The sequence below is a fragment of the Cuculus canorus genome, chromosome Z (assembly GCF_017976375.1).
Source record: "Cuculus canorus isolate bCucCan1 chromosome Z, bCucCan1.pri, whole genome shotgun sequence".
In the NCBI taxonomy this organism is placed as follows: Eukaryota; Metazoa; Chordata; class Aves; order Cuculiformes; family Cuculidae; genus Cuculus; species Cuculus canorus.
The window spans coordinates 32202820-32274908 of NC_071441.1; positions in this window are offsets into that span (position 1 = coordinate 32202820).

Sequence of the window (72089 nt, forward strand, 5' to 3'; positions counted from 1 at the left end):
AAGCTGATGCTGTCCAGGGAAGGTGGTTCAGTCCATCATCTGTTCCCTGGAGTTTTGGTGACAATTATCACTCCTCATGCAAACACTTTCCTTGTCCTAAACAATTTATAGTAGCCTGCATCCAAGAGGTGGAGTCTAAAATGAAGCTTGAATGAATGAAGTCACTTTGTCAAGCCCTACTGATTGGTGGAGAAAGAATTCTTGCTTCACTTGCTGAAACTTAACTCTGTAAGCCCAACATGTGTGGCCCTGGGAGTGGTTTGCTTCAGAGACAGAGAGGAGGTGGGTAGCCTTAGGTGTGGACGTGTGTTTTAGTGATATAATGATACTACTATGATGAGTTCATCCATCGGTCAATTTGTCAGAACAGCAGATGCAATCCAATCTTCTTGGAAAATAATTAGGCTGGTGTCACTGCAAGGGTCTTGCTGATAGCAGGAGTTGACTAAGCCTGGTGCTAGGTGTCTCTTTCCCAACTTCAGTTACCTTTTCTGAGGCATTCCTTTCTGCTGATAGCCTTGTACTCAGGCCATGACAAGGGGCATGGAGAGAAGAGAAGAGATGGAGTGGAAGCATCCAGTCCCATTTCTCCCCACATTCAGATTTATTCCCTAACTATTCCTATTCCTGCATTCAGCCTTATTCCTACAACAAACTTGGGAGCCCATTGCAGAAAATTTTAAAAATTATCTTTTTTTTCAGCACAGTACAAGAGATCAGGAGAAAGCTTATTATATGTATTTATAACATTTCTGTCAGTAACATTTTCTTGACCATATTTTCTACAGCACATTTAAGAAACATTGTTACCAAGAACGAAGATTATATACCATATTATACCTTAGCTTCAAAAGAATAAAATATGTGGGCTAAAGTCTTAGTCCTAAAATACCAAAGCTGGAAATTACTAGGAGAAATGGAGCACAAAGTTGTTATGAAATTATTACAGTCCTTAGACTTGGATTTTGAAATATTTTTGAAATATTTTTAATTGGAAAAAATCACCCTTCAAAGCTGAAGAAGTTTACCTCAGCTTATTTTTAGACAGTTAACTTTACGCATTAATAAGAGAAAGATTCAGAAAGGGAGACGGAATTCATCTTGTAGGTAGTTAAAAGCTTTTTTTCTATATAGATTGTAGTACTACATCTTGTCGATTGGGAGTACTGTGATTTCTTTGATGAATTCTGCTTATAAAACTGAAAGGTATGCTGTGAAAAGAAATAGAGAAGAATTAGAAAAACCCTTCATAAATACACTTACAAAAAGTCAATTTTCTTCTGATAGCATAAAACAGATTTAGGAAAAAAGGTACACTTAGAGAATTATGTGCTATGAATAATTTAAAACTCTAATACTAAAGTAGCCATATATTTACTTTTATTCCTAGGAGGTCCTGCTTGAAGGTAAAACAAGAATGTATGTGATACTGCCATAAAGAGAAAAAATATTAGGAAAATTTGCACTAGTTAGACGAAACTCTCATACCCTAGAATTATGTCTCATTACATGAGTGACTGAGCAATCATTGTCAGAAATGGAAGCAGTTAGTGGAATTATTACTAATTCCTGACTCTTCCTGAAATATACCCTTCAGCAACCCCTTTGTCTTACCAAAATGGACCTGAAAAATTAGTTTTCAAGCACATCTTTATCTTTCCCAGGCAATCAGAAAGCAAGGATGAATTTGTATGTAGTAAACAGTGAAAAACTGATTGTTAACAGCACACAGGTGATAGAGTAGCTTATACACATGCATACAGATGTACAACCAGGAGAATAGTAGGGAATATATCTTGTGAAAAGACATGGGTAGATTATAGGATGGTGAAGGAGCTGCTCCAAACATATAGTCCTTCAGCTGAAATGGAATGACTAATTAGAAGCACGTATAGCAACCTTTGCAAAATATGGCATCTTGTATAAATACTGCCTCATGCTGAAAGAGAAAAACAAACCTGGACTTTTTGTCTGTTGAGATGGCCAAATAACTAAAATAAAGAGTTGATTTAAACTGTTGACATTAGTCAGGCCCCATAAGTCATCTCTTCCAGAAAAGAATCCAGAAGGTTGTATAGGAGTTATTGTCAAGAAATTAGTTTCTTTGCAAAAAAAGTCACAATTACTTCTGACTGACAGAAAATTTCTTTGTCACATAAGGACAACACTCTTATTAAAAACAGGATTTTGCTTTCCAAAATGCTATTTTGACTTTCCTGAATGACTTAATTTAAGTGATAGGTTAAGTAAGGATCATTATAAGCCATAAATTAAACCTCTGTTGTGTAAATTAAAATTTCCTTGTGCAGGGAATATATATATATGATCTTAAATCAAGGCTCACAAAGGCAAATTCAAATACACCCTTCAGCTGGAATTACAGTTTTTCTACTTACGTGCAGACATGTTCTCAGCAATAACCAGGCAGAAATGACAGGAAACAAACAAAAAATGAATTATTCTGCTGGGTTGATCACAGAATCCACAACCAGGCGAAAACCACACTGCCTTCTACTAATCCAGTTGTTATGACTACAACTGAAAATAAAATGCTGCTTCTAATAACTTTCACTTCATGTTTATTTACATGTACATTTCAAAATTACAAAAAATCAGTTTAGTACTCCCAGCTGTGATTTCAAAAGCTAATATTATTGTTCTTTTAAAACTTCTCGTGTGCTAGAGCAAATAACATTTTAAAATGTTTAGTATTTAAAATTAATTCTACACAAATAGAATTTGACAGTTGACAACTACTCTTTAAGATAAACATAATTTCCTTTCTCTGTTACACTGGAAATAGCCTCACCACATTGATTTGTGTCAATTTCTCTCTTTTAGAAAGATTTGCATCCAAGTTATCTTTCTTCAGTTTCTGAGATTTTTTAGGGCATCCTTGTGAAAATGTCATTTGTCAGTATCAGATTTATGAAGGTGACAGTCTGAAATACAGCATTTACAACTTCATTTCACAGTGATGCATTACTGCATTTAAGGTTTGAGAAGAAAATGCTACATATATTGATTAAAAGAAAGTAAAAATGTATTTATATAACTTTTACCTCTTGATTGTCTGCTTATGTTCATACCAGTGATCCATTGTTGAAATGTGATAAAAAAGTATCTTTCAAGGTATTCTGCATTAAATTGTGCCACTGTTTAAGTTTTTTCTTCAATGTAACTAGAAAGTGTTCACATTGCTATTTTAACAAACAGTAAGGACACCCGAGTCATATAGGAATGTATAATATTCAAAAGCAATTTATCTCAAAATCATTTTCTTATGGAAATACATTGTTGTCTTCAGACAGCTCTAAAAACTTTGCCTGCAATTAGCATATAATAATAGCATGATGAGTGAGACTCATTGCTGTGTAATAGCTAGTGAAGAAAAACAAAGCAGGAGAGAGAAAACATTCTGTGGACAAAGTGATTGTGTTTTATCACAATGCACTTTAAATAGAACTTAAGAGTCTAAGAACGTGCACTGTAGTAAATTTCTTACACATTTTTAAATGACACGAACTATTAAACCCAACACATTTCATCAGCATTTTGAACATTAAGTTTCTATTATATGAAAGAAAAGAAGCAAATGCTTCATTTTAACTATGCGAGTAGTCTCATGATTTTTAATGGAATAGCTTACAGGTTTACTTGAATGTACGTCAATGCTTTGCTATGACTAATCACAGAATGATAAAATGTTTGGGTTAGAAAGGACCTTGAAGATCATCTAGTTTCCCCCCTGTTCGAGGACTCATCCAGCCTGGCATTTAACACCTCCAGTGATGGGACATCCACAACTTCCCTGGGCAACCTGTTCCAGTGTTTCACCACACTCATTGTCAAAAATTTCTTCCTAAAGTTTAATCTAAATCTTCCCCCTTCCAATTTAAAGCCATTCCCCCTACCCTATCACTATATGCTTTGTAAAAAGTGCCTCCCCAGTTTTCTTTTACTCTCTGTTCAGGTACTGGAAGGCTGCTATGAGGTCTCCAGTACATGACAATACGTTCATAGGGAAGTTGTGAAGCATCCTTTCTTTTTCCAACAAAATTTGCAGTGCTGTGGTACTTATCAATATAAGCTACAGTTTAGATAAAAAATTTAGGCCAAGACATACTCTGTTTCTGAGTTAAATTCTGGAATAGTAAGGAGGAAAGACATTTCACACTTTAAGTAATTGTTAGGCATTAAAACTCTGACTGTTTTTTTCTTCTGAATTCCTTCACCCTCTGATGTCAAATTTTACAAATCATGTCAGAAAAAAATATTTAAAATAAGCAATTTATACATGGCAAATATATTGGTGATGATTTAGCTCTTTAAAGCAGTATCTAGTATCATTTGATAGTTTAAATATAAGGGGAATATTTACAGTGCATGGTTATTTTGAAAAAAACAACAAAAAGAAAAAAGCAGCCAAAAAAAACCAAATGGAAACGACTCATAGAGATGGACTTTTTAGAAAAATACTTTTTAAAAATCTGGCATCAGTAGAAACAATTTTGGTTCTCTTTGATTAAAAAAAAAAAAAAGGAAAGTACTCCAAAGAAGAGGAGTTACAGTTGAATATTATCTAAAGAGCAGTTTTGATGTTTTTAACAGAGGCATTAAAAGGAAAAGATGGTGATAAGCTGTTAGATAGAAAAGGTGACACTCTAGCTCCCCCTCAAAATCAGTGGTAAAACCCTTTCATGATTTCAGCAGACTAATTTTGATCTACCCTCCAGGCTAAAATTGGCTTCCTCTTTGTTCAGTACTGATTCCACAGCATAGAGAGATTTTCATTAGGCTTAGAGAGAGCAAAAATCCAATATTCAGAAGGGTACAGTACACCAGCTTGTGATTTAACACTGGTAGAAAACTAAGCTCCACAAAGCCTATTGCTCACTCACAAGGGTAAATTGAGAAAAATCATGGGTTGAGACAGATAATTTAATAGGTAAAACGAAAGCTGCTCAGGCTAGCAAAGAAAAATACAGAATTCACTTTTTCCGACCATCAGGCAGGTGCTCAGCCATCTTCAGGAAAGCTGGGCTCCACCAGGTGTAACAGTTTCTTGAGAAGACATGCATCATAACTCTGAGCTTACTCTTTCTCATACCTTCCCACAGCTCTTATCACTGAGAATACTGATAGATGATATGGGATACTCCTTTGATCTGTACCGGTCATCCATGCTAGTTGTGTTCTCTCTTACCTTCTTGTGCACACCCAACACTTTTGCTGGTATGCCACTCTGAGATGCAGGAAAGGTTGTAACACTGTGTAAGTTCTGCTCAGCAATACCTAAACCATCGGTTTATTCTCATCTCAAATCCAAAAGACAGCAATATGCATGCTACTGTGTAGAAATATAACTCTACTTCAACCAAAACTCTACCTTGCCAGACAAAGTTGGGAAGAAGCAAAGGCATTCATTAATAAATAAGTTACATCTTTCATAAAACCAATAGCAAATGGTAGTGGACTTACTAAAGTTATTATTTTCCCTGGCATATTCAAAGGCTTTTATTTCTCACTGTATAGGTTGTAGTTTATTGCTCCAGGGGTTGACATTATATAATTATTTACATAAATTCTGATTTGACATTAAACATTTTAAAGTTTGTTGATGCACTAGAGTCAACAGGTCTGATTCATGGAAGCATGGAAAGATATTGAAATTAGAAATTTTTCCACATAGGAGTGAAAAGAGGAGGGAAAAGATCTTTCAGAATCCTATTGAAATGGTAAACTTGCCCAAATTTGCTATTTCACTCTCAGAGAATGAATGTGTTTTAATGCTAGAGACCTCATACTAACTCAAGAGAGGACAGGTTTGAGATATCTGGTCTTATGTTTCTCCCAGATCACACCAAAATCAGACTCTTGTATCTACTTCTCTGGCTAGTAAATTTTGTTTGCTCTTAGGAGGTAGGGAGAATTTTGATGACAAAAAAAGCTTTGCCACAACTAATCTCGGGGGGGGGGGGGGTATTTAATTGAAATTTCATCCACATTGAAAATCCAGATTTCTTTTTTTTTATTATTTTTTTGTGGCAGTGTGATAAATACTTTTGTAAACTTAGCAATTTTGTATTTTAATGTTTTGGAATAGGTTTTATTTCTGATCTCCGTTTGATGGCCTGACACTAAGGTGGATGTTGTCACTTACCCAACAGCTCTCCCCAGTGCTTTCCTACCCTGTATATCATCATAGCTCTAACTTGAAAAGAGAATCCTCTGCTTTGCATCCAGTGACTGGAAGTAAGTCAAAAAGCTCAATTTACTTTGAATTATGTTCCATATGACTCAACTAATAGTTGCTTCAGGTACACTTCACAAATATATGCATAACATAATTACTAGAAAGAATATGGGTTACTGTCCGGCCGAAGTCATCTGTCTATGCTATTCTCAAAGACTGTTCAGTTGCTTGTTCACATTAGCAGTACTATGTTTTTCCCTTTAATTCCTACATATTTCCTTCCTTTAAATGGGAGCTTAGTTCATTTAGTTCATGTAAGTCCTGGTTGTGGAATGCTAGAAAATCCTACAACCTATACTGTCACTTCTAAATTAAGAGACATAATGCTACTTTGAAAATAATTCTACTAATTCATTAATAAATTAAAAGTAACACAGCATGTTTTTTTCCTATTAAATATTTTTAATCCACATTTTTTAGATTTGTTAAGAAATACATGTACTGGACATCCATCAAGAGTCACATGTGCATTAAATCCAGATTTGATAACTACAGCAATTATACAAACTGGTAGTTTCAATTGTGGGTGAAAAAAATCTAACCAAATCACTTCTGACAATCTTTTACTCTAATCCCTACTCTAATAAAAAAAAGCTGCAGCTTTGTTTTCGTGTAAGAACAAATCCATTAATATATCTTTTAATAAAATATTCTAAACTGCAATATATTTTGATATGTTTATTTCTGAAAATAGAGCAAAGCTGAATACATTTGCCCTTTCACATGATTATGCAATTCTATTTAGCCAATAGGATTCATTTTAGATCACAAATGATTCAGTGTCCAAAACACGTAGTTTAAGGGTAGTTTTTATAGAAAGCAAAATACTTATTCTCCTCTCAGAATTTTATTTGCCTTGAAATTTCAGTGGTGGTCATATTCAGTTATTCTGCTGCTTGCTATATTTTTGGTTACAGTAAAATAAACTTTCTCTGATATGGGATATCAAAGTATTAATCTGTTAAGCTGTACAGAGAATTAACAGCTATGAAAATAATTCTGAACACAGATCTCTTGAAACAACCTAAGTTAGTGACAATAAACTGCGTTGCTAAGAGACCAAAGCCAATGAAAATGTGTCTCCATTTGAAATAAGAATGCTGACTGAAAAACTTTCTCAACAAGTAATGAAAAAAGGTGTCAGAGTTGTGTGTTGTGCCAAAGACCAGACAGAATATTTAATTTGTAAGTCAAAGCAACAGAACCAAATCTTTAGCAGCAGACAGTTCTCCATTTCAAGATGAGGATGGAAGCTATTAGAACTTTAGACACTGCTTAAGTAAGATTTGTAGTACGATATTGTAGTTGCAGGAATTCCTTAACTGTGTGTTGATGATATATCTCTTAATTAAATTTAAAATATTGTGAAGGAATGGCAATGAGCCCTGCTAGTTATGTGGCTTAAAGAACACAAACTCTGAAATATAGAGATGTCCCTAAACCTTAAAAAATATTGCTAGGAAAGTTATAAAATTATGAAATAAATTCTAGGGTTTTTTAGTGTAGAAGGGAATTATGTAAGTTGTTCTTAATAATGGATTGACTACTTGTATGAATGTATGATGTATGAATGTATCATAATATGTGGAGAGATTCTACAGAAACAAATGGAAAATTTCAAAATTGGAATTTCCTCGAAGAAGAAAATTTGCCTTTTAAAAAATGTCTGAGCAAAATATGGTCACCTCAAATACAATTACCTGAATCTTGAAAAGTTTTATGTAGACGGACTAAACGTATGGTTCTGCTTCTTTTACGGTTTGCTGACTGAATAGAGCTTTTACTGGTTTCGAAGAATTTTTTTGCTACAGATCTGCATGATTTCCATATTCTTCATAGAGCTCTTTTGTCTGTCTAGTTGCCCTCTAGTTGTTTGTTGTTTATACCCTCCTACAGGACTAAATTATAGCACTAGGAAATTGGAAAGCTTACATTTTTGGAAGTAAGAACATATTGAGAGATGTTTTCTTATTATAAGGGTATTTTTCACTTGTTTTCCACTAATTTTAGCATGAAGTGGGAATGTACATGTATTTTTACATCATTTTTAGTGTAACACTGTAGTCCACTGACTTTTTTTTTTTTTTTTTTAAGTTAACAATGCCATGAATCTCAGAACTAGCCTAGACAGGAAGGATGTGAGGCTATTAAGTTTTAATATTAGTATCTGTCAGAATATCTGAGTCTTCATCATTAATTAAGTCCCTCTGTACCACTAAATACTTCAGAAACTATTCTTTGATCATCCGTTTGTGGTTTTTTTGGTATATCACCATCATTTCTACGTGCTAAGATGGCTACAAGAATTTATTGCAAATTTGCAGAATACCTCAGATGATTACAATGGGAACAGAGAACTGAGTATATAGAATATATTCTTAATTGTTTTCCTATTGAAAGCTCTTGCCAGTACTTCTTTCTTTTTACTGGTTTCACAATTAGGAGGGATGAAACACTAGTTCTTCTTCATGCAGTAATTTTCTGTCTCTCTCCAAAACTATAACTATTTCACCAGGTTTGAGTTGATTTTTTTCACTATGGAAAAAGACAATTTATAATGTCTCAGAGAAATATAATAACATTAAATTTCTTTAAAACTTCCCTAATGAAAGCATTTTATTTTCCATACATAAATCTTTCAGATTTTAAATACTATTTTAAAACTTGCTTAAAGCTTGAATACAGTTGGCAAACTTGTGTATTTATTGAAGATATTATTGGTCTCTTTTTAACACTTTAGGAGGATCAAGCATTTCCCATGTTTGGTAAGGAAAATTTAACATAAATAAATACAAAAATTTGAGTGTTTATTGATGTTATTCTTACATTTAATGTATTTCTTTCTGCGCATTTTGGAGTCTGCAGAAACCAGATGGCTCATTATGAGACCAAACTGAGATAGAGTAAATTTTAAAGAATTTTTTTAGTATGGCCAGAAATAAGGCTTGAATTAGAACCATGCAAAACCCTAAAGTCTCTTCAGGAGTGAACAAAAGAAATAAATAAATACGGGGAGTCTCATACTGTCATTGTAGAAAAGAGAAGGGCAACAGGAGGCAGTAGCGGGCTTAGGGAGAACCTCAGATGGCAGAAAATGCCTTCCCTTGAGTCTACCAATAAGTATTCTAAATTTTGCAGGTTAGAAACATGACAGCAGCAATGTATCTATCTACCCTGAGTAACTATAGAATCTAAGCATTTGCAAGTGGTGAAATATGAATAAATAACATATTTATAAATAAAATGCAACTAAAGAAAGACAGAATGACTATCATTCATAACTTGTGCTCTGCTTCATCTGTCATATCTATATAACAGTTGTATTTTTACTGCAGTTTTTTCATTTGCGCTCTGAAGTATATGTGTATATAGCAAAAGGATTTGCATTTTAGTCTTGTTTAAATTTCTTGCTATCCTACTCTGAGGTTAATTTCCAATAAACTAAATTAATCTTCCACAAGCCAAAGCTGTTTTGCCTAGGATGGTAACTGGTAAGCAGTGTCCCTGTCCTTATCTTGGCATATGATCTTTTCAAAATATTTTTGACACTTATCTTGCTTAGATCATAGAAGGGTTTGGGTTGGAAGGGACCTTAAAGATCATCTAGTTCCAAGCCCTCTGCCATGGGCAGGGACACGTCCCACGAAATCAGGCTGCTCAAGGACCCACTCAACCTGGCCTTGAGCACCTCCAGGGATTGGGCAGCCACAACTCCCCTGGGCAACCTGTTGCAGTGTCTCACAACCCTCTGTGTGAAGAATTTCTTCCTAATGCCTACTCTAAATCTACCCCGCTCCTATTTAAACCCATTCCCCCTTATCCTATCACTACTTACCCTTGTCAAAACTCCCTTCCCAGCTTTCTTGTAGGCCCCCTTCAGTTACTTGAAAGGTGCTATGAGGTCTCCCCAGAGCATTCTCTTCTCCAGGTGGAACAACCCCAACTCCCTCAGATTATTTTCATAGCAGAAGTGGCCCAGCCCTCTGATCATCTTCATGGCCCTCTCCTGGACAGTTTCATATCCTTTTTAAACTGAATATTCCAGAATTGAACACACCACTCCAAGTGAGGTTTCACAAGAGTGCAGTAGAGTGGCAGAATCACCTCTCTTGACCTGCTGGCCATGCTTCTTTTGATGCAGCCCAGGAAACGGTTGGCCTTCTGGGCTGTGAACGCTCATCGCCAACTCATATCAAGGTTCTAATCAACCAGCACCCCCAAGTCCATCTCTACAGGGCAGCTCTCAATTGCATCATTCCCGAATCCTGTATCAAAATCAGGGGTTTTCCGGACCCAGGTATAGGACCTTGCACTTGGCCTTGTTAAATCTCATGAGGTTCACACAGGCCCAGTTCTCCAACCTGTCCAGGTCTCTCTGGATGACATCCCATGCTTCCGGTGTGACAACTGCACCACTCAGCTTGGTGTCATCTGCAAACTTGGTGAGGATGAACTCGATCTCGCTGTCTATACCATTGATATTAAACAGCACTGGTCCCCAGTACAGATCCCTGAGGGGCAGCACTTGCCATAGATCTCCATCTGGATATCGAGGTGTTGACCACTAGTCTATGAATGCAAACATCCAAACAATTCCTTATCCATCGAACACTCCTACAATCAAATCCACATTTCTCCAATTTCAAGAGAAATGTTGTGGGGAATGGTGTCAAAGGCTTTACAGAAGTCCAGATAGATTAGTTTCTTTTCCCGTGTCCACTGGTGTGGTCACCCCATCATAGAAAGGCACTAGATCTCTCAGGCAAAACTTGCGCTTAGTAAAGCCATGCTGGCTGTCTTGAATCACTTCCTTGTCCTCCACATGCTTTAACATAACTTCTAGTAAGATCTGTTCCATGATCTTCCCAAGCACAGAGGTGAGGCTGACAGGTGGTATTTCCCAGGGTCATCTTTTCTACACTTTTTAAAATAGACACAATGCCGCCCTTCTTCCAGTCACCAGGTACTTCTGACTGTCATGACTTTTCAAATATCATGGACACTGTCTTGGCAACTACATCAGTCAATTCCCTCAGGACTCTGGGATGCATCTCATCACATCCCACAGATTGACATATGTTCAGGTTCCTCAGGAGGTCACTAACCAGATCTTCCCTTCCCTGCTCAATTTCCTATATCTAGTGACTGAGTGCTCTTGTGCTTTATGGAAAGCATCCTTAAACATTTGCCAGCTCTGTTCTGCTACCTTGACCCTGAGGACCATATCCCAGGGAGTCATGTTGACTAACTCCTTGAAGAACTGAAATTTTACTTGCCTGAAATTTAGGGTCCTGACTATACTTCTCACCTTTCCTTAGAGGGGGAAATGAGAGAGCAACTTGTTTCATGTTTGGAGGCCATCCAATATCAACGCACCAAATCATGTTGCTGCTTGTCAGTAAAGAGCATGGAGACTAGGTTTGATATTTTTTTAGAATATTTGTATATAGGAACTACCCTATGCGTTTATCTTCAGAGAAAGTTTCAAGTGACAATTTTTTTAACAACATCACTTTACAAAATAGCCACAAAAATGCCTCTGTGCAGCACTAATAGTACAGTCACAAAGTATATTTGCTTAGTCTCAGTTGCAGCTTTTGAAGTCCAGATAAACAAAGTCACACTTTTATTATAAAGGTTCCAGTATCGTGTAACATGATAATGTAGGACTAAAAGACTCTGAAAGCAGCCTCTCCCCAGCTTTCTTGTAGGCCTTCTTCAGGTACTGGAAGGCTGCTGTGAGGTCTCCCCAGAGCCTTCTCTTTTCCAGACTGAACAATCCTAACTCTCTCAGCCTGTCCTCATAGCAGAGGTGCTCCAGCCTTCTGATCATTTTTGTAACCCTCCTCTGGACCTGTTCCAACAGCTCCATATCCTTCTTATGTTCCAGGTACTGGACACAAGTTCTGGACTGATTCCAGAACCGGACAAAATACTGCACATGAGGTCTTGCGAGAGAGGAATAAAGGGGCAGAGTGACTTCCCTTGATCTGCTGGCCACGCTTCTTTTGCTGCAGCCCAGGATACAGTTGGTCTTTTGTGCTGCGAGTGCACATTGCTGGCTCATGTTGACCTTCTCATTGACCAACACCCCCAAGTCCTTCTCCTCGGAGCAGCTCTGGATCACATCACCTGTTCTGTATTGAAACTGGGGATTGCCCTGACCCAGCTGTAGGACCTTGCACTTGGCCCTGTGGAACCTCATGAGTTTCACATAGGCCTTCTTTTCCAGCCTGTCCAGGTCCCTCTGGGTGACATTCTGTCCTTCTGGTGTGACAACTGTACTAGTCAGCTTGGTGTCAATATTCATAGCTACTCTTACCCCACTGCAAGTTATTTTCACCTACATGCCATGACAACAGTTGGCAACATTCTAGATGGGAAGTATATTCGTAATGATTCATACTAAAGTATATTAAATGTTTCCAATGTTAATTGTATTATATTCTGGCATTTAGTGTATGTATATTTTATATAATTTTGAAAAAAACCCCCAAACAAACCACTATCTGTGATTAAAGTTATTTTTCTGGGAGAGCTTTAGATCAAAACTTAGTGACGAATCTAGTGCTTACTTTCTACAACAAAAATTATTGTGTGTTCTAGAACAAGAATTTCAAAGTGACACACACATTACTCATAGTTTAGAAAAAGAATGTACCACTTGGTAAAGTGAGGAAAATAATAATATGCTTCACTGCATTTGGATTTGAGTTTTAATGATCACTAAACTCTATAAACAAAACTCTTATGTCTCATATTTTAATATCTATTATTTTAATTTCCACAATTTTTTAATTATATTTAATGCTTTGAGTAACAATCAGTTATGTGGTTGTGCACATCAACATGTAAGTTATCGTTTGAAGATGCATCCTGAATTTCTGCTTATGTACAAATAATTAAATACCTAGCCAATTCGCTGCCAGCACCAGGTTTCCACTAAATACTTTTCCATCTTTCACTCAGCTCATGTCACATTCTGTGTTTTACTTGTAGGACACATGTTTCTGAGGTATTCTGACTTTCCTTGCAACTGCTTACTGAAAGAAAAAAATTAATGGAAGAGACTCCTAAACTTGTAGGAGAAAAAGTCCATTAGAAAAACAGAATCTGCTACCTTTGTTACCTTAACTTGGTGTTGTCTTTAATAACCTCAGTTTTCTTGCATTAAACTTAGGTAGTTTGGAAAACTACCAGTAGAATAAGAATAGATTTTTATTGTATGCTTGAAGTGCATGTGAATGAGAAAAACTGAAACTAAGACTTCTCAATGGAATTTTAATAGTTTCAAAGCAACCTAATAAAAAGAAATGAGGACAGCTATTGACTGTTTGAAGTTGTACCCTGTGATGTTCCAAGGATCAAAGTATCCAAAATTAATATTGAGAAATGTAAAACAATCAATCAAACAAACAAACAGCAACAGAAATGATGTTTAGCTATTTCAAAGTTGCTCCTGAGACTCAGTAACAGTAATAGTCACAATTAGGAAGAGGAAAGTTTTTCAGGTTATTTCTAACCTTACAGTTAGTATTCTTTTTCTTTCAATATTGGACATGGAAAAAGTTAAACAAAATGCGAAAAAAAAGAAGGGTAGTAGCTGGGATTAGTGCACAAAATATTTCTTTGATCTAGAGCTCAATAAATAATGAAGCCTTTAGTTTCCACTGCTACTCTAAATCAAAATCAGGAAGAACTCTAGAAAGAAATTCTCCAAAGACCAAAACTGATTTGAATTTTAAGAATATTTTGCTCAATAACAGAAATAAAAAAAACCTTTAATTCTTTAGTACTTTGGCAATAAGGAACAAAGAAATAACTTCAGAAAAGGAGTGGAAGATTTGTGGATTAATCTAGTTTTCTAAGATGGGACACATGAATGTTTTGGTTTTGTTCAAGTTCAGAGTTCTGCAGAAGGGAAAGCCACTAAGTACGTAAAATTTTAAGACCAAACCTTTCTCAAAATGGTATGTGCAGGGTGAATGGAACTAAAAGTAATGGAGCGCACAGCCGTCTGACAGAAATCATCCACTTCTAAGGGCTGCTAACTTGTAATTATTTTGTTTGAGGTTTCGTTAAGGAAGCTTGTGTTGTTTTTCAGTGTTTGTTTTGCTGTCATTGTTGACCCTGTCCTGTCTCACCCACACTGCTTCCAGATATCTCTTATTAGAATTCCTATATTTTACTACCTTTAAATGTTAGGCTTCAGGCATTTTTTTGTAATTGTTACACTCTCAGCATTATCATGGTTCTGTCATTATCTTCTTGTGACACTGCAGCCTCATTTGCTTCCCTTGTGCTTCCATGCTTCGTTTTTTCTTTCTCTTTCCAACTCTGTTTTTGTAGAACAAAATTAATTGAATTAATTGGGAGAGAAAACTCTCCTTTTCAAGATTTACTGTAAAATTGTGTACCATACTTAAACAAAGGAATTGTTTTATGAGTCTGACTTTAAGGCACCACAATTTTGGGGTCAAATATGAGATATGACCTCAGCAATGCAGCTGTTTCCGTGTGATTTATCCTATGTTTTTAGTGGAACTGTAAGAGAGCCTTAGCTTCAAGTTGGTCTCCTGTCTTCTATTCTTGCCAGTGATCTTGTGGATTTTGTTTTCCAGCCTTTTCATAACTTCTATATTCTCTTCTAAATATTTCACTATCCCAGAGGAAAGCTGGTTTTCCAGCTTTTTTTTTTGAGAAACAAAAGTAGTAATGAACAAAAGATTCAGATGCAAATCCTTTCTGTAGGTAACATAATAGAAGCTGTACCAGAAAAAATATCCAATATTGTGTTCAGCTTACATTCAGCTGCACATGTAAGAGTTTCTGAAAATAAGGGAAACATTGAGCCCTGAGGGTCTGGTTTTCTTGTAGACTAATTCTTCCTTGAATCACTGTAATATGGGCTTATAAAGCAGGCTTTTCCTACAACTAACAGTAATTAAAATGTTTCATTAATATATCATCTGCTTTTTTCAGTGAGTTTGTTTGATACTACCAACACCTTTTATGAAGCCTTGAAAAGAAACCTTCAGTTGAAACATTTTCTGATTTAGGCTTGCATTATACCATATTACTGTTCAAAGATCAGCAGCTTTTTAGAGGAATGTGCTGTTTAGCATAGCATTATGAGGTTGAAAAATGCTAGCACAGAGTGGGAGTCTCATTCTTTTAAATTCAGGTTAAAATATGCTAATAATTTCAGATGCTATTCTACTGTTAGTGTATCAAAGGAAACATTTTGAATTTATTTAAGATAATTAAAACTTGCTTACAATGCAAAAATATGCAGGGATTTTTTTTTTTAAGGTTAGGGTCAAACTCTATCCAGAATTTTGTTTCTACTTCTATATTTTAACTGAATATTAATAAAAAGAAAAGGGACCCATTGGTGGTTTTCTATGAACATAACTGTTTACTCACCCATTATCAGAAGAAACTGAATCTGAGTTACATAATGAAGTTAGTTATATTCTTTAGTTTATAAATGCAATGCAGAGAGGAAATGCAGTATTCACTTTCTTTACTTTCCAGAATAATTTTGTATTGTAATATTTCAAACACTTATTCAGGTACAAAAATTTTGGGGAAAGTAGAATAGGCAAGCCTGTTAAGTAATTGATTTACATCTCCAAATCACACAATAGAGAATCGCCAGAGAACTGGGCAGCATTCTCAAGGTACTGTACTAGTCTTCTGATACTGAAATTGTTACATTTATTTGAAGGTTACCTCCCTGTAACCCTAAATTTTATAGAAAAACCTCTTTGGTTTTTTTTGTTTCATTGGTTATGCTTTGTTATTGGTTTGTTTGTTTGGTTTGTTTTAATATGCAGGCTTCCCTGCATAACTTTCCTGACCTCATTATATTGAGTTCTGCATTCTTTAACTTCTCTCAGTTAAGAGATAGCGTTAAGAGATAACATTAAGATCTCATACGGATGGGTTTTTTTCTTAATTTGGAGATGACCTTACCATGTGACTTAAGCATGTGACATTAGGCATGGTTAATAAGAACATCTTAAAGCTCCCAAACACCATGTTAAAACTATTTGTGTTTTTATATTCAAAAGATCATTTTTTTACGGATCAGAAATTGTTCGACAGATCAGAACTAAAACTGCTGTAAAACATGGCATAATGTGATGGCAATTTTTTATGTGGGAAGGTATGTAAATTTCTGAAAGGGTAGGTGGACATATATGCAGGCTAAGTTTTTCACATATATGTCAGAACTACAGCAAGCACTGAGGTTCAGGTTTAATAGAATTAATTGAATTATTCAGAAATATTCAACGTGCACACTTTTAAAAAATAATTATTATTATGGTGTCTGAAAAGAGCAGATCGATCTTTCAGATCAAAGCCAAAAGGAAAGAGCCCACAGGACTCCTTAGATTAGTCGTTGGCCTATTTATTTGAGATACATGACAACCAGTCACATCAGTGACTCAGGTAGAGTTTTAATGTAGCTCTTCCATGCCCCAGACAAGAGTTCCAGCTAGGAAGGAAGCACATTCATCTGCTGCTTTCCTTATGCCTCTGCCTTCCAACTTGAATACAAATCAAAATGAGGTTTTTGGTTTTTTTCTAGCCTGTTTAAAAAAATAAACCAAAAGAAAGTATAAAATCTCAACACCTATCACAAAATAATGTAAGTTTTCTGTCTAGTCCTAATTAACAGTTTCATTGAACTGCACTTACTATGCGGTTTACTTTTACTTTGTTATTATAGTTTGTAATATGATTTGGTAAGAGCGGTTTCCTCTACTATTCATCTTTTTCAATGCAGTGTTTGATTCAGTGATTCTTATCAGGTGCCATAGGCACATCAACCAACAGAGGTCACATTTATGCGCTCCACTGGAAAGAACTTTTAGTTGTTAAGTGCTCTAACAGTTCAGAACCTGCTGTGAAACATATGTGAAGAGACATTAGCCACCTACATGTGTTAGGAATGTAAGGAGAACCAAAAGACTGTTGTACAAATTGGCAAAATAATTGAAACTTAATGAGGAACTTCTCAAGGCAGAAAATGACCTCTTGTTACAGTGTCACTGAATTTCCACTCTTCATCAGGTGGCTCAAAATACAAATCAGAAAGAGCAGAAGGAGCAACTCAGCCCTACTAAGCAGCATTTTTTTACCTCTAGGTGTGGTTTGTTATATTGTTTCAGTGTGAAATGTTCAAAGCAGTTTTCACTGAGCTGAATTAGAATTTTTTGTTTTCCAAAGCAGAGGTCGAAAATTCTAATGTTGCATAGCCAGAATTTCCTTTCTATGGGAGTTAAAAGAAATCCTGCAGATTTTTTGTAAAACAAAGTGGTGAACTGCAGCTTACTTGCAGAGGAAACTGCCTATTGTAGCCTCCAGTTCTTGTGCTAGATTAATTTATCTTGATATTTGATTGTCAGTAAGTCCTAACTTACTGAAGTATATACTGTGCTGGCTAAACTGATGTTAACAAATATAAGATTACTGCAGTGCACTGTGCTAGTTTCAGCTTGAATTATATTTCTCAAAGTCTGGAAAGAAGTTTTACGCTGTAAACCATGCATGATCACATTTTTTTCTTAAGAAGTGTTCCTCCTTTAAATCTACGTCATATTAAAAAAGTAGACTTAGACAGAACTTATGGAACCTACCACTGCTTTAAAATGCAAGATGAAAAGTACATTAAAGTAAGCATAAACCTGGAGCTGTCCCATTGCTTAGTTTTGCTGAGTACTGTAAAGCATCTTAAATTAGAAATGTACAATTAATCGTGCATTACATACGTATTAGGCAATTATTAGCTAAATTTGAGCGAGGAAGCTGGAATTTTCATTAAGTGCTAACATATTTCTAAGCTCAGTTTCCATTGAAGTTTCACCAGTTCATTATTTTTATCCAAAATCCTCTTAGTAAAATTTCACTTTATGGTTAGTATAGAGTGTTTCATTTCTGACAGCATGGACTAAGAGTTGATGTTTACCTGTTAAGGTATCAGCCTTAACAGGAGAAAGAGTGCTTTAAGCAGACAGCTATGTCTCCTTCTATCGCATAACATAAGCTGAAGAAGACAAAATCCAACTCTTAGAGCATGTAATTCCATCAAGCTTTTAGCAAAACATCCACAAGAATAATGTGATGTTGTTCTTAAGGAATAGAAAGATGGTAAAAAACACTTCTAGAAACTGGTACAAGATATTTTTGGATGTTACAGACTTCTTCTCAATAACTGAAGCACAGCTTTTGTTGCCTACCATTATTGTACTGACCTTCCTTTTTTTCATACTGAATGTAGAAAGAAAGAAAAGGAAGAATAAAAGTTGAAGCAATGCACTTGTTTCTGAATGTGCCTGACCTACTTCTCTTCCCATAACATGGAGAAGGATTTTATCCATCACATGGAAGCATATATATGTAAGATGAATATAAGATGGTTGTGTTTTTTCACTCCTGATATCTGCATAATCTTTGAGGGCATTAATTTGATTTTATATCTAATATAAAAATATATGTAAAAAAACTCTAGTAGAGAGAAATCGTAAGTATTTTTTGAGACTTCTGGGGCTTTACTCTCTGGCTCAGAAGAAAATGAGGCTGGTGAGATTAGAATCTAAATAAAAGCCAGAAAAAATCCTAAGCACAGCTATTAGGATAAAGAAAGGCACTCTTTCCCAACCAGATCCTCTTGTTAGTGATAAGAGTTGGTATTGAATTAGTATTGACAATGTACAAAAGAACTTACTCAGGTAGGCATCTACAGCTTCTCATCTGGATGAAAAAAGGGAAGAGAGTGTTCTTTTGGATTTGAAACTGATGTAAACAGAAATTCTTTTCTCTTCTTTTATGACTCCTGTGTTTTTAAAAATCTATGTGACTGGATGTGGTAAGAAATTTTGATTTGCCCTAACTTCACTTCTTGTAAGAAATTATAAAGTGATTGGTTAACATTAAAACACTGTATCTCTTTGGGATGTCCTGCAACTGAAAGCTAGAATGCAGGACCATGCTGAGACTCCTTAGAGCTCCAAAATATTGTCTCAAGATAGCTTAAGGGCAGCAGAATACACCTGCAGCTTCTTTGGATGAGCAGCCAGTAACACAAGATTTCATTCTGGAAGAGCTTTTGATGACTGCTCAACCATTATGACATTTCTTCTGACTGACAGCAGGCAATGGGGAGCATTTCTGCATGAGTTTTCCTGGGGAGTCTGTGAAACACAGCTGAGAGCTGTAAAGTCTTAATTCCCTTAAACATGAGAACGTTCCTTCTGCAGTGGAAGCAGGAATAAACAATGGATCACATCTGTGAGCAGCACTTTATATTTGGAAGAAATGGTACTTCTTCTGGTAGGGGTTAAACAACTTATGAGTGTTTCATACTAAAAGATAATATGATATACAGTATAATAATAAAAAACAGTAATAAAAACAACAATTAACTACTACCCACCAAATTAGTGCTCAGAAGTGCATGTTTTATGCAGCCATAGGCCATTTTGCTTTCAGGTTGGTGGCTCTTGATTGTTTCATTTGTGTACATACATGAAGAACACTAACCAAAACCAATGGAAACTCTCTGCTATTTATAGACACTGTTCCAATGACTCAAGGATTTGACTTTCTTAGTTTCCTTCCAGTTCTATGAAACTACAAAGAAAAGACGTGGTATAGGCAGCATTTATTTGCCTGACTAAAACAGACAAATCAGCTAGTCCTCTTTAAAGGGTTTCTTCCTTTCTTTTCATAACCCGACTAATTCATCTTTATTGAGTCATTCGCTGCTCATTTTTGCTCTCTATTCCTTCTTTTCCTCCTGAAAGAATACTGAATAACATTTTTCCCACCTTATCTTCCTACAATAACCTGTTTTACTGCTGCAGGTGCATGAGGGAATTCTCTATCAAAGTGCAAAATATAAGGCAGAAAGTAACCAAGGATAACATGAAAATATTTTGTTACCTGAAAATTAAGTGAAGAAATGAAAGAAAAAAAAGAAGATATATTTTACAGTAAGACAGAATGCTTTTGATATGTGGGACAAGCAGATTAGACAAAAAAAGTGAGAGCTGGAAAGCATAGTGCCATATGCCATGAAAGAAATGAATTCTGCTCCTCCACAAGTGATTTAATGACCAAAGAAGTACTGACTTCTGCATCCTTCCTTGGGTGTTGTGGTTTAACCCCAGGCAGCAAATAAATACCACACAACTCCTCTCTCCTGCAGCAGTGAGAGGGCGGAAGAGTCATAAGGGTAAAAGTAAGAAACAAACTAGTGCATTGGGATAAAAACTTTTTAAAAAAATAAAAATAAATAAATAAATTGTATAGGAAAACAAAAGCCAGGCAAGACGTATGATGCAAATGAAAACAATTGCTCACCACCAACAGACTGATTCCCTGACAGTCCCTGAGCAGCATCCCCCCTGGCAACATCCTCCCTAACTTTATTACTGAGCATGACATCATATGGTATGGAATACCCCTTTGGTCAATTGGAGTCAGCTGTCCCAGTCGTGTCCCTTCCAATCTTTCTGTGCAACTCCAGCATACTCCCTGGCAGGGCAGTTTGAGGAGCAGAAAAAGCCTTGACATCATGTAAGCCCTGCTCAGCAGAGTCTAAAACATCAGTGTGTTATCAATACTATTCTGAACACAATTCTGAAACATAGTCCCACACAAGCCATAATGAAGAAATTTAACTCTATCCCAGCCAAAATCTGTATACTGAGATACCTAAGACAATGCAGAAAAAAAAATTCAGGATGTCTATTGTTATGGAATTTACATCGATACAGTTTTTGAGTTTAAAATTTATTAGGAAACATACGCATAACCCTATAAACACTTGAAAAGAAATTAAATTCCACTTGTAACAGTGTGTGGGTTTTCTTCAGGACATGAGATTAGTTATGACTTGAGCAGGTGTGATAGAGGAAATGGATGGTCGATAGCGTAGCTAAGAGACTAAAACATCATCACAGAACAGGAGAGGGACTGGACTTCACAGTCAGGCTTACTGGGAAACTCTAACCCTTTTCGCTGTCTCTGGCAAATCCATGAAAGATCTCTTTAATCTTCTCATACTGAGATCACTTTACACAAGAAAACACTGTGATGCACCTCCCACTTGGTCACAGGAAGATGCCTGCAAATATTATATTATAGACCCTCCCACTGTAGAGGAAGATCAGGTTCATGACCACCTGAGGAACATGAACATATATAAGTCTACGGAACCTGAGGCGATGCATCCTGGAGTCCTGGGGGAATTGGATGATGTGGTGACCAAACCACTCTCCATGACATTTGAAAAGTCATGGCAGTTGAGTCCCTGGTGTCTGGAAGAAGGGCAGTATTGTGTCTGTTTTTAAAAAAGGTGGAATAACAGGCCCTGGGAACTACCAGCCTCTCAGCCTCACCTGTGTGTCTGGGAAGATCATGGTATTGATTCTCCTAGAATCTATGCTAAAGCATGTGGAGGATGAGGGGGTGATTCAAGACAGCACCAGCACAACTTCACCAAGGGCAAGTTCTGCCTGACTGGCCTAATGGCTTTCTGTGATGGGTTAACCACATCAATGGGCATGGGAAAAGCAATGGATGTAATTTATCTTGACTTCTATAAAGCCTTTGACACTGTCCCCCACAAAATCCTTCCCTCAAAATTGGAGAAATGTTGATTTAATAGGTAGACTGTTTGGTGGACAAGGAATTGTTTGGATGATTGCATGAGGTTCAACAAGGCCAAGTGCAAGGTCCTGCACCTGGGTTGAAGCAATCCACTGTTTCAATACAGGGTGGGGGAATTACATGATTCAGAGCAGCCCTGCAGAGCAACTTGGGGTTGCTGACTGATGAGAAGCTTGACATGATCTGCCAATGCATCCTCACAGCCCAGAAGGCCAACAATATTGTGAGTTGCATCTAAAGATTCATGGCCAGCATGTTGAGGGAGATAATTCTGTCCCTCTACTGTGTTCCCAATGAGATTCCACCATGACTACTGTGTTCAGTTCTAGAATTTCCAACATAAGAAGGATACAGAACAGTTGGAATTGGTCTAGAGGAGGGCCACAAAGATTATCTGAGGGCTGGAGAACCTCTACTATGAGGATAGGTTGAGAGAGTTGGGGTTGTTCAGCCTGCAGAACAACTCTACGCAGACTTAATTGCAGCCTTCCAATACCTAAAGGGGGCCTATAAGAAAGATGGGCTGGAACTTTTTACAGGGTCATGTAGTGATAGGACAAGAGGTAATGGCTTTATATTGGAAGGGAGAAGATTTAGATTAAACATTAGGAAGAAATTCTTCACGATGACAGTGGTGAGGCAGGGGAACATGTTGCCCAGGGATGTTGTGGATGCTTCCTCCCTGCAAACTCTCAAGGCTAGGTTGTATGGGGCCTTAAGCAGCCTGGTCTCATGGGAGGTGTCCCTGTCCATGGCAGGAGGCTTTGAACAAGATGATCTTTAAGGTCCTTTCCTATGCAAACCATTCCATGATTCTATGAGTCTGTTATATAGTATAAAGGAAAAAAGGAAGACCTGGGCTACTACAGGCTGGTCAGTCTCTTGTCCTCCGTGCTGGACAAGATCAAAGGGTGTAAATAAGCTCATTGGTTGTCTGCTGACATTTCTGATTTATGCCCCAGGGAGGCAGTAACCTCCCCTGAAAAGAGGGTCTAGTCCGTAGATGGGTACCTCCATTCTGCTGAGGAGGGAGTCACCTATGACAATAACTTGATCTTGTTTCTTCTTCCTGCTGGTCTTAATGCAGCTTTTGATGTGATGAGTTGGTTGTTCTCACCTTGTTATGAATACCTGCACAGATTCTGTCTCTTATATTTTATTACGTCTTTCATGTACTGTATACAAACCCTAATACCTATTCTTGTAAAGGTAGCTGAGAGGGTAAAGGAAGAGTTCCTCTTACAGCTTCAGGCAGTAACTTGCTTCTACTCCTCCTTAATCTTCGTAACACTGCCTTCATTCTAACACAAAACAAATACTGGAACTCCATGCTGTGTTGGCTTGTGTGTGCCAGCAGCAGCAGAACACTGCTACATTGGTCTTTCTCAAACTCTGAGGTGTTTTTTGGTCTGCCTACCTCCTCCCAAAGCTCAGACACCAGACAGAGCAGTTGATCTGACTGCGTACACCTCCTACAGATGCACTTCCCATCGTCTTCATCTCCTGGAGTAGCACAGGCACACCCTGGAGCCTGAAACCTAAATAGCTGCATACTCTGCCAAGAGCTTTGTCTTTGTGTCTGCATTAGTTCTACTGAGTGCTACAAGCTCTGGAGAAGGAGAGGACATGACTTCATGTCAGTGTTCACCATGCTGTCACACACCTGCCTGCTATATGAATCCATTACAATTAGGTGATAGTTTTGCGCTGACTAAAACACCCATGCTGCTGGGTGCAGACTGGGCCTCATCTTGGGTCATACAACCAGTGGATCTGGTCTCAGCTGCTCAGGTTAAATCCTTCCCTCAGCTGTGGCCTCTGCCTGCCTTCCTGTATGCTTCATGTGTCTCTTGCTGCTGATGGCTGCTGCTGCAGCAGCCATTGCTGTTTGTCACTGCTTTGTTGTTCACTGCACTTTGGTGAAGCTCTATGCGATAAGAACTTTAAAATATTTGTTTTAGTAAATCAAAGTCATAAAGAGATGCTAAATTGGAAAACACTAAGATTCTTTCGTGGCTGGAAGTGCCTGTTGTAGAAGGCATTCTATAAAATTTCAAAGGTATTGATATTAATCAGCAAAGTGTCTGGTTTTGCCAAACATAAGGACATTACTTACTGCTAAGCATATAAAAACTTAAGATGAGATTTGTTTTCCAGATTCTTTCTCACACAAGAATTATTTCTCAGATCTCTTTTCCTGTGTCTTCTGAGAGAGAATAAAAGCATAGATAAGTGAAAATTTGGCTGCCACACAGTGAGACAAGACCACACACTGAGAAGCAACATAAAGCATAAGTGGTTTCTTTGGTTCTGTGTTGTTTCAAACTGTGAAGAGATGGTTTGTGGTCAGAGTGTCAGAAATATACTTGCAGGGGAAAAAGAAACTGGCAACAGAAACAGGCTTAATCTATACATTTGTTAGGTCAGTAATGATTAGATTCTCCTATCTATAGTAGTTATTTTGTGCCTTCAATGTAGAAGTTCTTAACACAGGATCAAAGATTTTCTGTTAAAAAGAACCCAACTAAAACATGGCTATTTATCTGTAGGCCAGACAAGTCCTTATTCTTGACTCATATGGGCTTTGGAGAGTTTAAAGAATGCTTATCCTCTTTTCATTTGAGATTTTCTATTACACTCTTTTTTTTTGAAATAACTGTTTTGAAATTACATTGTGTTCTCAGGCCACAAAAGGGCATTTCTGATACTTGCATGAGATCAAGGGAGTTATTGCTGCAAATTGGTGATTTTGCCACTGTCTTTCTTCTTTCAGACACGCCTCTGGAACTCAATCTGTAGAAGTCTATGAGTATGGGCATTAAAATGGCAATTTAGGACATGTCCTAATTATCACTGGTGAGGAACCAGCATTGTCAATGCCCATAAAGCAAAGGAGACAGTTTATCACAGATAGCCGAATGATAAAAATATGCAACAACTAACAAAAAGTGGAGCTGAAATAAGATAGAATGATATAACTTTTTGTATAATGCACCTTAGCATAAAAAATGTAAGAAAATTACTGCACTATTTGTCATTAGCTTACACCTCCCATAGCTCATTAGTTTATATATGTCTCTGACATTTTCTTTTGTATTATTCCATTCTTTGATCAATCATACAGGCAAAGAGATTGATTAGATATGTACACTTGAGCTGGGAAAAGAATGTAAGCACATGAATGGAGTATCAGCCTGTGTCTACCTGCCAATAATATATTCTAATCACTTTTATTTTTTAAATTAAAAAAGAGACTGTAGCTTGTGACAAGACTACTTTTCACTCAGGACCTAGTTTTTGCTGCCCATCCATCTCTTAGACTCTTTGTGTTCTGTTTTCTTCTCAGATTGATCAAAATTGCCATAGACAGAAGTACAGATTGCTGTATACATAGCTTACAAATATGTCTGTAAAATAATCTCCAAAGGCATGTTAGAAAAGGCATGTTGAAAAACAAAATTTGTGTGACAATATTTTAATTATTAGAAACTATTCTAATTTCATCTTTCACGAAGTCTGAAACAGAACCCTTGTAAATTCACCATCCATTGTGGAAGTCCAACGCTAAGCCAGTGCTTAACATAAATTCAGTTTTCCTTTCTGAAGGGATGAACTCCACAATATTTCTGTTGTATTTTAGACTTTGTTAAGTTTTAGAACTGTGATCTATTTAAAAAAATACTTACATAACTAGTATATTATGAAATATAAACATCAAAAAGGCTATGCAGACTGTTTACAGAAGGCTCCCAAATTATATTTGCTGTGCTTTCCAAACTAAACTCTCATAGCCTTACTGTTCACAGTTCAGAGGATGATAATTTAGTCATAGCGACTAAAGAAAGATTAATTGCTATGTTCATTCTTCTTAATGTAGCAATCTAACCCACAAGTTCCCTGGAGGAATAAATGAACAGAAGTAGCCAATGTCTCTTTTGTTTACTGAGAAGCCCAAATACAATATAGTTAGCTCCGACTACCCTTCTGCTGGAAAGAAGTATCATTAGATAACATAGGCTAAGCAAGACATTTTACAAAACTGATAGTGAAAGGAATATGATGAAAGGAGTGAAGAAGCAGACAATCATATTTTATCATGATATTCCTGCAACATGACTTACATCCTGAGTAAGACTACATAAATAAAATTCAACAAATAATTGATCTGATTTTCTACTTGTGAAATACTTAACTAGCTTAATTATATGACAATCTATTTGTTCATTGAAGAAATCATTTTTAAAAGTAAAAGAAAGACTAGTCTGTGAGTGTGTCTTAAAATCGCTGATGGTAACAGCTCAACTTGAAAAATTTATCCTAAGTAAAATAAAATCAGGTATTACTTTTATTATTTTTATTTTGGTTTGTGGAGGAGGCAGGGGGGTGGATTTTGCTTGGAGGAGGCTTTTTTGGTTTAGTATCTCAGTGAATACTTGTCATTCAGTGTTGAATATATTTATCTCTGAATATAAATACTTTTGATCAAATACATACATTTGACTGAAACATGCAAACCAGTAACGATGACTTTTATTCATTATTCACAATTGCCATTTGGTTTATGTTGAGTCAAATGAAAACAGTCTAAACGTATTCCAATCTATCTCAATTCATTCTCAGCATTTATCCTAATGTGGTCCTCCATGAAAAAAATTCAGTGCTAACTTAACCTCTTGAGATATTTCATATCTACACTCTCACAGGTTACCATATGTTCATGAAGAAACATTGTTGCGAAGAGTGATTTGTCATGATTTGTTTCTTTAGAAAGTGTAGTTCTAGGGATAATATAAATTTGAATTAATTATTTTAATATATTTATTTGTTTATAGGTATTATAATCAAGTTGCTTGACTTGATTTTACTTATTTTAGAATGTTACTCAAATATTCTCTGGAAATGTTGTTTAAAATCTCATTGGTGCTATCACAAAAATAAGAAACAATACATAAATCAGAAAATAAACAAATACATCTTTTACCATGCTCCCTTCTGTAGTATGATAGCTTGGTTAAGCCCTGTGGCATCATGAGTTGATGAAGGCAAGCTTGTTTCTGCAAAATAAGCTTATTTTTTGCAGAAGAGAGTGATTGGCAGGAAGGAGTGACCAGCAACAGACAGCTGCATCTGGTGAAGCAGATGGGTTGAGTGGTGGTCTCACATACATATCAACTAAGTGACACTTAAGGTGTGATGGAGGCCTAACAGCCTGGTGTGCTTCAATTAAGAAAAGAAACACCTCCCAAAAGCATGTACTGAGCTCCTCACTTGAAAGACACGCTGATGAATGCCTGAGTCCCTGCTTCTTGTAACACAGGTGGCCTTGCCAAGACCCAATCAATACCAACTAATTGAAACAGTCCCCACCCCACCAAGAGGCACTGAAAGGTTTTCAAAGGGAATAAAACTCATGCTTGAAAACCCTATTCTTTGGGGAAGAAAAAAATAACCATCTTACCTGAAGGACAGGTCAGTGGGCCTGGGCTTCTCTTCCTCCACCAAGAAGAAAAGTCTTGGTAAGAATTGCATGCCTCTGTGAAATGTTTCTCTGGGAAAAATGACTACTAACTCAAGTTTTTACTGTTACTTGCTTTATATACATATTTATGCTAAAAACTGGTTACAAGTGTTTAAGTGCTAATGCAGCAAGTGAATTTATCAATGCAATCTCAAATTTGTTTTAACCTGTCACTTGAATTAAATAACTTACTGTCTCCAGCATTGTGAAATTGTCTCTCTGAATGGCTTTGCCACAAGCAGCTGCCCAGTACAGGCTGCAGACTACATGTATTAGCCCTGTGTGTACTGATCTCTAAGGAGACAATCACAGGTAATCGGATTCTGACTTTTGGCAAAAACATGTATGTGCAAACATACATAATCCTATAGTCATAAACCACTGTCCAAGTCTGAGATTTTCAGCCTCGTGACTTGACGGTGGGGTCTCCTTAGCCACCTGTAAGAATCTCACCTTTTTAACATGACATTTTCTCTAAGCTTTCTTGGTAAAGTCTTTGAAATAATTTACTTAAAATTTTACTATCTAGAAATGAATGTTTATTTTTTCAAAATTAAAAGTAAATAATAAATAATTGTTGTCTATTGTTTTCAGTGGCTCAAATATGAAATTGACTGACTACATAAGTAAAACAAGAGAAGGTTGTTGAGACGAAGAGGAGTAGAAAAAGCATAAAGATTGAAAGTTTTTGGAGTGAGGCTTGAATTCAGAAAGCTAAAACAAAAGAATAATGCAGATAGTTCTCTATAATCTTATTTTTAATCCATTCACAAATAACAAGTTTATATAAGAATAACCATATCATCATAAATCAAAGGAAATGGGAATACGCACAGGACATATGGCAGATGGTTCCTTGTAATGAAGCAGGAAATGTTTCTGTTCAGGTGGCAAATGTATGTCATATGATATTTGTAGAGAATGTAGCACACAAGAAAGGCTTTGGAAAAAAAAGATAATACAAACAAACAAACAAATATATTTGCATGTGCTCAATCAATGTATGAAATGTGCTGTTGTAGTATTTCTTTTATATATTATTTTCTATCTGCTGAAATCCCTTGCCAAATGCTTTGTTCCATGACATTCTACAAACTTTTCTCTTTCAGCCCATGAAGACTAGATGACATTTTATAGAACCATGGATCCAGCATCCACCTGCGAAATCTGGCCCAAAGAGAAGGTTGAACATGAAACACATTTGCACAGTAAATCCTATGACTCAGGCTTGTAGACTTCTATTGAGAAAAAGGTCTATATCCTCCTGTTTTGAAAGCTGTGTTTTGCAGGCAAAAATGATGACCCTTTTTTTTTCCTTAAGAAGTACGTATTTTTCACATAAGCACGAATTACACAGCTGAAACCCAATTTTGTGTCAAAAAGATTGTAGCTGAAATCTTTGACCCATCTGTTTTACACAATCACAGTGAGCAAAATTTGGAGGTAACTTGGTACAGTATACAGGCAATTCCAAGTGAATTTGTGTCTACCAGCTGGTACAGATCAGGTAACAAATATAAAGGTATAATCTTCAGTAGAGCTTGGTCAAACTATTCTAACTAATCTGATCATTGAATAAGTGTCCTCCATTATGCTCACAGTAAATTATATTTTCTAGTCTCAGTGTTAAAAGGAAAATGAGGTATCTGTTATTCATCTGACTGCTTGACGGTATTAATAGAAAAGGAGAAATAAGGGTGATGCTGTGTTCAGTGGGCACATCTGTTCCAATAACAAAATTATGGCCTACACAGTAAACAAGGTGATCTGAAAAAAGCATACCATCTGTGTTTCTTACAGCTTGCATTCTCATTATTTCAATACGCTAATATATATCCTGTTTATATTCTGTATATGTCTAGTAGGTAAGTCTTTTTCTTTTTATGAAATATCTTGTTTGCATTACTTTCAACACGGCGATGTTCAGTGAAGCTGATGTCAGTTATATCTGTTTGCATAATTTAAGGAAAACTTACACGATCCACTTTAAAGAATCTAAAAGGGGAAAAAAATCCAGGTATCAAAATAAATTTTGCTAATTAAATAGAAAAGACATTTTTTTTTTTTTCATAAGACATTAAATTTTCTACTTCTAAGCATGGAATTCTAGGCCTAAAAGGACTTTCATTTCTTTATGAAAACAAGGTAAGTATACTTGAATAAACATTTTAAATAATCAAATAATTTCTGGTGATACCAGTTCCACAAACTCCTGTAGTGAATTTTGTTGTCTCACTATTTGTCAGAAAGATTTATCCAACATGTAATGAAAATTTTTGCTATCAAATGAGCTGGCTGTTATGTGGACAAATGGCTATTCTGAAGACATAGCTACTCTAACAAGACAAAATCTTCCTGAAATCAAAAAGGTCATTTCCATGTAGATGACTAACTCTGATTTACATCTATGAAAAACGGACAAATTTTGCAGATAAGAAAATAAGCACACAAAGGCGGCTTTTCAAATCCTGCCTAAAGGGACTGCTAACATAAATGTATCATAAATCTCTAAAGATGGATCTCATAGCAGTGAAACTGGGACAGTGGGGGAAGAGTGGTAAAGGGGAAGAGTCTGGGGAAGGAAAGAAAGTGGAAAAGGATATATAAAGTGACACAAATTGTGTAATCAGAGGTCCCTGTTGAGCAGTCATGCACTTGTTGAATACATTTTGAAAGACCATAAAGCCTTTGTTTCTATTGTGCTTGCATATGACTTTCTTCTGGGGAACCAGAAGCATAAGATATCTTTTCTGAAACTGGTGGGAAAAACACTTTTTTGTAACACTGACATAGCATTACTTAACATAACATAATTGGAATTAGAACTCCATTTGTTTCCTGTCTCCTGCAACATTTACTATGCATTCAGGTATCTTTAGTGGACAGAAAGAGCAATTAATAATAGCATTATTTATGTAAAAACCTTCTATAAAGTAAAAATCCTCTGTATTAGAAGAGATTCTGCAACCTCTTATTTTCATTCTTTTTTTTTCTGATGAAAATTATTGTTACCTAGCTTAAAGTTTCCTCATGATTTATTTACAATCCTCTTATTCTTCATGTCTCATTTCTCTGGACTTTCCCCAGCATCACTAACATATGGTGTCCAAATACAGTACTGTATCTCTAGTCCTGCCAATCCTGAATAAGGTTAAAAAAAAAACAAAGAAAGAAAAATTGACAGATATATGCTTGTGTTCCTTTAAAGGGGATAGTGTTCTGTTAATAACTGTCTTTGGTAGTCATTGCTGTCAGGGGAGGTAATAAAAATGGCCAGCAGGCAGAGCTCAGTGTCTTCGAGTTCTTGCCTGATAGACTTTTCCTATCCTATATTTTCCTTTCTGTTATTGGGTCAGCCCTGACAGTAATTTTGAGTGATGGATCTGCTAATGAAACTTCTTTATTCTGAAACCCCACCACATGAATGCCTTCAGTCTTTGATTTGCTATGAATCCTACTCCAACACTTTAAACATACTGTGTCTTTAGTGCTGTTGCTACCCAGGTTTTGTACATCATAGTCCGTGAATTTGATTTCTCATCTAACATATGTTTTGCGTTTGTCCTAAATTAATATCTTCACTTTTTATCTCAGTTCATTTCTTGGGTAGAAAGAAAAGAACATATTTATGGAGTCCTATGAAATGTCCTTCTTGTACTCAGCCTTTGAAAATTACTCGTTGACTAAATTTTTAATGAATTCCATAATTTCACAGGAGTCTTTGCCTTAATAAATATGTATAATAAATCTTCTATAAATATGTAATCTGATCATGAGAACAAGAAAGAAACTAAATAATTAGCTGAGTATTATTTATTAGAAGACTGCTGCTGCCCTTTTCTTCCCACTTAGAGGCTAAAGCACATCACTTTGCCTGGAAAATAAATTAATGCATATACAAGCGCAAGCTCAGGTTAAGAATATCTGCACAGTAGCAGACCTTATGCAACAAATAAATAGCAAGTTATGGAAGGGGACTGAATGTTAAGCTTTCAAGGATTGCTCCTAGCATGTCTTGGAGTGCCAGCAAAGACCAGAAAATTAACAAAGAGATGTTTTCTTCTGAGGCAATTAGATTGGGAACATCTATTGTAGAGTTTGAAAAATATTATAGAAATGTTAAAATTCACTTCAATGAAAGAAATAACTCCCTACATTTTAATTCTAAGAGGCTTTTCTGAATGTTTGACTGGCTCGTTATTCACAGATATACTAGGAGAGAGCCTCAATGAACTGTTTCTTTCTCCATCATATTTGCCAGGAAGGCTGCACACGGAGCTGGGAAATTGATAAGCCAATGACCATCTGTCTGCTATTGACTTGAACAACTGGGAAATTTCTTTGTGATTTAGTTTTTCTTTTTTCCATTTCCAAGTCCCATCCAAACTCAGGCTGATATTGTGACCTCTCCAGAACTCTTCCTTTGCCCAAGATTAGCACTGTCATGTTCCATTTGCTTCTGTTCACTACGCTTTCTTATTTGGTGCTTCATTACCTGATCCATGCAGAATTGGGAGGGTTTGTTTGTTTGTTTTTTTTCCCCCAGTATAGCATATTTCTCCATTTGCATTGCATTCTGCAAAACTGGGACACTGTGTTCAGAGATGCAGCATCCTTAAAAGGTAAAATGATGGTGACAGAAGAGTACTGTTGAAGAAAGATGTACAATATGTTATAAGCTTCTTCAAAAAGAAAATCAAGAAGACAACAAGGAGAATGTGGGGCAAAAATATTGGTGAATCTATCAATAAAAAGGACTTGCATTATATGCAGTGCTGATAAAGAAGACAGGTTTTCCAAAATATAATTGATATTTAGTCTAGGCAGTTAAGAAGGATATTTATAACAAATAAGTATATTAAGTTGGCTAGGTTTTCCTCACACCTTTTACTAAGTCCTGAAAATAAAATAATAAAAAAAACTTCACTTTTTCTTCCCTTCTGTTCTATCTGACCAAACAATATACATGGGACTAACATTACCTATACACAAATATAGTTTTAAGCTTTGCTGCTGCAACTGCTAGACTTTCAGGGGATGGGATGGGAAGTGTGTGAGGGTGAGAGACATCAGAGGAAGCATATGAAATAGCTGTAGTGGGCCATCAACAAAAAACCAACATCAAGTATTCAGAAAATAATCTTTAGATTTGTTTGAATTTGACAGTGATTCTTCTAATCGCAGTGTATCCCAAAATCAAAGTTTCCGAAGATCCTATAAAATTGTCTGATACTGGAATAAATTTTAACTATATCATACCTGTTCTATTCTTATACTGAAATGAGAGACAGGTATACATAAAATTAACAATATATTAAAATACGTAATTATTAAAAATATTTCCAGCATAAAGTAAAACAATTTCCCAACAGATCTGATTTTCTCATAGTCAGCACAGGCCATGCTACTTTCTTGCATCTAAGGTACTTACAAGTTAACGCAACAAAAGTGCTTTAATTTTCAGCTCCTTTGACATCTACTAATATACTGATTTTACAGAATTTTACATAGCCTGACAAATTTAATTTCTTCCACGCTACTCCACTTATACATAAATTATTTATGTTTAAAGCTATTAAGAAATAGTTGAAAAAGGTCCATTTTTAATAAGTAGATGAACTCAGATTCAATTTCATGAAAAGTAATGGAGTGTGAGAATTTTCGGCTCTGCTAATTGGGTTAAGTCTTTTCAGTCTTACTTCTGAGCTGTGATACTAATTATTAGAAAGGTTTTAGAATAGTACAGTTTTGCTAGTGCAAAGTAGACGAGTCAAGAGGATAACTTCAGCTTTGAGACAGAAGAATGATTACTACAGTTCAGAAATTAGAAATATAAATCATCTAAGAAAAATGGACCTTTAATCTGGTGAAAGAGTAGTCTGCTCATTCACAAAATGAGGATTAAAAGCTAACTAGCCTGGTACAAAACTGGTAAAAATAGCTTTTACTGGCTTCAGTGGGATTTAGATCTGATTTCATGATCTTAATAAGATATGATTTCAGTGGTTCTATGTCATATATTAAATGTCCTAATCACAAAATCCCACCTGCAGATAACATTCATCTGTTAACCCTGTACAGTATCTTCAAACTAAGTTAGAAGGATAGCAAGCAGCGTAACAGTGCACTGTGTCAGTTCTCAAAAAATCTTATAAGAACAGCTTTATTTAAACAGTAATTTGCCTCCATATGTCTTCATTATTATGGAGACAAAATTACATGCAAAATTTTCTGGGGGAAAATGAAACTATCGAAAAGTATGGTTCTAGCAAAGTAAGGGAGACTAAAATAATGTTTCACTGAGTTCAGTGACCGCTGTTGCACCACAGCGTGCTTCATATGCTATAGACCACAGTCACTTGAGACACCTTGTCATAGACAGAATATATGTATTTTAATGTCTTTAAATGGATCTCCACCTGCATAAGTGACAAGATTTCATTTGTGTAGTTTGCTAAATACCGAGTCAGAATAAAGAAGGAAACAAATGAGCACAAAATTAAAACAATCCAGGCCTTTGAAAATAAGCATAGTATTTGTGCTACTTTCTTTACAGTTTGAGTTGTTTTGAAAATTAGATATGTTCTCTCCCATTGGAGATAGTAATTTTATTTTCCAGAACCAGCTGAAGCTTATAAACTGAGAGGTCCAGCAACTAGGACAGGGAGGGTCAGAGCAATACTTAAGCTAAGCAACTAAGTTACCACAAATTAATCTTGAACTGTGGTCTTCTTCCTCACAGTGATGTTAAATTTCAGATTTTACTTCTTAAGCATGACTTGGAAGACCTGGGTTGATTTCATTTCTGCTGAGATATTTTGAAGTTTTATCTATGAGACTGTTGTACCCTAAGACTAAAAGCAAGTAAGGATCAGAGTAGCTTTGCTGAAGATTAACCACTATAAAAAAGGGAACTTGTCATTTGGGACAAAAAGAAGAAATATAACGTAGGTCTTTGTCCCTGTACTGTGATTTAATCTTCTTTTCTTTAAAGTAAGAATAAGAAATAATAAGAATATGGAATAAGAAACAGCATCACAAAAGCCAAGTTCCTCTGCTTCTATCACCTCTGGTTTCACCTATCTTCCTATATTTTGTCAGTGTTTCTGTATCGTGTTAAAGATGTCACATTACAGTCACATATAATGTAAGCCACATGCTAAATGACTTTAAGTCAGGTATAAACAAGTTTTAGGGTTCTGCATGCACACAATAGAGAGAGATTTTGGACATCCATTGGCTAGCACACTGAGACAGCACTATTATTTCCAGGTAATAATCTTCTCTTTACTTTATATTTCTGCAGAATTGGTCAAACAGTATGTATCTTGCAGTAGATCTTTTAATGCACCTTTTATATAAAATAAATGCTATTGCTTCTATGTTTTGAAATAATGCATATTTGTGCCTAGTCACTATCATAAATAAATTTTTGAAATAATATAGGTCACTACTGTATCTTTAAAATGTCTTCCCCCATAAACCCTGTGGACATAATAACCATAGTTGGCTGTTATATCTCTTTAAATGCTACCGTAACAAGTGGCCTATAAAACATTTAATTTTAAGCAATAATATTTTTTGAATATTGCTGTACATTTTTTTTTTTCAAACTTGTCAGGAAACTTCAATGAGCCCCCTTTCAATATTTGCAATTCAGGCAGTGTGTGACTAATGTGACTAAGCGTAACTAATCTAATTGACTAAGTTTCATTGATACACATAATTAGAGTTTCAAAGAAAAATATATTAAAACCCTATTTCTTTAGGCGAAATAATCCCTGAGGGCACAGTAGAATCCTAACTGCCCAAAGTCTTCATTTTAACACTGAAAAGAGCAGACAAACACTTTTCAGTATTAATTTAAAGCTTTTTTATGGGGGAGATAGACTGACTTTTGTTTGTGGTACTTACTGTGAGTCCATTTTTCTGTCAAGTTTGGACCCGGGATTGTGATAACAGTCAATGTGTGTAATGTCTTAAGAATGCTCTTACACCTTAAAAGCTGAACAAATTTTAAACAGCAGTCGCATTGTGCAATAGATACTGAAGAATTCTGGAACTTACTAATTTTTTTTCTGAAGGGAGATGTGTAATCCTGAAGAAAACAAACTACCATGCAAAATTATATGGCTTTTCCAACAAATGTGCTTTATTAAGCTGCTGAATTACAAAAAAAAAATAAAATTCTCTTACTTTTGTTGGTTTATTCTTGTTGAACCGTGCTTTGTTTCCCACCTCTCTTTCTGATTACTTGTGGGAGAAGAAAAATAAATACCCCAGAGTTTTTATGAAATCAAAAAAAACTGTTTAGTTTTAATAATAGCAGATCATACGTAGGTTCTGACATGTCTTCTTCTTTATAGCATCAGGGATACTAACATGCTCAATCAGCTACAACCAGACTCCTTCCCTCCAAGCTATTGTTGAACAACAGTGTCCAAATAACTTTCCATTTTGTAATTTTCAGAGATAACCACTGATCATTAGCATACGCTTCTAGACTTTTATATCCCTATTTAAAATTAAGGTTGCCTATTTAAAGGTGCACTTACTATGAGCATTTCTTCTTTGCATTTTTAGGAATTGTAGGAACATTAAGTGTTAACACGAAGAATATTCCAAAGGTAATGCTCAACGTTATTAACATTATTACTTCTATGACACTCTGTAGAGCTTAGATAGGCATTCCTTCATACACAGATTTGTCGTGCAGTCAAAAATGGTTTTGTGATTCAGGCAGTTTCATATTTAATAGAATACTCAATTTCAAGAGGAATTAATCAAATTACTTCTGGAACTGATACATCTCTTCCTTTCTTTAATATTCTAACACTGACACTACGTCCTCTCAGGCTATCATTGAGATATGTGAGTTTTTATATCTCTTAATTGTGCAAACTTTTCCTTTGCCATTTCCTTTCTATTAAATTACTGCTTCCCTTTCATCATCAGTTACAGTGTTCTGAGACAACTAAAACTAAATCTTAAGTGTAAGATATCAAAATCTAATTTGCTAGTCTTGCTTGAGACAAACTTATGAGATATTTTAAATCTGCTTTGTTGCAGTCACAGCATCCTGAAATTCCAGTGTAGAATTAGTTTCAAAGCAAATTAAATCATTTATATGGATGCTTTTTGTTTATGCCTTCAACTATTCAAACTGAAGCATAGAATCTTAGAATGATTTGAGCTGGAGAGGACATTAGAGATCATCTAGTCTGACCTTCTGTCATGGGCAGGACACTTTCCACTGCTCAAAGCAGTTGCTCAAAGCCTCAAAACCTCATCCAACCTCACCTTAAGCACCACCAGGGATGGGGCTTCCATGACTTTTCTGGGCAACATACACCTTTGCCTCACCACCCTCACAGTAAAAAAATTTCTTCCTCATACCTAATCTAGATCTACTTTCTTCCAGCTCAAAACCATTATCCCTTCACCTATTACTACACTTTCTGACAAAGAGCCCCTCCCCAGATTTCCCTTAGGCTTACTTTAAGAACTGGAAGGCTGTTATAAGCTCTGTCTTCCCTAGGCTAAACATGTCCATTTCTCACAGACAGTCCTCATATTGAAGTTGCTCCAGCCCTCTGATTGTCTTTGTGTCCCTCCTCTGAACTGGCTCTAACAGACGCATGTCCTCTCTGTGCTGAGCTGAAGAATGCAGAACTAAATGCAGTGCTCCAGGTGAAGTCTCATGGGAGTAGGAGGGGCTGGAAAATTCCCTCCCTTGACCTGCCAGTTGTACTTCTTTTGATAGAGCCCAGGATAGGGTTTGTATTCCGAGCTGCAAGCATACATTTCTGGCTCATATTCAGTTTCTTATCCACCTGCACCTGTGAGTCCTCCTCTTTCAGGGCTACCCTCACTCCATTTTCCACCCAGCCCGTATTTGTGTTTTGGGATTGCCCCAGCCCAGGTGCAGGGACTTGCACTTGGCTTCACAAGATTTACACAGGCCCGGCTCCTAAGCCCATCAAGGTCCCTCTAGAATGGCATCTTTCCCTTCAGAGTGTCAACCATGGCACAAACCTTGATGTCATCGTCAGGTTTGCTGAGGGTGTCATCAATTCCTCTTGGTCTTTGACCAAGATGTTAAACAACAGTCCCAAAACTGACTCCTGAGGAACATCACTCGTCGCCGTTCTCCACTTGGACATTCAGGCACTGACCACAGCACTTTGAGTATGACCACCCAGCCAATTCCTTACTGAGTGGTCCATCAGTCACATCCATGTCTCTTCAATTTAGAGACAAGAATGTTGTGCAGGGCAATGTTTAAAGCTTTGCACAAGTGTAGGTAGATTGTGTCAGTTACCCTTCTCCTATCCACCAATACTGCAGCCCCATCATATAAGGCCACCAAACTTGAATGATTTGAACTTATGAGCCTAAATAAAGTTTTAAACTTTTAAATAAACTTTTGTGTCAATCTCTTTCTCAATTTATCTAATCCTAGTAACGATATTCATAACTATAGTAGGAACAATAAAGAAAAAAGCTGAAAGTTTTGACCAGTTCTTTCTTTACAAGTAAAACAAAACACAAAAGGAGAAATTAAGAGGTCTTATGAATATTCAACATTTCCTTATATCGAAGCATCTATTAATTTAGGTATATTTTAGCAAAAAAGCTGAGGAAATGTATTACCCATTTAACAAGAACAGCTTAAGAATGTGAAAAATCATATGGCTTAAGGTGGGCATAAAATAATGAGAAACGCAGAAAAATGCTTGTTGTATGCTGTGGTCAGCTAAGAATGTTTTTAGTGAACCTCAGAAATAAATTGAATTCGAGGGCATTAACTGTCCCAAGCAGGAGTGAGAAGGAAGGTAAAAACAAAACAATGAGAATTAACTCCATAAATACAGAAAAATCACCCATACTTGGCTACACTTTTTACAGATGAATTATTACTCCAGTTCTGTTGTTTTTCTCCTTACATTTACACTTCTTTTTTCATACAAACATCTTTCTGAATTGAAAATTTACTATAATAGTATCCAGTTTTCTATCAAGACCAAAATCAATGGTTCACTTTTTTCAACTCTTTCTACCTTCTAGAGAAAGAAATGAGGGTTTTCCATTGAATCAACTCAGATCTAAACTGTCAATCTATAATGGCATTAGTATACAACTATATATTTTTAATGGTATGCTGTAATAATTCAAAAATCTGCTATGTTTTGTACCATATCATTTAACTTCTGTGAAAAGAAATTTTCTCCTCTTATGATAATTCAGTTTTTTTTCTGTTCTTCTCAACATCAGATTGAATGACACAGCATCCCGATCTAATGTTACAAGGGTTTAGATATGATGCCCCAGAATGAGATTAGGATCCAACCTAGGTCAGATGCTGTACAGCAGAAAACACTTCTCTATTATTAAAGGAAACAAGATAAGGCAATAGCAATAGGAAAGAATAGAACAAAGACAGAAATCAAGCAAGTGTTCACAATACTTGCAAGAATATTCACCACCATGGGTCCATGACGAGCAATTGCATACAGAGCTCTTTTGATGGGTCCTTTTATATTTTTTCTTCAAGGATGAGGTTGTTATAATGACCACATGTGCTGCACACCTTCACGTGCTTGTGGATAAGTACACGCTACACACTCCTCTGGTTCACTCTTCACACGGCAGTTGTGTGGCCCAACAATGTTTCTTCAGAGTGCTTTCTTGTGATCTGACAGTTCTCGAGTTGCAATTGACAGTGACCAGCAATCTTTGAGACAGAAATGTTACAGTTCAGGCCCTCACACACAGTACTTTCAATTCTTGAAGGTAACTTGTATTTTAATCTATTACTCATTGCCTTTAGACTGTCATAGTTAGTAGCCTTTCTTTTAGTCTCCTCATATCTGTTCTACACACTCTGGCAAATAGTTTATATTTTGACTACTAGATGTTGACACATAAAATCTTTTTTTTTCTCCATATGCAGACATGAGATTATGATGATTCCTCTTGCTCTGTATATATTGAGTACTCCAGTAGTTATACTTTTAGCCAGAATGCACTGCCATTATAATTTTCTTATTCTCATACAAAAGTGATTTTTTTTTGATGGGTCTTTTGATTGATAGGTGTAAGAAGATGAAACACAGATAGGTATTAATTTACATACAATTTAATAAAAAAGTATTTGTAGCCGATATGAAAATAACTTTTTAAATCTGATTTGAATTTGCTATAGATGATTGCTCTCTATTCCTTCTTTTGTTACTTGTGTTCATTCACAAAATAATGTATTGCAATAGCTGGCATGTTTACCTGTTTCGTGGGAAGGATTTGTCGTATTGCCTTCAGACTTTTTTACTTGGCTTCAGCATGCAAGATTGAATTGCACTACTGTACAAATAACTCTAGGAAGAACCTAAAATACTGTTACCAAAACCCAATTTTTTTTAATTGAAGATTACATTATTTATGCACAAAATAAATATATATATGTATATATTTAAAATATTGTACATATATACACATATATATCCATATAAAACATACCACAAATAAATTGTTTTAATATTGTGACATTTTGTCCTCTTTAGAGCCTTATATATCAACATACCCATAAAAATCTACAAATGTTTTTCAGATATTCTTGAACTTTCAGTAGGGAAGAATGAATATGTTTATTTCTGTGACAAGAAGAGAATTTTTAAGTGGAGAACAAAGATGTATTTTTTATGTTACATAATTTTAAATAAAGATGAATATAAAAGTGTGTTGATACTCAGCAATGTTCTACTATGTTATTAAAGAGATTCATCTGTCTGTTTCCAGGGAAAGAACAACATAAAGAAGAAGATAATTATTATTTCTTAATGTGTGGTGAGAAGAATGATTATTTCTTTGTGTGTGTACCTCTTTCACTGGATCATCCCATGTTTTGCCTACTGGCTTAGCATACTGATTTGAAAATAACCTAATCTTGTGATGGAGGTTATTTTTGGCTTTTGATGCTAAGCAGATCTTTGGCCATAAAGTAAAACAAAGAAGAATTACAAGGAAAAGGAAATATTTATGGCATATATCAGAAAAAAAAAAAAAAGTAAGGCACACTTTTTCTAAGCCTTAAACATGGGTTTTAAGTGAAGAAGCTTCACATTTTTTGCAGAATTTAGAGTTAGGTGCAACATCAGATAAAATCATACTTGGAAAAACAACCTTTCTGTAATACATCTGGGGCACAACACAAAATCTTTGTGGTACAGAGAAAAAAAATAAGAGGAAGAAATGTTTCTCTGTTTTTAATTAGTTCACCACTGTACATAAAAATGTATCTAATTCAACATGGTGTAGTGGTATTCTGTAGAAATAGCTGACTCATTTGAGCTACAGTGATAGGGTGGATCTGCATAGGAAAGGTCACTTCACCTCTTGTGAGCATTATTTGGTTAGACAAGAGTTAGAGAGGAAAAAAGAATAGGCAGTGCTTTCACATTGCTTCATTAAACTATAGCTGCCATCAGCTGCAACTCCTGAACTTTTCCCTGCCAAAGGAAATCAAGCAATCTTTTGAATTCTGAATAACTTCCAACTCAATTATCAGAGCAGTGCTAACTGCCAGCTTTGAAAATGCAGAATTAGTTTGGACTGCTGTTGCAGACAAGCAGAGACATTAGACTGAATGAAACAGACAAATAAAAACACAAAAGAAATATTAGTCAAAGGGTCAGCAGAGAAGAAAAGCAAAGGGATCTGAGAGGTACTAGAGAGCTATTCCTGAATTAACCAATGCTTCCCATGTGTCCATCAGCTTGGAGTTCACTGGAATCTTTTAGGGCAGGCAAAGCAATCTACATCCATGAAATCACAGAGTACTGATATTTTTCCTCTTTTTTTTTTTTTTTGTGGACGATACTTAGGGTTTTGAGATGCTATAGGAAATTCCATCTGGAACACAAAAAGTTTTTGCAGAAAGGTAGATGTATTTCATGAAAGAAGCTTGTTGCCGACATTCAGTATCACATCATCTATACAGACCAACCAGAACGGTGTTACATGATGCAAACTTCTTAATAACACAGAGCACATTCTTGTACTCAGAAGACTCTGGAGAACAGTGAACTAATCTATATTGTCCCTGTCCCCCTTGAAAGCTAGGAGTGCACTGCTACTACTGCTGAGAAAACAGTGAAAAATATCAAGGATAAAGGCAAGGATGTGCCAGAGTATCAACTGCTGAACAAAAGTATACGGCCTGCTTTGTATGGAATTTCTTCCACTTATCTCCTCCATATACCACTAAGCATATACTAAGCAAGGTGAATATTCTCATCTCCAGGCAATGTTTGTGTTCAGTAGTTTTTGGATATCAAATCACAAAATATGGTAACATGTACAAAGCTATCAGGAGGCATTTATGCAAACATCATACCTCTTATCTTATTCTTTCTTTACTTCACATAATATTCTCTCCTTTTACCACTGCATATTTTTTAAGACCAAACGTTCAAAAACTTACACAGAATCAAACATCCCTTTCAACAACAGCAGGTATTAAACATCTGAAGAACTTTCTCACAGTTCACTTTAAATTTTATAATAATTTGTAACTGTAAATTGGATTTGGAAACAGGAGGTTGAATTATCCATCACTGAATAAGTACCTTATATTTTCTGCATTGTCAAGTACAGAGCAAGGAGGAAGAGTCAGATCCTTAAATTAAATTTGAAAACCACTGTCAAGAGATTTTGTATCAGCTCTGAAACCAAGTTACAGTAAGACCTATCATTTTTAAGTCCTAATGTCTCTTCCCAAAGAGGAGAAATATGGTAAAACATGATAATTGCTCACTTTTAGGTAGCTGAACAGTTCTGCTGAAGGAAAGTAGCCAGTCAAACATGTTCTTAAATAGCTCCCCAAAGATTTTTTTGTCTCTTATGAGAATGACTCATTCGAAGCAATGTACGAGTACTTAAAGAGTTCTCATACTATTTTTGATGTATAAGAGGAGCATTCTTCAAAATGCTTTTTGTTTGTAAATAATTATAATACACTAGAATATCAATTACAATATGCTGATTTCTCCCTCAGATAATTTATATCTTCACAAACTGTCCAATAAAAAAGATGTTTCCATTATTTGTTACATGAGTTATACAAATTGTCTTCCAGAAGAAACAAATTCCACCTTATGGATTCTATACCTACTAACCTTGTGGAGATTTATAGCAAAACCCAGCCTAAGCCCAGACAGAAATCCTTCACTTGGTGATGAAAACCTCACTTCTATCTCTAAGCCTGATTTCCCAACATAAAGACTATCACGGAGATTAAGCCTGTTCTCTGCGATGTAAGTGCTCTAAAGTAACATGAAAAATCTAACTCAGTAACAGCACTGCCTCTGCTGAAAACTTCTTATGAGAAATTAGATAAAAATATACAAAGTTTCAGGTGTCGATGACTAGACATGTACCTTCTTATGAAGCCCTATTATTTGCCTGTATATAATTTAAATTTGGATTTAAAAGAAACTAAATAGATGTAACCAACAGTTTTTAAATTAAAACAGCAGATTCAGTAATTTAAAATGTTAGTTCACTGTTCCTAGGGGCAGGGAGTTGGATGTTAATGTTTTCTCATTCTACATCTTTATCTTATGTCTACACCTACATTATTTAACCTGCTTTTATAAATAGGTACAAAGAATTGCAGGATTGCCTTTGTTCCCTTGATTGCAGCAGATAAAGTCTAAAACTATGCTTAATTTGAAGTACATCTGTATTATGTAATGTCATAATTTTTATTAAACAGCTAATTAATGATGAATTGCTAGAATTATATTTTAGTGAGGTTGAGAAAGGGATACATAAATAGATGTCCTTGTAGTAAAAATATATGTCTTCGCAATGAGAAAATTTCATTCCATTGTCATAGTACATGGCTATTCTATGAAGTACAATATATGAGGTATTTGTAGTAGATTATTTTTTCAAAGGACATCATCAGTTACTTGTTTGGGATTTTTGCAAAGAACATTTGAGAAACAAACAGAAAATTAAAGAGAATTAGAAGAGATGGAAAGGAAAGAAGGCCAATAGGCCTATAGAGTTGCTGAAATGAATAACCCTGAGTTTAACTTAGTATTAGATGCCCCTGTAACATGTGATTTTATTGCAACTGAAGACCTAAAAATCTTAAAAAACATTACGTTTGTGCAGGATCGGAAGTGTGGAAACAGTTTATGTGTATGACACATTGGCAGGAGGGTAAATGTTATAACCATATATTTCAGGTCTGACATATGGTACTGAACTCGTCTATGTGGCAAATACTGGATTCTGGACTAGTTAATAGTTAATAGTTAATACACTATTTTTCTTGTTCTAACAGTTAATATCCAGAACTCTATCTGTTGTTCCTGCAAATGACCCTGTGAGCTAGCAGTACGGATGGGCAGTGAGTTCCCCCTGAAGTTCAACTCAATTAGTTGAACTCCTCAGACCAGATTTATCTGATTTTATGGCCAGGGCCTTTATCATCCATACTTATCTATGACACTTTGATGAGATCACATCATCATATCTGAAACATTCTGTATAGATCTGCATTAGTTTCCATTAGATTTTGAACAATATAAGCAAAGTATAAGATACTACATAGGTGGTCTTTTAGAACGGCTGTTGCCCATCATGATCCCTGGGATTTCAGGTGTTGGGTGCACTTTTTATTCAATATGTTCTTTCAGCACAACCTTGAAGCTTAAAAAGAGCTGTGGATTCTTTATTGACTCTTATTTGTTTGTCTGTTAAAGGAAGGCTAAATATTTAAATGTAGCACTATTTTCTAAGAAATTGCTGGGACTTTAAAAAATGTGACTGTCTAAAACTTTTGTTTAGAAATTTATTTATATGTGCTCCATACATGTTCTATTCTTTGCACTTTACAAGTATGAAAGAATATCACTTCTTCTAATGAGAAAAAAGATGATGTTTTTGCTTTTTCAATCAAGTTCAGATAAGTAATTCTAGAAATACCTTCAGTGATTTCATGATTAAGTAATCAACAAGTAAATATTGTCCACAGCTGTTTGCCTTCCTCCTCTGTTTCAGCTCCATTTACAACATTGACTACATTCAGAAACAGAGAAAAGAAAATTGAAATCTAAGCTCTTAGTCTGTCTCCTGAAATGACCAGGTTACGGGACAATTTCTTTCAGTTGTACTGGTGGATTTTTGTTGTTGACATGTCCCTTCTATACTGGACAAAGGCCATCAGCTCAATTCAGGTTTCGGCCAAGCTGACAAGATGTAACAAAGGTGCTATTGAGGTGGTAATGAATTGCTCTCAGTATATCATGCGTCATACTGAAATTTATGCTTGCCTGTTTCTGGTCTCTTGAGCTGCATAGGCCCTTGATGATAAAAACAAAATGTTTCCTTTCATTTAATTATGTGTTTATTATATAATTGAAGGTAAATTACACTTTATATTTGTTTTGTCTGACCAATAAAGATATGTTTTATAAAAACAAAGCAGCAACCTGTTCTTATTCTCAAAGAAACAGGGATGTGTGAAGTATTTTAATTATTTAGAGTCCCAGAAGTGAACAATGAATTAAAAGAGATACATTATTCATAGAATCATAGAATCATAGAATCATAGAATCAATGAATCATCGAATAGTTAGGGTTTGAAGGGTCCTTAAAGATCACCTGGTTCCAACCCCCCTGCCATGGGCAGGGACATCCCACTAAAGCAGGCTGCCCATTGAATATTGTAATGATCTCAAAAATGAATGTTTATAACTAGAAGGTCCTGTTCCAGCAAGAAATTTATATACAGACAGACTTTTAATGTATAAATATTTTCGTTGAAACATATTTAAACATGGGCAAATAAGTCTTTCTTTAAATACCTTCCTGGATAAAAAGCCAAATTAGAACAAAATAACACTAGACGACCAACAACTACTTAATGGAAAGTGTGAAAGGAAGCACTGACTATGTAATCAGGGGACATGACAGATTGAACTAGTGGTATAAATGGATTCATTAGACATCGTGATTTTTTAAAGAGAAAAAAACAGATATCGTGATAAAAACATGAAAACTCAGTGCTTAAAATGAAGCATGGAAAATATTGTGGGAGACAAAGTCCTGTTCTCTTTTTTAATAAAATGTATGTTCTTACATCTGCTTACAAATAGTACTTTGTGAAGTTAAATATTTTCATTGCTGAAATTGATTTATCACTCAAAACTGAATGGGAATTGCTTGGCATAGAATTGATTGCATACCACAGAAATGTAAATTACAAGAAATTGACTGTTAATCTTGCTATTCTAAACACATTAGTGATATAGGTGCCAAGATAAGCTACTTACACTTAGAAGGATTCTGGCACTGCCAACACTTAAACACACAGTTAACACCAATTCTTACTTTAAAAGCAACATCTAGAGGATGTGTAGGAAGATGTAGGGGATGTGTAGCACCTCATTTTTGGAGCATGATCACTTCCCTTCTCCTGCTGGCCACACCGTTTCTGATACAGGTCAAGATACTTTGGCCTTCTTGGCCACTGGGCATACTGCTAGCTCATGTTCAGTTGGGTGTAAACCAACATTCCCAGGTCTTTCTCTGTGAGGCAGCTTTCCAGCCACTCCTCCCCAAACCTGTAGTGTTGTATGGGGTTGTATATGTGCACCAAAGTGCAAAATCTGGCAATTAGCCTTATTGACTCTCATAATTTCTTTGGCTTATCTAGCCAGCCTGTCCAGGTCCTTCTGCACTACCTTCCTGCCCTTGAGCAGATCAACACTTCCAACCAATTTGGTTTTGTCTGCAAACTTACATACAATCCTTTCATCCAGATCACCAACAAAGATACTAAACAGGACTGCCCTTGATACTGAGTGCTGGGGAACACCACCTGGGACCAGATGCCAACTGGATTTAGCTCCATTCACCACAGCTCTCTGGCCTTAGCCAACCAGCCACTTTTTTACCCAGCAAAGACTAGACCTGTCTAAGCCACGGGCTGCCAGCTTCTCCAGGAGAATGTTGTGGGAGACTGTGCAAAAGGCTTTAAGGACTTGCAGGTAGATAATATTCACAACCTTTCAACCACTAGGCAGGTCACCTGGTTGTAGAAAGAGATCGGGTTGGTCAAACAGGGCATGCTCCGCATTAAACTGTACTGGCTGAGCCTGGTCCCCTGGCTGACCTGCACTTGCCTGGTGAGCACATTCAAGGTGAACTGCTCTGTAATCTTTCCTTGTATGAAGATGAGGTTGACAGGCCTGTAGTTCCCTGAGAATTACTACTCTGCCTTTTTTTTCTGCCCTTGCAAGTGTGTCAAGAAACCTTCATTAGGTGAAAAAAAAGAAAAATCACCATGAATCTTTCCTAGAAGATTCTTTCAAAGATCTTTCTTACCAAGCTTTGCATTTTGGTGGCTACACTACATAGGCAAGTTTTAGATTTCAGCAGTATCTTGGCATGCCAGGTGACAGTGGAGTCTACAATTCAGAATAGATTTAATCAATGAAACTAGTCATGACAGTCATGTCACATTCACTTTTTCACAACTGTACACATGATCATCATCAAGGAAGAGGTTTTTGGTGATTTTTACACACTAACGTTACGAAAAAATTGAAAAGTATATTCCCTCTTGTTGGTTGCCAAGATATGTCTAGCATATCTGCAAACAGCATCCTGCAAATTTTTAGAATGATGCTTTAAGTCATTTATCATGGAAAGATACACATAAGGAAAAAGACACATAGATGTCTCGTTTTGGAAAGTCTTAATAGTTTTATCTATAATTATGGTTGCATTGAGGAGATTTAGTGTATATTTCTACATTTTTCCATGATAAGTAAAAGAAAGCTGCCCATTCAATTCCTTTATTCATTTTGTCTCACCACACCTTGTCACCTGGTAAGCTTTTATGTAAGACATTTGGACACAACTCAGAGACCATAGTTCTCTTGTGTCCCTTTCAGATTTCATGCAGTAGACTAAACTGGTTTTGCAGCCAAAGTTCCAATGAACAAATTTTGTCCCATAATTTTAGCTAATACATGTTGAAGTTGGAAAAAAGCAGGATAAACAGCATACTTTATTGCCATGTAACTTGTATTATCAGCCTGCATAGTTCAAAAATACCATCTTTCCTTCCAGAGAGTAAGGTGGGACAGAAGAAAACAATGTGTTGGTACAGCCATGCTAGAGAATAACGCTTTGAGAGAAACTGCATATGAATTACAGATTGAGAACTCTTACTTATATTACAATACAGTTTAATGGCTGTTCATACTTGTACCAATTTCTGTACTCTCAGTTTTAGTTTTCACCTTCACATGCTAAAGTAGAAGTCTGGTATACTACATCAATTATATTATTCCTGCTCTTAACCTCTGTTATCACTCAGTATTTATCTATTATACACACCTTAGCAAAATATTTTGTAGGCTTACAGTTTAGTTACTGCTGGTTCACAATATCATACTCATTGACTTCTGTAGAAATGCCAGAGGCAGGTTTTTATTTTGTTTAACAGTGGACAGGTAAAGGGACATATGTATCTGACTGTAAACAAGCTAGGTTTGATCTGCACTTAAAAGTGTTACTACCACCATTATGAACAGTAGGAGTGAGAATGGAAAGATTGTCTGACTAATTGGGAAAAATTTTAGACAGAAGTGCCCTTATGCTCTAAAAAACTTTATTACATTAGAGAAACTGCTTCGGAATGAGTTGAAATTAAGTTAAAATATGGACTATGCAGAAGTGACACAGGAGATTGGAAGAAAACGTGTCCTGGATGCACATTCAGGCCACTAATACCACTGTTGACTCCTTTGGAAAACACAGTTTGGCACTAAGTTACTGTGACACCAACTCTGTTTAACAGAGAGCACTGCTGAGGTTTTTGGAAGGACTGTGCTTATACAGGAAGGATATGGTGCAATCCACAAGAGTTTTGCTGGTACTTGAAGGGTGACCTACATAATGTCAATGCTTTCACACCAATGAAATCTTTTGCACATGACAGACAAAGCTATGGAGTCTATGAGGATTTAAATGTTTTTCTACTCTTTTCTCTTAATATTTTTAATTTTTGGTCCTGAAGCTAAAAGCTACTGTGACTCATAAAACAATGAGGGAGCTTTTTCAGCCTGTTATGATGAACAAAGTAAAATAACTAAAACTTGGTAAGAAATTTAATGCTTTAGGCATTTTCTTAAAGTGTCGTATCATTCAAGATTAGGCTCTGTACAAATACTTCTTCAGTAAGGGAGTAAAAAGAAGAAATACATTTCATTAGGATGCATCTTCTCGGTGCTATGTAGAGTAAGTCTGTTTAGTGAGACACATTTGAGAACTAGAATGACCAGTTACTTCAGAAGTCCTATACAGTACTAAACCGTAGCAAAAGGTTACAATGTGTGTCTAGGAAGAAATCTGAAAGCCTGAAGTTTGATTCCTTTTAACCTTGACAAAAACCAGTAAGCATAGTAAAGAGGCAAAGGAAGATTGCAGTTACTTCATTTACTTCTCCCAGCTGGAGGACTGTTTGGAAGTGAAAATGTACTCTATAGCCTACCATGAAATTGCTTAGTGAATTCACTTTTTTGAAGTGAATTTTGTAATACTGTGTAACACTGAATTTTTCTTTATCGTGCATTTGTCCTCAGTATGAAGTTAGGTTTAGTTTCAACTCTTAGATTTATTGTTCATAAATCAGGAAATTTTGCACATTGTGAGCAACTATGGAATGCAGCTTACTTTTGCAGGTTCCAGGACAGAACTCAAAGAATTTTGTTTTCCACCCAAGAAGGAATCTTTGATCAACCCTACCCAGAAAAACAAAACAAAACAAAATAAAACCAAAACCAAACAAGTGACAATATCTACAAAGAAAGGTTTACATAAAATATTAAGTGACATCATCAGTTATGGTCCTATTCCTTTGTAGCTGCTAAGTAGCAGAAAAAGAAAGCAAAATTTGTAGCTGTCAGTCACTTGTGGGGAGTCTATAAAACTTGTGTTAAAACCACCCCTCATTCTCCCTTTCCCAGTGTACAGGTGTGTGGTAAAGAGCAAGGCAAAATCACCAAGCAAATAGACAAAGAAGCACAACTCACAAAGGCAATTTCTGTGTGACATATGTCCTGCAGGCAGTTATCATCAAGTACAGGAGTCTCTAGGCAAGTGTCAAGGTAGTTAGGGAACCAGGCAGCCAACAGTAGACCCCATTTGACCACCATTTCCCACCTCTTACAAAGCATATCTTAGTGCTGTAGACAACAAACTTCTACTTTTTATATCAAGTATTTCTCTTGCAGTTGTTTTATAGTACAAATTGAGGTATTGAAAAAATAACATTTCTATATTTACAAATTGAAGCTGAAATGTAAATAAAACACTGCTTATTTAACCCAAACCCTTTCTTTCTAAAATGCTTTGCCTATTGTGATTGCACTCCCTAACTTGTTCAAAAAAAGGGGTTTTTTTAATCCATAAGTGTCTAAAATTGTAATGTATCACATGAATTACAATTTTCATGTAAAGAGCTGCAATGTTTTTTCCTCTCAGTGTATCAGTCAGTGCCATACTTGCACACAAAAGCAAAGAAAAGCTAATAAGCATAAGACCAAATTAAATAATACCTGTAGACTTCCTATACAGAGGGAAAGGTCTGACTGTATTTACCAAACCATACTTAGCTCTTTGAGGGAAGTTATGCCTGTACTCCTGTTCTGGATAGCCACAGAGATTATTTTGTTATTGTTGTTAATACACATAGTGATAGCAGTATGTGCAATATGATCTTTGTTAATTAGCTGAAGAAACATTCCAAGAGTAGTTTAATATTGTGCTAGGCCTGAGTGGGAAAAAAATACTCACAATTTTTATTTCTTCTTGAAGTTAAAGGAAAATGGGGTGTGGGTGGGAGTGTGTAGTGGTGCATGTGTGTGTGTGTGTAGAAACATTTACTGGGGAGCTAGGGGCAACAAAAATATTGGCATTAGGATTGCTGTCATGTGTTTCTGTGAAATAAATGTGTTCTGTACATTTCACTTTCTTACTGTTTTTTCTTTATTTGTTTCTTTCTTTCATACTGAACTCACTGAGATGCACTCTGAGAGTAGTGTACAGAGAGTGTGTCTGTACCTCATACTACAAACATACTTTAATGCAAGGTTGCTATCAGTGAATCTGTAGTAGTGTGGAGTTAAGCATACATGAATATTGCTGAGTATCCCATAGACAATACACAATTTGAAATGATCTCTGAGCTGTGAGTGTTGTAACAAGGCTTTTTAAAACTAGTCAGCTATGCTGACAAAAGCTACTGAAAATAATACAGACATGCACTGCAGGACTTTGAGAGCGGAAATTAAAAAAAAAAAAAAACAAGAAAAAAACAAACCAAAAACCAGAAGAAAGACCCAACCAAACAAAATGAAGCCAAAAACCAGTGTTTAGAAACCAACCAGCGTGGACATTTTGTTTCTGTCCTTAGCTATACCACTTAGAATTGTTTTCACTGACTCATGAAAACATTCTGAGGACTTCTACAGATCCTTTAAAAAATATATAGCTTAGAAAGTGGAAACAGATGTATTTTTAGTATTAATAAATCTATGCCTGTTTTAATTGTTATTTTATATTGACCATAAATTCAGAAATTTGGCTTTTGAAATTAGATTTTATTCTTTCATTACGTAGTAACAGTAATGACTTTAGGTTCCATAATACAGCTTAAGATTCCACATTAAGGTGGAAATGCCTAGAGTGTCATTTTTCTGAATTCAGTAATCTGATTTACCATTTGCATTGTTATTAGTCGTAAACATATTGATTACATACATAAGATGATTACTCATTTGTAGTAGTTTGTGAGGGGCATATGTGACTATGTTTGTTTCGAGACAAAGGGAATGCGGTTTCAGAACAAAAGCATGAAGAGATAAATTGTTGGTGCATAAATTTTTTAAGAAAAAAAATAAAATCTTTCAATGCCACTATCAAGACTATGAAATAAATTGCTCTTGAATACTTCTGTAACAGATGTCAGACAATCTTGCTTATCACTGAACAAGCCACATTTGAACTAAGCAACTGAGTATCACACTGAAGCATGTGATTGCTGATTGAACACAGGTGTAACGGTTGATATACTGACACACAGTCTGATGTTAACCTAAGATCTTTGTTGAAATACTTATTAATAATGGCATGAAATGTAATTGCTAATTTTCTGCCTGAATGGCTACATATTTTCTCCAAATCTTAAGAGTTATTCATCCCTTTTCCACTGCCCATTTCTCAGCTTAAGGTAGATGTGTCATTGGTCCACACACCAGTAATTGAACCTGTCACTTGCAATCTACCAACTTCATTCCTCAGAAAGGTATCCACTGTTTCATTCTCTTTCCTGCTTATTTTTCTCTAGGTATCAAATGTCCAATTTAAGCCTTTATTAACAGATATCCATTGTTTACCATGACCGTGCTGGTCATGGAGCAAAGCATTCAGGAGGAACATGGGCTGATCATTATTTTGCATTCATTGTAGAACTCTTGTTCAAAATAAGCTGTCAATTACTAGGCTAATTCTAATAAATGAGTCAATCAGATTACACGCAGTAAAATAAAACTAAGTAGAAGAAAATATACAAGTAAATGGCTAAACAAAATTCATACCTGTTGAATTTTTTTTAATCTTCTCTAAAAAGATCTGGATGACATCAAGGATTTTCACTCAATGGATAGCTACAGTTACACAGCTTTAGTGACCAATGTTTTGAAAGATAGCCTCAGCCAGCTCAAAGCACAGCTGTGTCTGCAGAAACTTATAATTGGAATGCTGTAAAATGATCAGCACCACACTAAACAATGTCTTGAAATTAGTTCTTACCTGCATAATAATAACTGGGTGTTTCCAGGCTCCACTCTGCGGAGACTTGCACAGATGAGTATTTTAGTAATTGTACACATGGTAGTCTTCATACAATCAAGGCCAGATAAATGAAAGAGCAGAAGTCACTAGTAAAATACTATTCAAGCAGAACTTATGCTGCTTTTTCCAAATGAAAACTTTCTGAAACACTCATTAAATGTGCAACCCAATCTTTTATCTATTTGCTTGAGTGTTTACATTAAAAAATTAAAAAGCATTAAAAAATTGATTCAGAAAATACTGAGGCAGTACCAATAATCTGAAATCCAGAACACTAGTGCATGTGGTGTCTAAATAATTCTTTCTGAAGTAACACATCTGGGAGCTGTTTCACTGCCTCTTCACAAATAAGTATTCGTGGTGTTGTCAATGGCATCCTAATTCTTGACTATGAGATTTATTTGCAGGCGGGATATGAAGCAAGTCACCTTCCACCCAGAGTACCAAGAATACCTGCTATTGTCTTTATTTTTTGCTATTTTTTTATTTTTATGCATTATTTCATCAGTCAGATAAATGCTGGGAGCTAACGCTGTATTTCCTTACACAGTTACACTTTGTTTAGTACTTTATTTTTCTCTGGTATAGTATACAACATGATGTTCCTAGAACTCAAAATAACATTGCATTTGACTTCCTCCGCTCCTCCGAACTCCCAAGCACTTTGACCATCAGTAAAGCGCTACATACATATGTATTTGGCCACACCAATCAACTATTATTTTCTAATATATTGAATATATTACAAAAAATAGTAGAAAATATCTAAGTAAAATATGAAAGAAATTCAGTAAATTAAGTAAAGACACTCAAATATTTTCTCAATGACATCTGTATGTTGTTTTCGTACTATTTTTGAAAGACAGCATTTTACAATGGTAAAATTATCTTTAAATCCAGGGTTTTTTTAAATGCAGGAATAGGAAAGATGTTAATTTTAATGCTGTTTAGGGAAAAATCCCCCAGTCTCCTCATGTAGTAGCCATCTGCTATTTTCATAGAATGGGCATACCCAGTAGTTGGAAACTTATCTTGAAAATTCTGCCCTATACGGGAAACAAACAGAAGTTATTTCATGATGAGACATTCTACCACTTCATAATTCAAATTTTGATGCTTAATTGCACTGAATCAAAAAGCACTGGGGTGGGTGTGTCTGGTGTTATGTTTTTCAGAGGACAGATCTGAACTATGGATATTGTGTTGTTTTGCGGAATCAAACCCTATAACCCAAAATGAGTTATAAAGCAGGTATGTTTATTTCCAGCGCTGGGGTGTAAGGGGGTTCTGCCAGCCCCCTTTGTCTGCTTTCACACATCAGTGTAACTGGGCTTTAGGAAAGCCTTTGACCCTGTTTCCCAAAGCATTCTCCTGAATAAACTGGCTGGTTATGGCTTGGACAGGTGTACCCTTCTCTGGGTGAAAAACTGGCTGAATGGCTGAGCCCAAAAAGTTGTAAAGAATGGAGTTAAGTCCAGTGTGCAGGTGGTCTCAAATGGTGTTCCCCAGGCCTCTCCTGGGGTCAGTTCTGTTAACTTTGTCAATGATGTGGCTGAGGGCATTGAGTGCACCTTTGGTAATTCTGCGGACACCAAGTTGCCTGGGAGTATTGATCTGCTTGAGGGTAGAAAGGCTCTTGTGGAGGGATCTGCACAGGCTGGTCCAATAGACTGAGGCCAACTGTATGGTTTCAACAAGGCTAAGTGCCAGGTCTTACACCTGAATCACAACAACCCCATGCAGCGCTACAGTCTCTGGAAAGGTATTTGAGGATAATTTCAAGATGATGTTAAATAAAATTAAAGTTTTTTTCACATCAGTATATTTATTTTAATGATTTCAAAGAACCTTATATTCTTTATGGAAGCTTATATTTTTATTCAAGTACACACTGTATTTTATGCAGTTATGCCAATAGCTGGGTTACTGAGAGTCTTTAAAAGGTGATCTTTAATTCAAGGGAAGAAAAATTCTGACTAAGCAATTTCTGCAGTGTCTGTAAGTTGTCCTGTAGAAAAAAATTAATTATTCAACATGCTTTGAAGAATGCAAATTATTTTCATAAAGAATTCAAAATAGTTCACATTTCTCTATATATAGGGTTCTCATCTGTTTGTTTTCAAATTTTTTCTAAAATATATTTTTTTCTTGAAAATCCATTGCAGCATATTTTTTTAATTTCACTAGCTGTACTTAGGCCTGTGTCAGAGTATGCGGATAAAAAAGTAGATAGACTTTCATTAAATCTTTAAATTTTCACATACTTTCTAAAATGTATGACTCCTAAAGATGTCTGCACATATCAAAGATATGCAAAGCTATATTCGAGATCCTTTGTGCTCATTGAAAGGAAATACTGGCGGTTCTGAAATCAAAATACTTTGTTTCATCTTCTTCAGTGCGACTGAAAAACCCTGTGTCCTAGAACAATGTGACTTTATGTAGTTTTCAGTGGAGTCACAGTATTAGGTGTGATCTCAGCTATCAGTTGGGTGCCACAAAACCACATTCTTCTTTATGACTGATGCTTCTCAGGTGGCTTATAAATCCTGGGATACAGTTGTGTCATTCAGAAGTTCAGGGTGCTGAAGTGTGTGTTATATTGCGGTAGTTGTAATCCAGCTGTAGGATGATGGACCTTAGGACAGAAGGAATTTATGATACAGGTGAACCACTGATCCTTACTAAGGCTTTCAATAGAATAGGCATGACAAACCCAAAACTAAACATAATCGTTTGATTTGAAAATTTGCAACATTTCAATCTAGATCAGCTTGAAACTGATGTTTAGCTTTGCCTGTTTCTTTCTTTTTTAAAATTTAATTATAATTATAATTAAGAGATTACGTTTTGCAGAGATATTTGTTTCTATTGAAAAGCATATAAATAAATACTACATCAATTGTAATAAATCTCAGGTTACAAACCAGCACTGCATATGACAGTACAAATTTCTTCCTGTGCTCTAAATTCAGTATGCTCTTCCACACTGTTCAAGACAGAAAGAGAAAAGAATTTATTTTGTTAGCGGGGAACTGACATTTGGTATTTGGACATTTGGACAACTGGTATTTGAGATAAAACAATTTCCAGATGCTTTAAGGAAAGAAAAAAAGAGGGAAGAAATAGAAATCATAATCCTATCCTCTTCTTTTTTCTTTTTTCTTCTTTCTTCTTTTTTGTTTCAATTATTTTTTTCAGTTTTTTTTCCTTTTCTTGCTGGGAGACATTTTGGTTTATCTCAGATATAACATACAGATTTTTTCAACATGTAGATTTTTTTTTCATTGTTTTGAGAGCAGAGAGGGAGAACAGACCTGTTGGCCATGCTTCTGTTTATGCAGACTGGGATACAATTAGCTTTCTAGGCTACAAGCACACATTGCTAGCTCATGTCCAAATTTTCATCCACTAGTACCCCAAGTCCTTCTCCACTGGCTATTCTTTATGTATTAATCCCCCGATCTGTATTAATACTAGATATTGTCAGCTGCAGAGCCTTGCACTTGGCCTTGTTCAACTTAATAAGATTCCCACAGACCCATACTTAATCCTGTCAAGGTGCCTCTGGATGGCATCCCTGACAGCAAGTGGATCAACTGCACCACTCTATTTGCTGTCATCTGCAATCTTCCTTAGGCTGCACCGAATTCCACTTTTTATGTCATTGATGAAGTTATCAAATAATATTTGTCCCATTATGGTCCCTGCAGAAACATCTCTCATTACTGGTTTTCTGTTGGACATTGAGACAATGACTGTAGCTCTTTGGACACCGCCACCTAGCCCATTACTTATTCATCTAACATTCCATCCATCAAAACTATATTTGTCCAATTTAGAGGCAAGAATATTGCGTGAGACTGTATCAAATACCTTATAGAAATCCAGGTATGTCTTTCCTTGTACTCTGATGTAATCGGTCCATAGTAGAAGGTCACCAGAGTAGCCAGGCATGATTTCCCCTTGCTAAAACCATGTTAGTTGTCTTTTGTATGCTTCAATTAACTTCCAGAAGAATTTATTTCATGATTTTAACAGGCATGGAGGTAAGGCTGATTGGTTGGTAGCTCCCTGTGGGTTTCTTTTAACCCATTTTAAAAACTAGTGTAATATTCCATTTTTCTAGTTGCTGGGGACTTCACCCAACTGGCATGGCTTTTCAAATGTGTGTCTTGGCAACTACATCAGCCAATTGCCCCAGTATCCTGTGATGCATCTTGTCATGTCAAGTGAGATAGCTACTGACTGATTTTTTTCCTGCATACACCAGTTCAGAGATCTTAAAGTTGGAAGGCAAACATATCTAATTTCTATACCTGAAAATCCTTGTTTGGCTGTAAGTACCCTTCCTTCCTTCCTTCCTTCCTTCCTTCCTTCCTTCCTTCCTTCCTTCCTTCCTTCCTTCCTTCCTTCCTTCCTTCCTTCCTTCCTTCCTTCCTTCCTTCCTTCCCTCCTTCCTTCCTTCCTTCCCTCCTTCCTTCCCTCCTTCCTTCCTTCCTTCCCTCCTTCCCTCCTTCCTTCCTTCCTTCCTTCCTTCCTTCCTTCCTTCCTTCCTTCCTTCCTTCCTTCCTTCCTTCCTTCCTTCCTTCCTTCCTTCTTCTCTTTCTCTCTTTCGCTCTCACTTTCTTCCTTTCTTTCTCCCTTTCTCTCTTTCTCTCTTTGTCTTTGTCTTTGTCTTTGTCTTTGTCTTTGTCTTTGTCTTTGTCTTTGTCTTTCTCTCTCTCTCTCTTTCTCTCTTTCAAATTTTATAGTTACAATTCTACTTAGATTTGTAGCAGTGTAGACATGACTGAACAGCTCATCAACACTTTTACCCAGATCTGACCCAAACAAAAAGCCAGGCATTGCATTTGACTAAGAGCACACCTAGGTAAGACAAAACACATCAGAAAACATAATGGTAACTGTCGTCTTTGCATAAAACACAGTCAAAAGAAGAAATTTATCTCTCTTTTTTTCTTTTTTTTTTTTAATAAAAAATAGAATAAAGAGTGATATAGAACTGCAGAGAAGGAAGTCTCATTTCAGTTTCTATTTTTACATAAGTGGTTTCAATTCTACTTCCTTAGAAAATTATTTAGCCACTACACCACAACCTGCTAGGCAGGAGCTTGCTCTGTCACACTAGGTGATGATTTGCAGCTGTCAGGAGTTCAACATTCATAAGGCAGGAAGAAAGAAGGTGTGAAAACACTACGAAATACCATTGACTTGCTGTGTGATGGACAGAACATTGTTCCTGTGAAATTTTAGGCCTGTCGAGCTGAGGGTGCAATTTAGGCTAAATCTGCCATCTCCTTGGAGAAAGTTTCCCTATGAAACTGCAAATGATGTTGTTAAAAGCTCCAATAAGGAGATAATGTTCCATTAGATTTATTTAGGGAATGGTTTCTTGATGTTGACTGGATTTAAGTACAAACTATTCTTCACTCTCCATGGGCAGATACCTTAGCTCTGCATAGTTCCTGACACAGATGTATAGGGTTATTCCTGAACCTAGTCCAATAAAATCTGGCATACCACAGAACACTTCCTATATGTCACAGGAGGAGGATGATGATACAACACTCAACATATTGTCCCAACTTAATCAACTCATGTTTATTTGTTCACAACTACTGTTTTATATCTCTTTTATGAGGTTTGTGAACCTTGCTGACAGAGAAGTAGTCCTTATCTGAGGCCTAACTGATGAACTAACAGAAACATCAGCAGAATTAGAAGTGCTTGAAAAAGGGTAACTTTTTACTTGAAAGTCAATTGTAGAAGTCAATTGATATTTATTGCTGCCTACAACATTGGTAGTATTTTATGTACCTCTAGAGCTGCAGGCATACAGAGAACAGTCCTTGCATAGAACTGATTTTTTTATGAATTTCTGAAAAAGGGTGGTATGATAGTATATTTTTAGGGCATGAACTTTCCTTATTGCCCCCTATGCTTTCAGGTAGTGGAAGATTGATATTTCTGTCAGTAAGGAATATTGGGTTAACTCTTGCAACTGCATTTAAATAGCATAATAGTATGACTTGTGGCCCATTATAGAATCATTGAATCATAGAATGGGTTGGTTTGGAAGGGACCTTAAAGATCTAGTTCCAACCCCCCTCTCATGGGCAGGGATGCCTCCCACTAGACAAGGCTGCTAAACTTCATCTCCATCTTTCTTGCCGGCCCCCTTCGGGTATTGGAAGGCCACTATAAGGGCTCCCTAGAGCCTTCTCTTCTTCAGCCTGAACAATCCCAACTCTCTTGTCGTAGCAGAGGTGCTCCAGTCCTCTGATCATCTTCATGGCCCTCCTCTGGACCCATTCAAACAATTCCATATTCTTCTTATGTTAGAGATTCCAGAACCAGACACAGTAGCCCAGATGGGTTCTCATGAGAGAGCAGTAGAGGGGCAGAATCACTTCCCTTGCCTTGCTGGCCACATTTCTTTTGATGCAGTCCAGAATGCGGTTGGCCTCTGGGCTGCAAGCACACACTGCTGACTCATGTCAAGCTTTTCATCAGTCATCACTTACAAGCCCTTCTCCACAAGGCTGCTATCAATCATGTCATTCCCCAGCCTGTATTGAAACTGCAGATTGCCCTGACCCAAAGTGTAGGACTTTGACTTGGCCTTGTTGAACCCCATGAGATTTGCATCAGCCCACTTCTTCAGCTTTTCCAAATCCACCTGGATGACGTTCTGTCCTTCTGATGTGACAACTGCGCCACTTACAAACTTGCTGAGGATGAACTTGCTCCTGCTGCCCATGTTGTCAATGAAGATATTAAACAGTCCCAATACAAACCCCTAATGGACACCACTTGTCACGGATCTCCATCTAGACATTGAGCTGTTGACCACTACTCTCTGAATGTGAACATTTGAACAATTCCTTATTGACCAAACAGTCTACCCATCAAATCTATATTTCTCTAATTTAGAGAGAAGGATGTTGTAGGGAACCATGTCAAAGACTTTACAGAAGTCCAAATAAATTATATTCATTGCTTTTCCCATCTCCACTGATGTAGTTACACGATCATAGAAAGCCACTAGGCAGCTCATATAGGACTTGCCCTTCATGAAGCCATGCTGGCTGTCTTGAATCCTGTCTTCCACATTATTTAGCGTAGTTTCTATGCGGATCTGTTCTATGATCTTCCCAGGCACAGAGGTGAGACTCACAGGTCGGTAGTTCCCAGGTTCTTCTTTTCTACCCTTTTTCCAAATTGTCTCAGTGTTCACCTATTTCTACCCTTTTCCCAAATGGTCTCAGTGTTAACCTATTAAATAATTATTTAACTTACATTTTACTTCTACTCAAAAGCAACTTGGACAAAAGAAGAATATTTCCTTCCTTAATTTTAAAGGGAGATATCGAGTTTAAGTATCAGAAAACATTGGCAAATATTGTAAAAATGCTTTACATGTGTGTCTGCGTGTGTTAGTGACCTAAAATACTGTATTGCCCCAGTAGGATTCAAAACAAACTTATCTAATTAACAGAATTATTTGAAGGAATAATTAATCTTAAAAAGAGTAAATATTATGTACTGTATACGTGCACTAGAAACTAGATTGTTGTCCTTAATTCTGCCTGAGGCTTCTTTCTCATCACTTAATATCTTCATTGCCATGACACTCTCTATGACTATACACTATGCCATGACACTATGTATGACATACATATGACTATTTATGACTATACAACTTTCCCAGAGGAATTCTTCAGCATTTAGACCTTGTGTCACTATGGCCTGACTGCTTTTATTTTGAGCTTGCTTATTTTGTTGCAGAGGTCTGCATTTTATCCTGTTTTTCTCAGATCTAATAACACCAATGAGATATTATAAGAACTTCTGTAATCCCAGATAATATTAAAGCAGAATCTACATCAAATGTTACCAATACAAATTAAAAATCACAACTACTGCATATGAGAGCAAGAAATCATGCTTTGAAGAGAGACTTTACCAGCAGGAGCACAAAAAAATATGTTATATCAGATGCACTTGAAGTCTAAGGTGCTTTTCAAGTCTCACCTAAACAAGCATTGATCACTAAAGTTTCTATTAGATATGCTGGCATTTTTGCTTATAATTCGAAAAAGAAGTATAGAAGGTGAGAGTTTGTTCTTTGCTGGATGCTGTCAATATTGATTTTCAATGCACAGAGTTTGCCAATAATTCATAAAAGTACTATGGGAGAACACAGAAAGGAAACAAGAGCAAGCTGAGCTGAAGGAAAACATGAGAAAGGCTTGTGAATGTAATTACCAGCTGCTTCTTGTGTTTACTGACTATACCCTAAACAAGGAATAGGCAAATGAAATCTCGGAACAGAAAAAGTAACTTCCCTAGGAAAAGTAATTAGTAAACAAATTACCTCTGTGTCCAGATGACCATATGGCCAGTACTGAAGTTGTGTTCATTCCTTTAGAAATTCTCATGCATGCATGCAGCATTTCTGTCCAAAACACATGTACTTATCTGTCATTTGCTTTACAAGCAAACCAAAATGACAGAGAAAAAAAAATCTGTATGGCTAAGTATAGGTTGAAAATACATTAATGCTTAACAAAAGGCAATTACTTGCTAGCTGAGTAGAAATAGAAATTGAATATAAACTGAAACAGAAAGTGTTAGAGACCTTGAAAGGACTATGAACTGTTTTATTCATTACTACCTTCATTTTCTAAAACAGCAGTCTAAGAAAGAGAAGACACTAGATAATAACTTTAATAAGTGCAAACTTACAATAGGTTATGAAACACAGATTTCTCATTAGGTACTCAAGAAGCCTACAAGTGACTAATTAAAGCTGTAGAAGTGGAAACAAAACAGTCAGTATTTCACATTTAGTTATGTAGTGATCATCATTATTAATCTAAAAAGCTTTAGGAAAGGGAAGTGTAACTTTAGTGAATAGCAGTGTCATTATGTTGCTTTAAGAGGCTGATAGGAAGGAATTTTATGCATATTTGAGAACACATTTCCACAAGATGTTAGAAAACTATAAGCCCCGTCATTTTCAGAAGCAACTCCTGAATTTTTTTCTGAAACTGAAATTTGTCTTGATAAAGCAGCCTAACAACACTTCTAATACGCTTATGCTACCACTTCTTCGTGAAAGAAATGTATAAATAGTCTACGATCTATTAACTCTATTTCTCAGACCATTGAGAACACTGAAAAAGAGGAAAAAAGAACAAACAAGTACAAGAACATGCATGCCCATTTAAAAAGGAGAAATAGATGTTGACATTATCATACTCCTTCCAGCCACTTACAGATATTTTTGCTGTGTAGAACTGAAAAATAGTATAAACTAAATTACCATGAAATTTCAGCTTAATTATAGCCACTGTATATTGATTTTTCCATTTACAATCCTCATGTTCTATTTAATACTTACTCTTTAATCCATATATAAGTGGAACCATTAACTACATTCAAGTTTTGTAAAAAATCATTTCCCTACTGTTTGTTAACTTTAGTCTCCATATTAAATGTGGTCACATTGAAATTAATATACAATGGTGTAAGGAGGAATTTTATCACTACTGATTTATAGGTTTATAGGCTTATGCTGAGATTCTTTTCTTTGCATTATGCAGGTTATATCTCATCCATCACTAACAAATTCATGTTTACACCCTGGAAAGTGTTCACAGAACTGTCTAGGTGCTATCCAGGAAGGCTCAAAACAGTGGACAAAGACAGTAGAAGGCAATAAGTTGAAAAAGCTGAGGTCTGCCCCCTAGCCAGTGTTATTAGATCTCCATCCATCCATCCATCCATCCATCCATCCATCCATCCATCCATCCACATGGATACCTTTCTGAGGAACTATGCTTAGTCATCAGTATATCTCTTCAGACACATAGTGTTCTACTCAGGATTAGACTCTAAAACCTTCAAGACCATGATATGTATTGAAAAAGTGTGAAAGGGTTTGAAGTTTTCGTTCTGCTAGCTGAAACCTTGAAAAGGATGGCAATAAAACAAAAGCTTTCCTTCAGAAAGCTAAGTATATGCTTATCTTTAGGCAAGTGAGAAAGGCAGAAATCATATAGAAGCTTCTTATTTGAATTGTTTTGATATAGCACATCTTGTCAGAACTCTTTTTAATTTGTGTATCTACTGCATATATATAAAAGCTGTCTTTGTTGAGAGCTGTTTCTAAAACACAGTCCAAAGAATGTAAAGTGGTTTCTGGAGCAATTTCTAAAGGAGCGTGTCATTAGTTTCAGTATATATTTAGTATACATTTGAGCTTATACTCAGTATACGTTCAGCATATATTAGCTTCAGTATAAAATATTTATTATCTTCTATAAAAATGTTACTATACTTCACAAGCTGCAAAGTAAATATATTTGTGTGTGTGAAGGAAGTCACAGAAGTTTAAGGAGGAGGCTGAGGGGAGACCTTATTGCTCTCTACAACTACATAAAAGGAGGTTGCAGAGAGGTGGGTGTTGGTCCCCCAGGGCAAGAGCAAATGTCCTTAACCTGTGTTGGGGGAAGTTTAGATGGGACATTAGGAAAGTGAACTGGGGTTGTTTAGCCTGGAAAAGAGGAGGCTGAGGGGAGACCTTATTGCTCTCTACAACTACCTGAAAGGGGGTTGTAGAAAGGTGAGTGCTGGCCTCTTCTCTCAAGTGACAGGGGACAGGACAAGGAGGAATGGCCTCAAGCTGCAGCAGAGGAGGTTCAGACTGGACATCAGGAAAAAAGTTTTCACAGAACGGATCATCAGGCACTGGAACAGGCTGCCCAGGGAGGTGGTTGAGTCACCATCCCTGGAGGTGTTTAAAAGATGGGTAGATGAGGTGCTCAAGGACATGGTTTAGTGGCAGATAGGAATGATTGCACTCAAGGATCTAAGAAGTCTTTTCCAACCTAATGATTCTACGATTCCATGATTCTATGAAAGGGTTATTAAGCACTGTAACAGGTTGCCCAGGGAGGTGGTTGAGTCACCAACTCTGGAGCTGTTTAAAAGGTGGGTAGACAAGGTGCTTGGGGACATGATTTAGTAGTAGACAGGTGCAGTTGGAGCTGATGATCTCAAAGGTCTTTTCCAACCTAATGATTCTATGAAACATCAGATTTAAGAAATTTGACTGGACAGGAAATGTTATTTCAAGTGCTGTCCCTAGAAGGATGTTTCCTCTGAAATTTTAACATTTTAGAAAAAATATTACCTACTTGTACCTTTGAGAAGCTCATTCATTCACAGATTTTTTTTATTATTATTCATAAAGAAGAATAATAGTGCCAAAGAGCATGTCACTTTGGCATATTGGTTTTGCAGAAGCCAACAGCAAGAGCAATTAGGCTTTAAAATACAATCCCAGCTCATCTGTTTGCATGAGATAATCTAAACTATTATTAATTTTTTATTAATATTATGATATGACTCATTATGAGCAGCCTACCTGGCAAGCTTATGCATTTTATCAGAGTATTTAAAGTGACTTTTGTCTAATGTTTCTACAACAAAGCACAGCAAGCACAGTTTCATTCTGCCTCAAATTTGTCATTTACTACAAAAGTCAGAAGAATACATTTGTACTGAAAAATTACACCTCTGTCTTATTGTGAAATTTGATTTTCTATTTTTAAGTAACTTCTTCTTTCCCAGGGTTTGGGTTTATTCAGCAGTTCAAAGATCTGACTCGAGATCTGGCACTTAGTATAGCATCTAGCTATCTCTGGAACTGAGAATATTTAACTTCAAAGTAATAATTGAGAATAGCTTTATATATTAAATCCTTGCATGTTTCTCAAAAACAGCAGAGAAGTTTTCAAGCCATATCGAGATGAATATTTGCTTCCCAATTTTGTTTTCCTACCAAACCGTATTATTTCCACACTTTTATGTAAATATATCCATACTCATATTATTTATTCTCTTCCTGCCTAAGTTAGATAGTAGATAAATGATCATATGAATTAGGCAGTCCAAATGAAAAACAGATCAAAATTATTTTGTTACTTATAACTCAAAGTAAAAGTTTGGCTCTTGTCCAGAAGATGTGGTTGTTAGAAAAGACTACTAATCAAGATCAGCTAATAGTAGATGTATATTTGAGGCTTCGGCAAGGATCAAACATTTGGATAAAATATCTAAAAAATGTTCACTCAAAATCTAGAGCTGTTTGTGAACGTAAAAATAAATTCCTACAAGTTAGCTCCAAGTGTTTCAATAGTCTTTAAACAATGATAATCTCCTCAGAGCTTGATCATGGAGGGAGGAAAAGGAAGATTCTGTCTACTGGCAGCTATTTCTGTTATGGCAGACATTTTGTGTTGTCATTTGGGAAATATTAGTGAGCCTTGAAGACATGAGGCACCTGTAATTTATTTGTTAGATAAGTATGCTCCTTTTCCAGTTCTGCTGCCTGATATTTCATGTGTATATTGTGTATGCTCAGTCCTTTTATATCCCTCTGAGACAAATAAGTGGCATTTGAACTGAAGTGAAAGTATGCTTAGGGAGAGAAGAAAAATACAGGCATATGCATAAGCTCAAGATAGGGGTTAGTTTCTCCCCTGAGGTTACAAGGAAGTTGCCCTTGTCTTAACTCCACAGATGCTCAGGGGCTTGGGATCATTTCTAAATGAATTATTAGTCTGACTTGCTATACCACTGGGGCAAATCCTAAACATATTTGTTTTCTTCTGCTGACATCTGTGGCAATTTTGCACACAGAATGAATATAGAACATACCTCTTAGACTTTCAGTCCACAATAAATATAAGGATCCAGGAACTGAAACATTGTTTCTAATTTTAATAGAAGTTTGTATGCGGGATGAATAGGAAACATTGCCCTACAATTTTACTGGTTTTTTTTCTGGCTAGTCTCTTTGTATGTATACAAGGATTTTTTTACCTTTAAATTAAAACATGAGCGTTTTTCCATCAGAGCAATGAGTGAACCTTCTCAACAGTGAACAGATTTTCTGATTTTAATAGGCATATTGAGTAGTCATGGTCTGCTTGCTAGAAAAGCTATTTATAGGATGATTTATATAGAAGGATGTGCTATATTTAAATTGTCTATACTAATGTTATACAAATGTGTAATCATAAAAGAATAAAAAAAAAACTTGTTTTTTTTCCAACTCAGTTGACCAGCATATTATTTGTAATTAAAAAAATTCTAGTGCATATCAATTCCTATCATATTGCATTGTCACTCATACAAACAAAGCAACAAAAAAGCAAACCTAAAATTTAGTGTTGCAAAATATTTCTGTGTTATTTGATATATAAGTTCTCAATGGTAGTGTTTAATGCAATGCCTAGAATCCTGTTACAGGGTTGCCATAATAAGATAATCTTCTGTGTGTTATTAGTGACTTACTATAGTATCATGACTCTGTTGTTTCTCACGTTGTTCATCACATAAATTTTCATACCAGAAAATTTTGATCAGATTCTTTTATAGTGTTTACTTTTATGGCGGAGAAGCAGAAAGAATGAGTAGTTCACTAAGTTTTCCATTGCTTAATGCAAATTACCCACTGAAAGGAAGTAACACAATCTGTCATGTGGCAATTTGATCTCCTGTGATCAACTCTGACAAAGGATGAGGACAAGGCTGAGGTACTTAATGCCTTCTTTGCCTCAGTCTTTAATAGTAAGGAAGCTATTCCCTGTGTGTATGTACCCAGGAGCCAGAGGAGCAGAACGAATCTCCCATGATGGAACAGGAAGTGTTTAGAGACTTGCTTGGCGAATTAGACTTACAAGTCTATGGGGCTGGATGGGATGTACCCGAGGATATTGAGGGAGCTGGCAGGTGTGCTTGCCAACCCCCTTTCCATCATCTTCCAGCAGTTCTGGTTGACTGGGGAAGTTCCACTTGGCTGGTGGCTGTCTGATGTTATGCCTATCTACAAGAAGGGTCGGAGGGAGGACTCAGGAAACTACAGGCCTGTCAGTCTGACCTCAGTGCAGGGGAAAATCATGGAACAGGTGATCTTGAGTACTATCACACAGCACATGCACGAGAACTGGGTGATCAGACCCAGTCAACATGGGTTCACAAAAAGTAGTTCTTGCCAAACTAACCTGATCGCCTTCAATGACAAAGTGACTTGACTACTGGATGAGGGAAAGGCTGTGGATGTAGTCTTCTTGGACTTCAGTAAAGCCTTTGACACAGTTTCTCACAGCATTCTGCTTCAGAAACTGTCAGCCTCTGGCCTCGACAGGTGCACACTCTCCTAGGTTGAAAACTGGTTGGATGGCCGGGCCCAGAGAGTGGTGGTCAATGGAGTTAACTCCAGCTGGAAGTTGGTCACAAGTGGTGTCGCCCAGGGCTCAGTGCTGGGTCCAGTTCTGTTCAATATCTTTATCAATGACCTGGATGAGGGGATTGAATGCATCCTAACTAAGTTTGTGGATGACAATAAGCTGGGTGGAAGTATGGATCTGATGGAGGGTAGAGAGGCTCTGCAAAGGGATCTTAACAGGCTGGACCACTGGGCTGAGGCCAATGGCATGAGCTTTAACAAGGCCAAGTGCCAGGTCCTGCACTTGGGGCACAACAACCTTGTGCAGTGCTACAGACTAGGGCAAAAGTGGCTAGAAAGCTGCCTGGAAGAGAAGGACCTGGGGTATTGGTTGACAGCCGACTGAACATGAGCCAGCAGTGTGCCCAGGTGGCCAAGAAGGCCAATGGCATCTTGTATCAGAAATGGGGTCACCAGCAGGTCCAAGGGGGTTATTCTCCCCCTGTATTCGGCACTGGTGAGACCACATCTCGAATACTGTGTTGAGTTCTGGGCCCCTCACTACAAGAAGGATGTTGAGGCTCTGGAGCATGTCCAGAGAAGAGCAACAAAGCTGGTGAGGGGGCTGGAGAACAAGTCTTACGAGGAGCAGCTGAGGGAGCTGGGGTTATTTAGCCTGGAAAAGAGGAGGCTGAAGGGAGACCTTATTACTCTCTACAACTACCTGAAAGGAGATTTTGGAGAGGAGGGACCTGGCCTCTTCTCTCGAGTGACAGGGGGACTGGACAAGGGGGAATGGCCTCAAGCTGCACCAGGGGACGTTCAGGCTGGACATCAGAAAAGAATTTTTCATGGAAAGCGTCATTTGGCACTGGAACAACTGCCCAGGGAGGTGGTTGAGTCACCATCCCTGGAGGTGTTTAAAAGACGGGTAGATGAGGTGCTCAGAGACATGGTTTATTGGTTGATAGGAATGGTTGGACTTGATGATGCTGGTGGTCTTTTCTGACCTAGTGATTCTGTGATTTCTTTCAGATCATACATGTGTATTGATTCTATTAGTCCCGTCATAACTATGATGAAACATTTTCCCCCTTAATTATCAATTATTAGTCTATTCTTTGAGTTTTGACTACCATCTGCCCCAGATGTAATTTAGAATGACAGGTTAATAAATATTGCCAAAGACCAAAACACATGGTTATCTGCAAGTTTTCTGTAAAATTTTAAGTGAAAGGAGAAAAAAACCTAAACCAATTTCTTCAACCTGTTGCAGTTCTATTAAATAAGATTTGCCTCCTTGTATATTTTTATTTGCCTTGTGTTCACAAGTCCTGGTCCTTGTGGGGGATTTCAACCACTCTGATATCTGTTGGAGGGAAGGAGGGAAAATGCAACATAACAAATTTGTGGTGGATTATTCACCATTCTCGCCTGCAATAGAGTACACAGAACATGACATGGTTCAGGATGACTAAGCTCTGAATTCTTTTCCCAAGAAGGGCTGTAGGGAAAGTAAAAATGATTATATTCATCTCTCTTAGAGTACCCAAAATTTGCAGGAGGCTTTAACGCGTAATGCTTTAACGCATAGTAGTGTAACAAAGAACACAACTGTAAACAGCAATGCTGATGCAATTAGATGTCATAAGAATTTAATTGTTTAGCTTTTTATGTTCAATATTAATGTTGAAGTTGAATTCATTAACACCAGTTTAATGGCCACATTTGGTCTTCCAATGGATATTTTTTTTAACAACATAAAATCCCCAACCTGTTTGGGATATTTCATGACATTTTTCCTTAAGACTTGTCACAGATATATTTTAGAACAATAAAAATGAAAATCCTTGTTACGTATGCAAAAAGTAAAAAATTGACTTACTAGAAACATCTAGCACAATTATATGAAATTTAAAAATTCTCTGAACATGTTGCGTTGGAATATTTAGATAATATATAGGCAATATTATAAAATGTTATAAATTATAAAATTATAAAAATGTTACTTGCACTATTTGTTAAGGTTATATCACGACAATCAACACTAGCATATCTTACACTAAACCCTACATGGTGGAAGTGCAGAATCTGTTATAGTACAGCTCTGGTTTTCAGAATGAACCTCTGCTCATAGCACATCAACTTTTAAAAGTAATAAAATCAGATTAGTTTTCAAGTATAGCAGTAACTGTTGATAAAGACTAGGGTGAACTGCTTATTGGTCCTCCCTATGATCATATTTGACTAGCTAGATCTCTGCACTTTCTGCTAAGAAACAGCTGGTGATTTTATTAGCCAGTCCATGACTGATTCAAGTTCTCAGCTTGTCAGTTCCCATCCACAAGTGGCCATTTTTTTCTGTTGAAGATTTTTCCATGTGGCCGTAGGGAGTAATTATGCAGGACCACTCACCCTGTTAAACCATGTCGAAAAGGCACCAGTAGGCTGCATGAATTTTTCAGGTGTTCAAATAGCCATGGTATTACAGTGACAAAGGTACAATTTTTCTGCCTGTACAAAAGAGGCATGTCTGAAATAATGGAAGGAAAAAGCAGACAGCAAAAATTATTCAGAGGCTCAGATGATAAGAGATGAAGAGGTCTCACCTGGCGTGTTATACAAATGTGATCTGCCTAGCTTCTCTGCCAATGTAGTATAACAAAGGATGTGCTGCTTTTCTACTGACAGAACTGTTTTCTTGCATAAAGCCCTAATGAATACATGCCACAGAAGTTCATTCATTCTCTGTGGAAAAGATCAAACGGGCTTGCCTTGACCCTCTCACGTATAATGTTCTCACAATGAACCTACCTCACCTTCTCATTTTCTCCAGTGTGTAGCAGTTCACAAGTAACTACCTGCGCTAAAGGTAGAGTGCAAAAGCTGACAAAACAATGTAAGAAAGACCACTGGATGTATAATACTACACATCAGTCGTTTTCCATCATATAAAAAAAGAAATAATCAGCATGGGGTGAGTGAAAATATTGCCTGGCTTAGTGTGTCACGTGGTTGTGGCTTATGTAGCAGTCCCTGTGGTACAGTGTTAATGCACTGTGTGGTTTTAAAGGTATTTCAAGAGACTGAAGTGTGGTAACAGCAAAATGAAAGTGCGTTGATATACCTATTAGATGCAGACATCTGGCAGTGTGCACACAATAGTATAATTCCTTTTATTTTGTGATAGACCTCTATTTTACAACCAATTATGTTGTTTTGCCTCTAAGATTTCTACTAGAATAATGTTTCAGAATGGACTTGCTTGGACAGTTCAAAGTTTTCTTCCTGTTTCTAGTCCTATTTGATCTGTGGCTACTCTGCTCTAACATGTCCTTGTATCACCTTTTATCCTTTAACTTAGGTGTGTTTCTATTTCTTTTTTGATGCTAAATTACTGTCACCCTTCTTTGCAGTATAGGGGTCACACTGAAATATCAAAATAACTGAAGCATAAAGAAAGGTTTCTGCTGGTAAATGACATACTGTCTTTCACAAATCTCTTACTATTTTTTCTGGTTTTATAAATAGTGTGGCAGATCAGGTTGTCCACTGTTTGCAGTATAAAATTAAGAAGAATCTTTTTAATATTCTTGTTTTAAACTGTCATTTATATTTTGCATTCCTGTTTACTCGAACTCAAGTGCTGTCTGGGAACAAGCATTCTGAGTTCACATAGCAATCCATACTTGTAATGGGGGAGTAGCAAAATTGCTGTGTCCTCCCTGAGAATGGAGTGCTGTTATTGTCAGTAATCAGGGTAACAATTATTAACCAGAGAAAGTCCTAACACCTCCTGACAGCTTAGTCTTAGTATATATGAGTGGTTTTTTTTCACTGCATTTTACATCTTCTGAAGGGGGTTGTTTCTCCTCTTTTTGGATGTTCTGTCCAGGTTCTCTTTGATCAGACCATTTGTAGTTTCTTCTCTTTGCCTGTTGTTGTTTGGGTTTTTTTCCCAGTTTCTAAATAAAATAGGAAAATAGAAAGGTTCTATCACATGAAATGTTAATTTTCTCATTTTCAATGTGCCTTTGCAATATGCCAAATTATAGTAACACATGGTTTTATTCATTCCAATAAGAGGTTAAGGTAGATTAAAGAGAGAAAAGAGGTCTAAATTTGAAAAAGTGAATGTTTATAGCTCTGAAGAATGACTGACATCAGCATCAAGGCTATCTTTCCTTAAGAGTCTTCTCAGTGAAAGGCTGACTTTACCACATCTTTTTATTCACTTATCAGGTGCTGTTAGTTCACCAAAGTAAAGCTGTCTTTAGTAGTTTATAGAATTTGTAAGTGTGAAGAGAGGCAAATCAGTCCCTGGTGTTACCCCAGTGACTGCCTGTTATTAAAGAGGGGTGAAGACCAATGTGTACATTTTTTGCCATTAAAGATGGAAAGAAACGGAAACAGAAGAGACTCTTTTGGAATCACTGTATAGATGCATAAAACATAACACTCATTTTCAAATTCTAATTTTAGCCACTTCTGTGAGTGGCATATTTTGATTAATTTGAAGCCTATGATCAGGAAAACATTCACAAGAAGCATGCATGAGAATTGAAAAGAAATATTTCTCTGCATAAGAAGTTCAACACACAATTAATCACCTTTATGGGATTAAACACTTAGAAATGTTTAATATTTACCTGGACTTTAATAAAGCCTCTGAGACTTCTTGAAGGCAGAAAGATTCTGTAGAGGTATATGGACAGGCTGGATTGATGGGCAGAAGCCAACTTTATGAGGTTTAACAAGGCTAAGTGCTGGGTCCTGCACTTTGGTTGCAACAACACCATGCGGTAGTTCCTACTAGGGTACCCACTTCCCCTGCAGGCTTGGGGAAGTGTGGCTGAAAGCTGCCCAGGGGAAAGGGACCCAGGGGTGCTGGTTAATAGCTGCCTGAACATGAGCCAGCAGTGTGCTCAGGTGGCCAAGAAGGCCAACAGCATCATGGCCTGTGTCAGAAATGACCTGGCCAGCACTGGTAAGGAAGTGATTGTGACCCTGTATTCAGCACTGGTGAGGCTGCACCTCAAATACAGCATTCAGTTTTGGGTCCCTTATTACAAGAAAGACATTGAAGTGTTAGAGGATGTCCAAGGAAGGCCAACAAAGCTGTCAAAGGGTCTGTAGCATATATCTTAACAAGGAGCCGCTGAGGTAACTGCATGTTTTTTAGAATGGAGAAAAGAGACTGAGAGGGGACCTTATTGCTCTCTACAACTACCTAAAAGGAGTTTATAATGAGGCAGATGTTGGTCTCTTCTTCCAAGTGACAAGTGATAGGAAGAGAGAAAATGGTCTCAAGTTGTTCCAAGATAAGTTTAAGCTAGGCATTAAGAAAAATTACTTCACTGAAAGGCTTGTCAAATGCTGGAACAGGTTGCTTAGTGAAGTGGTGGAGTTACCATCCCTGGAAGTGCTCAAAAAGTATGTAGATGTGGCAC